A 72089-nucleotide genomic window follows, 5' to 3' on the forward strand; every position below is an offset into this window, starting at 1 on the left:
TTTTGCATGTCTCTTCCACTTGGAGGTCAGAGAAGAGTGGCAAAACAGAACCTAAACTAAGGTTAGGTTCAGTACACCTTCACCAAATCTCTCTCTCCTGCAGACCATCTCTGGCTCATAACACATTGCCTGCAGTTATATATGGCCTCAGACCCATGGGGTCACTACTTCTATTCCCTTTCAGCAAACCCTGAAGTCTGATTAGATACCTTGATGCTGACTGCCCTCATGCTCCTATACAAATAAGGCCTATATGGATCAAGTATACTTGTTTTATTTTGCTTTCTAAGTGCACATTAACCCATTATCACAATGACAACTGCTTACCATTGTAGTAGCTAATGTTTCCATAGATGAATACTGTTATTGCAAACTCAGTGAAGTCATGTAAAGTTAAGGGATAAATGCTGGAATCCTAGTCTGTGGTGCACAGCACAAATAACAGCAAATCCTGTTAAAAACTCTTTTTACTTGCTTGTTCAAATATTTGCACCTTTTTTAACCCCTAGAGATTCAGTTTCAACATTTTTTTAAATATGGTTATTTTTTTTTTAATTATTTTATTTTATTTTCTCCATAGGAAATCACAGTGATTCAGTAAAAGAAAGGCATTTTGGAAGAGGAAGTTGAAAGCTGAGGGGGACAAAAAGACTCAACCTGTAATAAAGGTAAAAGACATTTCAAAGTGCAGTGTGTTTGAAATGGGCCTATTTAGACTTGCAAAAGCATGTTCAAGTCCTCTCTATCTGTTTCATACAAGGTTGCTACCAAATAAAGTTTAAACCAGCGAATTAATCTAAATGACCAAACATCTAATTTTAAATTAAAAAAAAAAATCTATTTCCCACAGCCTAGTCGAGGTGGGTTCAGTTCACAAGTTTTGTTCAGAAGAACTTTAAAGTTGCATGAGCCAATATGTTTCCTTTTTTCTTCCACATTTGCTGCTTCACCTTTATATGGCAGTTTCTGGTCCCCAAGCTCCCGCTGCTGGGTTTGAGATTCTACTGTGATTGAGATTCTACTTGGATTGAGCATAATAGAATGCTGCTAGGGCCTGTGTGCTGGCCATTTGATTGGAATTGCAGTTGTGAATGTGTGAACAAGTCAGAAGACAAGAGTTTAGCGATAGCAGGTTTAGTATTAGAAGATTAAATACTTTTATCTCTCCAATGATTTTTTTTTTTGCTCTGTTTGGCATTTTCCCTTTAAATCAGATTTCTATGGAGCTTCTAGAAAACTATTGTGGGAATGTGTATGAGATTAAGCAGATGTTGCAGTTCATTATTATCTGAGACTTGAGATTCAATACCTGAGCCTATCTTCTTGTAAGTGTGAACAGAAAAAGTATTGTAGGAAAGTTTGAAACTCTTGAAGAAAAATGTCTGAATAGATTTGGTAGCAGTTTACAACTGAAGAAAATGCTACTGATTTTGTCATGGAAAAAAACATTGTTCACAACTGTTAAATTGATTGTATCTACACTGGTTTGCTGTTATAACACAGAAAATGGAAGTGGGCTTTTTTTTTTTTTTGCCTGGATATATAAATGGATTTTTCCTTACTGAATGTTTTGTTGTAACCCTTATCCCATGCATTCTCTGTAGAAAGTGCTGAGCTCAAAGACTGAGCATGTAATGGACTGAACAGTAGCACTGTTTGTTGTTTTCAACTTTTGCTAGCAAGATACAAAGTGAATTTTTCTACCAGAATGGAATTGTATCTCAGTCCTTGTTATGCATTTATCTTTCAGCCTGACGTTCCAGCTGTAAATGGCTTTGTCAGTAGATTCAGCTTTGTACCGCTGGCAGCGACTTGGAGCCAAAAGTGCCCCCCAGACTGTGTCAGAGTCAACACCTCTGCTGATTTCTGTCAGAGACAGGCAGAAACTCAACTTAAACAAGTGGAGGATAGTGTTTTCCAACAATGGGAGACAGCAGAGAAGCTGGGACCAAGCTTCTACATTTTATTCTGGAAATGGGATACAGACTACAAAATACACATGGCTTACTTTTCTGCCCAAAAATCTTTTTAAGCAGTTTCACAGGTAAAAATAAGAATCATTAAATGATGTATGAGATATCACTGCTTCAGAAAGAGTTCTTATATTTGGGAGTGATAGAGAACTACTTCTGTAGCTACTGTGTCTTCAAAATTTAAGTGAAGAGAAACTGTAAAAAAATGTCATCAAATTCATGCTGAAGTGGCTAACAAATGGGGAGTTTGTTTCAGTGCTAGAGCAGTTCTCCTTCTAAAAATTTCAAGTTGCATATCAAGATAAATGGTACTTCCATATCTAGATTTGAAAATTCTGTTCTTTATCATAGATTTATACCTTTCAAATTTAGTCTTCTATTTTCCACACATGAAATTTTTCATGGGTTCCTAAGTGAATCCTGCTGTGAGTTACAGATGTGTTTTCTCTACTCTACTCTTCTATACTTATTTTTTTGAGAGTTGTGTTTTGGTTTTTTTTGTTTGTTTTGGGTTTGATGTTTTGTTGTTTGGTGGGTTTAGGGGAGTGGGTAGTATTTTTTTATTTGTCTTTCGTTAGAATCTATAATTATTTTCCAGACTGAGTTTGTGTGGGAACATTAGAGAAGATTCTGCTCCTATATATATATATTTATTTTTTCTTTTATTTATATATATATTTGTAATATGTGGAAAATTAAGGTAGCTGTAATATGGAAATATATCTCATAAGCTTTTCTAAAGAAAAAAATAAACAACTCATTTAAGTAATTGATTACTCTGGGAAAGGATGAGGTTAGAGATGTAAAATGATTAATGCTCGTGACATGAGATGGGGGATTTTCATTAGGAAAATACACCTTATTTCTATCTGCTTATAAGTCCTTTTTGTATCTTTCTTTACAGACTAGCTAATCTTTATTTCCTCTTCCTGGTGGTTCTAAACTGGTTCCCACAAATGGAAGTCTTCCACAGGGAGATTACTATGATTCCTCTGATTGTGGTGCTGCTTGCCAGTATGATTAAAGATGCTATTGAAGACTATAAAAAATACCAATTCGATAAGATGATAAACTCCTCTAAAAGCAGGGTATATGAAGAGTAAGTAGACCAAACCAATTATTGTCCTTGTGTTTGACATGGTGGTAACCGCTTATTTTGATTGTGCAACAATTCCCTTCCTGACCTTTTGGAGTATAGGAAGTTTGGAAGGGCTGTTGTAGACTTCTGTTCTGCTTCAGAAAGTGCTTTATTTATCTCACTCAGGGTCAGAATTATCCTGAGAAGTTTTGTTTCATATCACAGATCTGTGTGCTGAATACACCAGTTTTCATTCCAAGTTTTCAAATCACATCATCTTTTTTCAGTAGCAGAAATTTCTGGAGGAAGTCTGGAAAGGATCATTCTACCTTTTAACACACTGGAACAGCGTCTCTCAGAAATTTCCTAATAAAACCATGAATACAAAAATTAATAGTCAACTGCATTCATGTGTTCAAGGTGAAGCATAACCAGGAACTGGACAAATTTTATAGCTTTTCCAGTTAGCACAGTGAACAAAACAATACGTTTTCACTCTGGAGATGGTACAACGCCCACTTGCAGTAAGCTGTGTTGTTTGCTCAGTACTGACTCAGAAGGAAGAAATATTTTCAAGTGCAGTTCTTATTGCAACATTTCGATTTCATCTGAGGTTTTTCTCCAAGTACTAATTTGGCTTGAGACTACCTTACATGTCTCTACATAACATAATACAAGCTTTGCTTTAAAAGAAGTTTAAATGCTTGTGCCTGTTCTGTTTTTTCTTATCTCCTTATGCCCAAGCTATAGAGGAAAAATTACTGTGGCTTGTAGCTCTCTTGGAATTCAACTCTCATCTGTGCTGATTACTTGTGTGATAAGGGCACAAGGTCCAATAACCAAAAGAAATGAGAGTCTGCAAGGAGAATAGGGAGAGAAAGGTCTGAGTGAGAAAAGGAAACAGGAGTCCAGAGGCAGGTCTATCAGAGGAGGAGCATCAGGCTGTGGGGCAAGCTGGGTAAGCTGCCCTTAAATTGCCTGTATACTATGTATATGTAGAGAGTGGGGAGAGCTTGCTTGTTTGTTGTAATAAATCAAGTTATGGGCTTGAAAGCAAATAGTAAATAGAGGAGGTGGAAGAGACGGATATTTTCTGTAGAGGCTCATAATAATCTGTTGACTTCTGTATGCAGAGCTCTGCCCTTTACCTTTGAACTTCCTGGCAGCTAACAGGCTTATAAAATGATTCAGAAACGCTTGGAGTGAATGTTGAAAACTGCGTTTATGTCCTTAGTTTCGTCTGGGCGGTGTTAAAATAGAGGTGCTTCATGTGAGCAGACCGATTCCAGGAAAATACTTTGAATGGGGCCTCCAGGCATACAGTAACAGGAATAACAAAACATTCAGGATGTTTTCGTCGTGTGTGACGTGCAGCCTTCCCAGCAAGCTTTAGGATCTGGAGCAGCTGGGTCAGGAAGATACCTGTTCCTGGGCAGGTGGATGAACGAGTCAGAGAGAAACAGCCCTGGGCTCCCGACAGCTTGAGTCTTCACTCTGCCACTTTGGAGTGTATCTGGGTTATTGGACTCTTCTTACTTCATTAGCCTATCATTTGAGGCTACTTTTAGAGAACAGCAAGATGTCAAGGACAAGTTTTCCAGGCTGCTTCTCCAAGATGGTATGGAAAAAACATTTTTTCAAGGAAACCTGCTGTCAATGTGTTGCTTCAGACACAGAAACCCAAAACAACGTGCTGGAGAAGAGAGGAAAATTAAAGAAAAGAAGGAAGAAAAATGAAAATAAACGAGTGATCATCTCCAATTTGTCTTTTGGGCATATGAAGTGGAAGGAAAATCCAAATAGATACTATGACTCCAATAAAATTAAGACTACGAAATACACCATCTTGACTTTCTTCCCTAAAAACATTTATGAGCAGCTTCACCGCTTTGCCAATATTTATTTTGTGGTCATTGCACTGCTGAATTTTGTGCCAGTGGTGAATGCTTTCCAACCAGAAGTTTCTTTGATCCCTATTTGTGTTATAATGGCCATGACGGCCATTAAAGATGCTTGGGAGGACTTTCGGCGGTATAAACTAGACAAAGAAATCAATCACATGGGTTGTTACATTTACAGCAGGTGAGTTTTTTTTTACAGCTTTTAGTTTGAAAAATATTGGCTTGATCTTTTATAAATTCTGAGGGTTTTTTGTTTAAAATATTAATTTCCGCTAAAAAAATCATGGTGATTAAGCAAAATGGGGTAAATTTGCAGTGACTAGATAATGCCTGTATCTATTCGGAAAGATATTCCTTTTTTGCTTAAACCTGGAGTGGCTATTGACCTCTTAGATATGGTGTGTTTAAATAGCTACTGAGCCCTGGAGTTCTAAGGAATTTTCAACATGGCTAAATTCTATCAATACAGTACAAAACAAGATTTGCACAATCAATATAGCACAGAACAAGATCCTGAGCAAATGAGTCTTTGTTTGCTTAGAGACCAAAAAACCTTCAAAAAAATGTAGCTAGCACTTTGAACTAATTACAATTTTATACTACAAATTGTAGGCTGACTTTCGGGGTTGTTTGGTTTGTTTGTTTTTTGTTTTTTGTTTTTTTACTAGATTGTATGTAAAACTAAACTGCATATATATGTATTTAAAAAATTAGAGATAGTAGTTCATACTTCTTGGACTTCTCTAAATGAATTATCTACAAATAACTATGACATCTTCAAAATGCTTCATGACATCTTAAGTTTAGGGCTTCTTGTTGTATCAAAACAACATAGAAAATGATTTCTGCCTGCTTAAATATCACACTGGGTGTCAGTAGAGCAAAATTTTTAACTTACCTGAACTTTTTTGTCTCTCAAATTAATCAGCAGTGCTTTATGTATGTTCTCAGAAGCAGGATTTTGTAGAACTCTAGCTTTTATCACAGAGTTCTGTCATTGCTGTTTGTTTCTCTTGCATGTATTTGTCAGATTTTTATTTTTATATCCTTCTGGTTAAACAGAACTACTGGATTTGCTTTGGATCTGCTTACTTATCCCCACATAAGATAATGACTTGTCAGAAATAAAATCTCTTTTTGTCAACATGTCTGGAAAAGTAGGCATTTTACAAGTTTCTAAATATTTCATATGTAAGATTTTATCTTCCACCACGAAGACTGTCAATAATCCTACTTAGAAGTAGGTACCCGAATTGCCCCTTTTGACTGTCAAGATTGACAGTGTTGCATTAATCCATGGGGCAATGGATTATTTATTGACAATTGTTAAGACCCATATGGCAGAAAATAGATGGTGATGCAGAAGGTACAGATGAATGGATCAGCATGGAAGTATTGCTTTCTCTTGGCATAAAGCAACCGTGTTAATTTATATGTAGAAAGACTTTTACCATGTGCAGATGAGAAGTGGGGAATACAATAGAAATTGTTTTCATACTGAAGAAAAATGTCCATAGCAGAATTAGAATGTACATACAGATCCAGGCTCAAGTTATAGCTATAGCTTTTCTTATGCAGAAAGATGAGACAGCTCATCTTAACATTGCTCATCCCATTCCATAGGAAGGTCTTTGATCTATGAATAAATCTTGTGTTTTACCAGATTCTTATGGCCCAAAACAGCAGTGTAAGGGAAAGAAAAATAAGGAAGTCTTCAGACTCTACCATTCATGGTATCTGGAAAAATTGAGGACAGTGTGACTGGCATCAGATCTGTAGTTAGAGCTTATTATATCATGAATAATTTTAATCAAGCTTCTATAACGCTTTGGGAAGCTGATATTTCTTGTTCTTCTTGCTAGCTGCAAAGTCATGGAAGAGTATGATGTCTTCTAATTTTCCTCCTTGTGAATCATCTGCCATAGGTAATTTTTAACACAAGTGAAAGTCTTTTCCAAGGGACTGTGAATCTTGTTAATCTTGCGACACCAAAGAATCCTCTGTAATAGAATAACTCATCTTTCATCGTAAGATGAAAATTTAATTATATTTAAAGTATTAATCTTGGAGAGTATATTGTCTTTATTTCAGATTTCAATAGCAACAACTCTAGTTCCTGTTCCCTAAAGCATACAAAGTGCACTCTCTTTTCTGAAAGCCAGATATTCTCCAAAACTTTTTAGAACACCAGAGGAAATGCTGTAACTTGTTTTCTTTCAGTATGGAGCAAGAGCAATTGAATTCAAGTAGACTGCCCTGAAAACACATTACTTCTAATTTTCTTTTTGTAGAGGTCAGCTGTATTGGGTAATTTAACCTGCTAGTCAAATGAAGGAAAAGATACTTCAAGTAGTGTACTTAAAGAATGCTTAATTGAAAAAGGGGAACAAATAATATTAAACTATCTTGGTGAGGTGCAATACCTTAGATCTGATGTTTGATTGTGGACATATTACAAAAACCTTTTAATCAGAAAGTAATCATAATTGTATACAGGCTGTTGTGCTGCCAGAATAAATCGCACTGTACCAAGATACGAGAACTGAAATATCCTTGCTTCTTTTCTCTTGGTATGCTTTAAATTTTACTTAGTCTGCTTATAAATATACCTGGTCCGCTTTTAAATTTTCGTAGAAATGAGGCTTCTACCACTACAGTATGTGATTATCAAAGCATTTTCTATGATATTCTACTTTATTATCCTTCTTTAATTGCATTAAAATTCCTCAAGTGACCTGGTTTCATGCAACCCTAATTATTCTTCATCATCAACATTTAATTATAGTCTTCATGCATGTGTAATTTCTATCATGTTCATTTTGCTACTCCCAGACAGCTTTTAGGCAAAATATGTATATAGAACACCCTTTTAATCTTTCTTGTCAGTCAGACCCTCCACTCCTATTTTGGTTACTTTTCTCTGAACTCTCTCCACTTTGTCACTAACTAACAGGGGCCAGCACTGAGTGCAGTATGCAGATCTGTAAGTGAATACCAAACTAACAGTTACTTAAAGCTATTATTTATTTCAGCATTCCATAACCATAATGTTCAGGAAACCACTTGATGTATGATTAACCTGTGAGCTGGGTCTGATACACCTCTGGGATTAAGCTGTAATGGTCTGCAAACACACTATAACATCCAGATAGGATTTTACTTAGACTTCACACTTCTGGAAAATTGAACCTATATTTTCCTGACTATGGTCAGATAGTCAGGTGTTAATACAAGGTCTGTGCACAGTTTAAGATGGCAGAGCTTACATGCTTGATTGAATGCACATTCATCAGGCAGCTACACCTGTAAAAACGTTCACATCATCTAGGCGATTAACACTGCTTAATTTTAAGCACCTACGCTCAGATACCTGAGACAGTGATTCAGAAAAGCCTAGTGAGTGTTGACTGAATTATGCAGCAGTGTTGTCAGATAACCAGGTAAGTAAGAATAATGATGAGAGAACCTGACTATATTCACTATAGAAAAGTTTTTCTGCTATGTTTACAGATCCTGAGGCTTTCAAGAATGTCCTATAAGGAACAATTTCTTCTTCCTATGCAGGTCCAGAGATTTTTGGGTCAGAGAAAAAATGTCAATCTGGCCTTTGTTGTGATTCTATATTTGCTTGGTGTAAAGTTTGAGAACATAAAGATTTCTGCATCAGTATTCACCATAAGGTAGTCCCATAGCAGTGCTGTGAAAATAAGAGACAAACAGATCTCATCATTGCATTGCACTGTCAGAGCTGCTGCCAGATAGAAAGCAATTTTTAAGGAGAATTAAAATACTACAGTTTATCTAAGATTTGTAATTCAGTGTGGTAATGATGCTATGGTGTGGAATATCAATAATATAACAAAAATCACAAAACCATAACAATGAGATAGATGTTGGAGCCATTGTACCAGAAATTTCTGGATAACGTGTCTGGGTGATAATGGAAGAAGGGAGGGAAAGTGCTTGCAAACAAGGGTAGATTTCCTGTCAAATCTCAGAGAGAAAAAAGGCAACTTTCCTCTGGGCCCAGGAAACATCATATGTAGTTCATTCAACCCAGGGTGAGCCTGAGAGTTTGTCAAGTAGAAAGCAGAGGAAAACCCCATCTCGCCAAGGGCACAGTAAGCAAGGTTTGTTGCCAATACTTTCATTTAAAGTCTTCTTCAGTGGCACTGTTTTTGCTTCTTTGAAGATCATTTTCTTTCTGCTTTATTATTTTTGTTTTCTAACAAAGCATAACTAAAAAGAATAGGGTTCTGCTGGAGGCATATTATTGGATTCATTTTATACACCAAGAAAAGGAGTCTCAAGCCTGTGGTCTGATACAAGTCCCACCATCTTCCCTCAGGCAAAAATGCATTTGATTTTCTTGGGCACAGCCACATCAAGGCTTCTATACCTCAGTGGTGCTTCCTCTGAATGGTGAATAAATATCAACAATGGGGGATCTTCTGGCTTCATACCCCAACTTTTGCATAGCTGAAGATGCTTTTGTAAGACAGCAACAAAGTATGAGCATTGATAATTTAAATATGATTTTTACTTATAAAATAGCAATACAAATATGTTACTGTAACTGCAGGGTAATTGTCTACTGTGATATTACTGCAACTCAGTATCTGTTAACAAAGATAAAATGACACTTGTTTGCTTAATATTGAAAGTGAGTATATTGGCCACCCTGCACGCACCAGAGGGTTGGAACTGCATGGTCTCCAAGATCCCTTCCAACCCAAGCCATTCTATGATACCTTTGTTTCCGTGGCCCTGTCACTGGCAGTGAGCATTCTCTGCTCTGCTGTCTGTACAGCTTTTGTATGTACTACAATCCCAGGTAGCATGGGATTTTTGTGTCTGTGTTAAATATGGATAGCAATCTTTAAGTCGCTGTCTTGGAATTACTCACTCCAGGTAGTGCTAGCAGAGTAATAGCATCTTTCTCTAGGAAATTTTCACAAAAAAATTAGATATTCATAATTGCATTAATTGATGAATTCACACACACACAAAAAAAAAGTGTAATAAGGTCTAAGTAAATGTGTGCTCAAATACTTCTGAACACTGCTTTATTTCTTCATCTGGCACAGATCATTATAAATCAAGATAGAGATGAAAGAAAAAGCAAGTTAAAAGAAATCCAAAACATTACATATGAACACAAAATATATTTCTACATTTCTGGTACTAAGCTTAAGTCCATATAAACTTGGAACAATTACAGAAGTTGAGTATAGACTTCTTTATTATCGAGATAGTAATATCCATAGTATGATGCTATAGACAGTTTTAACGCTTAAGAAGTTAGGATCTGCTTCAATTATAAAGTTTGAAATGACAAATCATGTCTTCTTTTTGACTTCAAAAAAAGAAAGAAAATTCCATCTGTAATTAAAAGATTTTCCTTGCTATCCTACTGTGTTACTGAGATGCTGAGGAAGTGTTTGCACAGCCATTGTGGGGAGGAATGGCTATGGGTGCTTGATAAGTCCTTTTAATGGACTGACTGTGGCAAGTGATGTGATGTTTTGTTGCTGATGTTGTTCCATGAGAGAAAAGCAGCCTCCCTAGCTACCTTAAATGACAATAACATGGTGTAAGCCAGGGATTAATTGGCGTGGAAATTTTGGCTCAGGTGATGCCTCTAGATCAGGAATACTGTGTCAAGTTGTGCTGTATTGTGAGCTATGGGCAAGTTTCAGGATCAGTTCCTTTCCAGTCTAGTGCCTTTGTTAAGTTCTTAATCTCTTTATTGTTGGTTGTCATTTTTTCAAGATTTTATGACAGCAGCTCCAAACCTTGCATCATAGTTTTAAAATGGTCTTTGAAAGTACATTGTGGAGTTTTCCATTTAAAAGCTGGTAAAATCTTTGATAATATGTGCTCAATTTCTATTTGCAGAAATAGACTGTAAAATTTAAATATCTGTGTAATTCCAGCTGTTCACTGAGTAGCACTGGGCATGTCAGAGCATTTTTGAAAGTGATTCTTGAGGTCGACCATTTTTAATATAACATTCTAATGAATGTTACAGTAAAACACAAACACTTGGATTTGCCTATATGTTATGCTGATTTTTTTTTTCATAAGCGTCTGATATTACAGTCTAGTGGCAATTTACAGGTGAAAGGCAGAGTAACATCTTTACTGCAACCTGCAAAGGAAGCTGACCTGAAGCTGTTAGTAATTCAGAGGAACCAGACCCACTGAGCTAATCGGTTGTTGTGACCATTGTAAATGACAAAGATTTCTGAAGATCTTTATGGCAACGTAGGACTAAGACAATCACAGCCATGCTGTGGCGTGCACGTGGAAAATAGTTTTATTTAACCTCCTCTGGGGAGCACACAGTATTTTCTTACTTCCTCCTGTTCACCATCCCTCCTGACCCAGTCTTTGTTTGAAGTTCATTTTTACTGAATCAAAGAATGTGAAATGACTTTGTGTCAGCAATAATTTATTCCTATTCTCCCACAATTTCCATCCACAGCAGGCTTTTTGGTATGATTCTTTTTCCCCAGAAAGACCTTCATAAAATCTATTCAGTTTGGTCCTTCTCATCAGATATGACGAGTCTAATATCAAATTCTGGCAGACTTTGCCGTGACTGTTTGAGGCTGTCTTTTTCTGTCTGCACTACCCCATGATGGGTGTTGTTGTGCTACATGTTATTCCAGGGCAGCGAGGGAACGCTTTTAAGTGTGGTGGTGATAAATTGACTGGTAAAGGAGAGAAGGTAATGGAGAGACTTTCATCCTAGAGCATAACTTTGATATGTCACAGCCCTGGTGCCTTCCACCATAAGAATCAGACTTTCAACTCTCCTCCTATTGAAAATTGCCACGTTATTTTACTGCATAAATGTGTGTGTCTTTTTTGTACGTCTCTCGACAAACCATCTTAGATTTACAATGCTCTTTTGTTTATTTAGCAACCAAAGCATGAGCTATGAACTTTAATCAATGAGCAGGAAAAGGGCAGTGCTCCCAGTTACAGGAATTACTACAAAGGAAACTGCTTCATTTGAAAAATCTTTTTGGGCAATTGGGCCAGTGTCATTGTTGTGTGCAAGAGGTTTCTTGTGAAGCACGTTTCTTCCTTTTATTCGTTAATAATTCTCAGCAAAAGTTTAGAAAACCCTCATGCTGTAGGAATCTTAATCTTATAGCTCCAGCTAAATCTTTCAGGAAATAGTGCTCTCTACAAAGAAAATGCGTTTCTTTAATGAATTTTTTGTTCATTGAGAGAGAGGGACACCCTTCACCTGAATGTGAGCCTGGAAGACTAGCAATTCCTGAACTCTAATCCCTATGCTAATGAAAACAACTTCTTTGATCTGAAAGTGCTTGTTTGGCTTTCCTGACTCACTGTCTCCTCTGTAATTAGTGAAGGAACTGAACCTTGAGCCACTCATTTAATACAAGTTTCCTAGGGTGTTCTTGAAAGAATGTTACAAATCTATGATTTCTGTGGTTTATTTTATTAACCCAGTTTCTTTAGGCTGAGGTGGAAAACAGCCAGCTGGCTAAGTCCTATCTGTAGCATTTCGTGAGCAGGAAATTCAAGAGTGCTCCATAAACATCAGAACTGTGCAAGAGCTGACGTAGAGAGAAGTAGGATTGCCCTGCAGATGTCCTGGCAAACAGCATATGCAAACTCTACGTGACATCCAGATGTCTGGGGTAGCAAGGCAACCCATCTGCTTGTACTCAACAGCTTCTGTAATCTCATTTTCATGCTTTAAACAAACGAGGAATTCTACCAGGAAAGCATTAGATATGGGAAGAATTCCTAGTTGCTTAGTGGCTTTACTGTATTAGCTTTAGCATTCACTTTGTTGAGCAATAAATACTTATCATGCACCTGCTTAAATATTTTTCAAGTAGAAGCTATTCTGGAATATTTTTTTCAAAGAGAAGTAACATCAGATTTACTTACAGTAAACATCTGTTTCTCAGTGTGATTTTTTTGTCTATTGTTGTGCAAATGAAACAAGGATATGCATATAAGTAGAGGAAGCAGAAAGAAGAATGAGCAACTCATGAATGAAAAAATAACGTAAGGAAAAATAACTGCTGCAATACTATTATTTAGCAATTTTTAATGACTCTCACATCTAGCACCAAATAGTTTCACATAGTTACAGGAGTTTTTTTGTGTTTTGTTGTTCTTATTTTGTTTTAATAAAAAGCAAATGCCACCAGGAAATGCAGAATATTTAACTGCATGTGTAACCTTTGCAGGAAGCAGTTATTTTATGTTGCTTTTAGATAAGGTCATGAGCAAACTGCCAGAGATTGTCTGACAGCATTAGGGCTGACTCCTCTTTCCCCAGGACCAGGAAAGCAGGTTAGTACGAAGTAACTTTGGCCTGACTCTGAAGCAACGCTTGGATGTGTGCCTTTGAATTTATTTCCTATATCACTGCTCCTCTTCTCATAATACAAACACTTCACTGAAAGACACTCTTCTTCAGGCACTAAATGAGGATGATTCAAGACTTAAGCAAAAATGATACTGAGTCATTACAAAAAGCCTTTTACTGTGAGTCTTGTAAAGTATTGTGAGCATTTTCCCTCTTGCAGAGCAAGATACAAGATGACAATTATTCATATAAAAAAAAATTATTTCCTCATAAAGAACTGGGTCATTGCTGCCTGTGCAGTTTTCCCTTTAACTAATCGTAAGGTGTATTGTACAGTCCTCAGTGTGATTAGACAATGAAGAAGAGCAGATTGAGAGAGCAGTTATTGAAAAGGTACTTTCAAAAAAGTACTGCTGTATCCTGAACCACTAAGCACCATTTTTTTTTTATGAAATGGTCATTTTTTTCCTCAATCTTTTCCTCAGTCTTCTCTTTTATTATTTATTTTATTTTATCATTATTTTTATTATTATTTATTTTATCATTATTTTTATAATTAATTATTCTTTTTATTAATATATATATATTTTTTTTTTATTTAGAATCCCTTTGTTCCTTACCTTAACTTTTTTCGTTCATCTTAGGTTCAGGCTGCCTTTTGTTTTGAGGTTGGTTTTTTTTGTTTGTTTTGTTTTCTTTCTTAATACTAAGGAGTCATTTGTCTGCTGTTCTACCTTTTTAAGTTGTATCTACAACCCAAGCTTAAGATCTGTATTCACCTTTTGAGAATTACAAATTGGAGAGACTTGGTGCAAGAATAGGTACAATAATGCTTAACTTCTTTCAGGGACTATATGTTGATATTTGAAAGTACCTGTGACATACACAAAAAACATATATATTTTTTTAATGTTTATATTTCTTGTGCAATGTACTTCTGTTAGTCTAAACAACTTTCTGAATTTTGCTGTGGAATATATACACCCCATGCTAGTGAATGAAAGAGAAATTTTGTTGCAGTTTCAATTTACTCCACGTAGATATTTTATTTTGCAGGTGAGATATAGTGAAGTGGTACTATGAAACTGTCTAGAGCACTAATTTCTAAGTGTTTTGCAGTGTCTTTTTAAAAAATACAGCAATGTGGCACCACTGGCCTATTTTCTTTTTTTGAAGCCCCACTTAGCAGGAAGCCTGCCTTCTTGATGTCAGTATTCACCCATGACGTATTTTTAATGCCACAGGAAAGACCGTGCCTATGTTGAGAAGTGCTGGAAAGATGTACGAGTGGGAGACTTTGTGCAGCTTCAGTGTAACGAAACCATCCCAGCTGATATCCTCTTGCTGTACTCCTCGGATCAAAATGGGATTTGCCACTTGGAAACAGCCAACCTTGATGGAGAGACCAACCTTAAGCAGCGACGTGTCGTCATGGGGTTCTCCAGCCAGGTATGTCTACTGAAACTATAGCCAAGGACTGCTCTGAGCAGCAGTCTGACTGCTCTTTAGCTCTAGCCATGAAGTGCAGTGAAGAAGTCTACTTTCAAATTAGAAAACACCTGGGTACTTCAGTGTTCGCGATTATTTTGTTTAGTCTTTGAGTTATTATGTAGTACACCTCATGCACAGGAGCCTTTATGTGTAGGAGGTCTTTTTACACAAGCAGAGCAGAATGCAGTTTGACCAGGATGACCCCAGAAAAGTCAGAGCTTAAATAATTATGTCTATTACCCTATTATTTAAAATTATTAGTATAAATAGCATATCAATTAAAAAAAAATGCACTTTGTATCATACAAACTGGTTTTAGTCTTCCTGCTGCAACTTGTTCGTTGTTCTTGTAGCTTTGATTAATCTTGTGATTTAAGTGCTCCATAAAACTTCTCAGATTTAACTGCAGCTATATAGCGTGACTCCTTAAGGAGGAAAGAATGAACTGAGGTTAGTTCTTTGGTTTAGGAAATGCTTAGGAATACTGAATTCCCCTACCTTGAGCAGACTGAGACAAACTTTTTCTCCTTGCAAGCCACTTTCTAACCTGAATATTCAACTGTAGAACTTTTGTCATTAAAATAGCTCTCTATCTATTTATTTATTTATTGAGAGAGAGGGGTCATCTTTCTCTACCCCTTTTCTAGCCAGAAATCTACTAGGTAGTAATGAGCCCTCCAAGCTCCTCTTGCATTTTGGTGTTCTCCTGTTGCACAAATACTTCTAGGGTAACCAAATATGTATGATTTTACTCTTGATTTTCATGAGATGAACAAGATTGCACAAAGTTTTTAAAAGAGCCTAAATATAGTCACTCATGTGGGACAAAAGTCATATAAAATGCTCTGATATTCATCAAGTTATTTTTCCACCAAAATCTATTTTTTAGGTCAGATTCTCAGCTTGCTTGTACTTAGACTTTATACATATATATACAAAATAGAATGTATATTTCATTGAGGAAAAAAAACCAGGAGAGAGGAAATTGAGACTTGGGCACTGTCACTGTGAGAAATTCCTTACAGTCTGGCAAAGCTTTTATGAATTCCAGTGGGGGATTCTCAAGATTTTCATTTTCTAAAGGAGTGTGACTTCTGGAAGTCTCTTTGCTTTAGAAGAAGGTATGGAAGCCCAGAAGCAGATCTGAATTCCAGCTCTGAATTTCATAATGAGAGGAGTCTGGATTCAAGTGGGTTGCAGTTCTTTTGGTTTTTATCTCAGAGCAGTAATTATTCTCTTTCATGTTTCTCACATCCCATTTTTATTACATATTCTTAATCTAAAATCAAAGTCTTCAGTATCTTTGCAGTTGAGGAAAAGAGGTTATGGCAAACACATACCTTTCATGCTGCTGGCTTTCCAGACTGCTTCAAAGAGCCCCAAAAGCAAGCCTTTTTCCTTGAACACAGGGAAAATAAAGCAAAAGTGTGCGCCTTGATTCAGTTCCCAGCTCTAATTCAAGAAATACTTAGCCTAGAGAGCTCTGTCTTGTTTTGTCTCTCCCAGCACTTTGGGTTCTTTTACTTCTCTTCCTTTTGAGGAGATCTTTTGTTTGTTTCCTTGTTTTACTCTTAGTCTTTATTTTACTCATATTTGAATGTACTCAAATTATTCAAAGGTATGGTCTCATTTTATTCTCATGTACCCCTGGCTGATAAAACAACTCTTCTAATATATTTAAAAATCCATATTAATATTGAAATTATTTTCAATTGATCTTGCTTTTGTCTGAAGAATGTTGTTATTTTACAAAGAATTATAAATATTTGTTACTTTTACCTTAAATGAAGGCAAGTGCTGCCACTAACTAGTATTTATTTTGCTTATAGTCAAATAGATATGTGTGCTATTTGAGAAATTAAAGATTAAAACTGTTGGAAGCTCCCAATCTTGGCTGTACCGTCTGTGTATGAAAATGCCTGATAGAGAAGGTAAAAAATTGCAAGCAAGCTGTGAACCTGATCTAAACATTTATTTTTTGCAAAACATTTGCTTTTTGGTGAGGTGGGTTTACCAAACCCATTAGTTTTTCCTCTGACACTGTGTTATGCTTCCACAAATAAAGCTTATCTGTTGATGCTGGCATGGCATGGGTATTTAGCTGCTCTTACTGTTTGGCATTTCAACTACTCCAGGTTTGATACTCATTCCCAATGTGTTTCTTCTTGCAGAATATTTCATTTGAACCAGAACTTTTCCAAAATACCATCATCTGTGAAATGCCTAATAATGATCTCAATAAATTCAGAGGGTACATGTAAGTATTTGTTATCCATAAATGTACTGACTGTCTCATCTTTAATGTTTCACTTGGAGAAGATACAGATGGAAGCAACACATTTTGCAGAAATTGGCGGGCATTACTATTCTTGGACTCAGTAGTCGATAGAATATGCAAGTGGAATTTGGATTTTAAGGCAAAGGAGGACCAAAGCTTTGACACTGAATTTGCAATTGTTTTATACAAATTGTTCTCACAAGGCCTCAGCTTTTATAGAATTCAGACATGAGCGCATTTGTGTTTGACCCAAGGGTTAGGCTAGGCTAGATTTTTTATGTAAATCCTTTCTAATGTTTAAAGATATACAGCTGCATTGTTCTGATTTCTAAATATTTATGGCTATGGGGAAAAGGTATCCAGGATCTGACATACAAACCCAATTTTTTTCTTACAGCTGAAAAACACAAGCACCAACACTCTCAATGAAACCAATGCATTGGGATAGTATTTACTAGCAGATAAATTAGTAGTTAATGTCTTTGCAATGATGCAGTGAGAATGCTGAGCCTGGAACTTGAATAAACCAGTGGATTCTTGTCTATTAGCCCTCATCATTCCTAATCTGGTTTTGAGAATTTATGCACTGTAGAATATCTCTAATAGCAATGCTATTTTCCTCCTTCTGTGATATCTTAACAAGTAAAAATTGGACAAGTCTGTATTGATTGCTGGCTTAGTGGACCACTAGGTATAATCTAAATCGAAGCAATCCTTCCTATTAACCTGCTGTAATACAGCACAAGAATACTGAGATTATGCAAATGTAAGAAATATGTCACAAGACAACACAAAAAAAACCACAAAAGCACATCCTTAGTGTCCAGGACAGGCTTCAACATCTTTAAATCTTTGTTGAAAATCTATAGCATAAATCTCTTTTGGAAACACCTATTATCTGATCTGCTTAGTGCAGTAGGGAATTAGATGTCTTTCTCTCCCTGCTTCGAGGGTAGATGAAAGAATTCTGTGGAAAATAATTTATTAACAGTTAGTGCAGTTTTCTTCTTTAGACTGCCTTTGTCTGAGGTGTTTTCTAAACCCAAATGATTTTGAGCAGTATTCAAACAAAAATTGGACTCTCAGCAAAGCAAGGTATGACTAGTTTACAATGCTGCTCCAAGAGGTAAGCACTCCTACAGTGTTGCCAGCTAACATTTTTCTCCAAAAACCCTTAATAAATTATTGAATGTCCATCTTCTTACTGTAAAATAGTAGCAGTGCAGAAGAGCTGTCTCTGCTAAAAATGATAAGCAAGAAGTTAGTGATATCTGTCTGGCGTGCCCTGGCCACAGCAAATACTGCTGAAAGGGGATGCAGGAAGGATTCTGCTAGGTGATTTCACCAAGGCTCCCCAGGAAAAGGGAGTTCTGGTGTTACTGTTTAAAATGTACTGACAAGGACATTTGAATGAAAAGTTATTAAGTAATGTTACTTCGAATATGAGATACTTAAATTTGACTGCACCAAAGCAAAGCCTGGGCTTCATATTCAGAAGGCACTCTGTGATAACTCCTATTACGTTCAAGTGCCAGTGAACACAACTGAAGATCTGTTATCTGAAGCTGCTTTGGAAATTACACACCTGCACTCCAACATATAACACTGACCTTCTCATGATTTAATCTTCCAGCCAGAGCTGTTTTATGGTCTCCTCTACAGAGTCTTTGATCAAAGCCATTATTCTACTATCTATAGCTACTTGGCATCTAAACCTTTTTATATATAGAATGCCTTTTATATATTTTTGAATATACATATTCTGGAAGCAGTCTTACCTTATGCCTATATTTATATAATAAAACCAGTTTCAGATGAAAAATCTCAGGTTTAGTATTAATTTCAGGAAAAGCCTACAAGAATTCATAACAGAAAACTATGCAAAAGTAGTTTTCGTTTTCAGAGGCAAATAATAAATTGCCTGCCTGATGGAGTATTGGCATTACAAAATTTTAAGTAAGTTTTCACCTGTCTATTTTACTAATAGAATGAGCAGATGTGTGATGGGACATCCTTAGCCTGAGTGAAAAATCTTCCATCCAGTGTGGGTGAGGAAGAAAGCCTCAGCCCATTCTTCAAGGAAGCTGGGCTCACAAAGATGAGAAGCCCTCTGGTGGCTATTAGAATTTTCTGTGACTTCTTACTGTAGTCTTTACTGAAACTAAGTGAAGCACAAGTGAGGTAACGTCTTCACAGTTCTTTGGTTTCATCTTGAAATGGACATGAAAAAAAAAATTGTTTGAAGTCATATCAGAAAAGAAAAAGGAATTTTTTTCTTCTTTTTATTTTCCCAGGGAACAGCCAAATCATGAACGGATTGGTTTTAACATTGAAAGCCTTTTGCTTCGTGGATGTACAATCAGAAACACTGAAGTTGCAATAGGAATTGTTATATATGCAGGTAAGAAGTACATTCTATCTCACGAAACACAGAATTTCCCTGTAAATATCCCTAAGTAAACATGAGTAACCTAACCTTGCACCATAATTTGACATTTAGTTTTAAGAACTGGTAGTTCAGAGGGAAGAGTGCATAACGTTTTGAATTGAGGGTGTTATCACACATCTCTAAAGCTAATGAGTCCTACACTGGTTCTCTGACAAGTGACAGTATACCTGTGTGCGTCAAATATCTTGCTACATTTATGCAAAGATATCCAGACCAGTCAAATTTGATAAGGTTAGCTTGACTCTCAGCTCTGCAGCTCTAATTATAACGCTAATTTCATTGGTCATAAAATCTACGCTGCCGCCCTAAGAAGAATCTCAGTGGCTCCTCAGGGCAGAAACCACTGCAGCTAAAGATGCATTATGCGCTGCCATAGACACAGCGTGTCTCTGCGATTGTGCATTTCATGCAGTAGATACATGAACCACACCAGACAGTGTCAGTGTCCAGATCAAATGCAGCAGTCCAGGTTCAACAGTGGGTCAGCTCATCTATTTCTCAGTTTCTTTTACTGTCACAGTGTTACCACTGCTTTTATTCACCGAGAGGGATTTATCACTGATTTTGACATCTGTGCCCCCTTCCCCTTCATAAAACAGTCTATCAGCTTCCCTCTTCATGGCCTCTTTATTTGCCAATAAAGAGAAGACAGTTTAAATACAACACTTAATCCCATTATTGCTTGTTTTGTTGTTGTTTTTTTTTCTTTCTGTGTCATGTCACTTGGTGTATGTCTAACCAGCATCAGAGGGGTTCAAGGTTGAGCCACCTAAGAGAAAATAAAAATCACCATTTTTGCAAGAGTCAGTTATCCTAGATTCCCTTCCACAATCCAGAATATTTTATCTGATAGCAGGCCATTTTATTTCACTGCTGTGGAAGAGGATTCTAAATGGCTACAACTCCCACTTATTTCCACAGCCTTCGCTCTGTTAGTCTTTCAACACCTGTCTTTGTAAAAACAACAGCAGGAGGAATGATGCCTAACAGACCAAGGGAGGAGAGCCAGGCATAGGAGAATAACAAAACTAACACCTGTTTTTTGGAACAACTATATGTAAATTTCTACAAGAAGCGTTTCCTATGGAATTGGAGTAGTTTCACAGAATCGTAGAATAGTCAGATTTAGAATGGACCTTTAAGGATCATATGCTCTGACCCTCCCTGCCCCATAGTTAGGCAAATCTTTCACTAGATCAGGATGTTCCATCTAGCCTGGCCATAAACACTGCCAGGGATGAAGTATTCACAGCTTTTCTGGGAACTTTGTTCCACCCTGCACTAAAAATAAAATAAAATAAAATAAAATCATCTTTCTTATATTCAATTTAAATCCACCCCCTTTTTCTGTGAGGGAAATTCTTTTTCTGTCTGTTACTAAAACCCCTTTATACATTAGAAGTAAGCTATAACATCTCCCTTGAGCCTTTTCCAGGCTTAACAATGCCAACTCTGTCAGTTCCTCTTCACAGGAGAGGTGTTTGCTTCCTCTGTTTATTTTCATGGCTGTCATGGACCTGCTCTAAGAGGTCCATGTCTTACCTTCACCTGTTAAGATTCCCATTTTCATTCTCTAGCCATTTCCTAGTATGCTTCTTTCACCAACAGCTAAGATCATAATGTGGGCCTGTGTTAATCTTGCTTAAGATGCCAGCTGCAAAGGTTGGAGATTTAATGATTCCCAAGATGTGTCATTGGTCTGAATGAGGCTTCAATTCAATTTCCTGCTGACATCTTTTTGTTCATGTCAGTATAAAGGCTTATTCTTTCTCTTCTAAAATTAGACTCACTTGAGCCAGTAACCAGCTTCATTTCTAGGTTTCTTTGACATTGATTATATTCTGGCTTTTAATCATGGTCTGTGACCTTTTCTGAACATCCAAAATCAGTCACATTGTAACATGGCACATTCTCCATTTTTATAACCCTATTACTGCTCAATCTTACTTTCTAATGGATGCTTTGTGAAGCGCAGAGCCATCACTTAAAGTGATTGTTTAGCCTGTGCAGTTCTCATCTGACCCAAGTAGAGTTTCACCTTTCGTGGCTACCCAAATGTCCTACATAAAGCAATAGCACTAATGCACCAAAACCACGTAACAGAGTGATGGCCAATATGGTTTTCCTATTGTGCTAGAGACAGCATCAAGAATTAAAAATGTTTTTCCAGTAATAATGTACCAGAATGGAAACGAGTTTTAAATGAAGCCATTAGCATCCAGAAACTGAGAATGTACTGGAGTGTGATAGGTGAGGAGCTGGGTTATACAGCATATAAATCTGTGAGGATTCTAGGGGGGGGGGAATCCACCATATATAAATATAGATATATATATATATATACAGTTTATTTCTCTTATTTCAGATATTCCATATCTTGCAGAGTTATATCCTTATTAGAGGTGTTGAGAAAATTCCTTTTCTTGTTGGGAAGCTGAAGTGGAGGGAAATGAGAGAGATGAAATTTGGAATTAAAGCTCCTCCAATTTCACTGCATAAATCCATTGACATTTCCCTGAGGGATCTTTGAGGGGGACTAAAGGGCTTTGTCCTGAGGTGTTTGTTGTTGGGTTTATTTGTTAGTTTTTTAAAATGCAAAATATTCCATTAAGCATGACATAAAAAGAGAAGTGAGAAACAAGATTTACACAGCTGCTGGAGGAACAGAACTGCAGGCTGTAATGCTCTCATTTTCTGTATAACTCAGTGATAAAAGCATTTGTTCACAGAAAGAAAGGCTGTATGCAGGAGTGAGCCCACACCTTCTGCTTCACAAGCAGTGCTCTGACCTACCTGACTTTGTGCAATAAGTGGATATGTACATATACATGAGCTGAAAAGGAAGGAGCATTGGTGGTGTGCGTCGTTCCTACCGACACAGCTCTGGCTTGTGTAGAAATTACATATTCATTGGAATGGGAAGCCAAGAGTCCCTGCTCTTAGTGAATGTCCTGAACATAAGGCTGGAGAGTAATTTTCTCTCTTGCTCTCTACCTCAGTTAATAATCTTTGATGTAAAGCTGGAGTGAATCCAATAGCAGTGATTAAATCAATCCTTACTTCCAGCTTTTGGTTCGAATCACTTCTCTAGAAAAAGCCAAAAGATAGATGGTGAAACAGCACCTCTCATACATCAACACACACATAAACAACAACAACGCAAATACAAGTCTGCATGGCCTTTGTTTTCTATTATGGAAATAAGTATAAAGTATACAATTTAATATATCAACAGATGGAATCCAGATATCCCATTTGTGGAACCACAGTTCAGATAATATTAATAAAATAGAAAAAGCAAATTCTTCCTGTTGGCTTCTTACAAGAACTCTTTTTTCACTACAAATATTCCAGCTCAATTTTAATCCAGTATGTTCTTAGGATTTAGTGGGCTTTTTTTTCATTTCTTGCCCTGCTGTTTTGTTAGCACTTTACATTCACGTGATGAAGTAAATAACATTAGTGTCTTTCACTGCTGGACCTGATGTGTTGGATTGTATTTAAGTTAATATATGAAAAGTGTCTAGTGGTTTTCAAATAGCTAATGAATAATATTTTCAATATTTTTCAAGTGTGGTTTCCAGGAACCAGTATAGCACCAAATCAAGTCGATTATAAAATTCCAAAAGACAATATTATTGCTCATTTTCCTTCCATTCTCCAGGAGATTTAGCTGTTACATGGAAGCGTATATGTGCTTCTGAGTCTCAAGAGTTTGAATATTGGTGCAATCCCTGTGTTCCTATTGAACCTGCCGCCTTTGAGGAAGTAAAATGTATGTGTCAGCTTAAAGCTGAAATGTAATCGAGCTCTTCCGTAAACTCCTACCTAGATTTAGTGTCTGATATATTCTGACATTCAATCAAATGAGAAAGTTCCTCAGTGAAGCTGACAATAAATTAATATTAGTCATGAGCATTCCATTCTCACTTTGTGAAATGCTTTTTTTTTTTTTTTTTTTTTAACAAAAAGCAAAATGTTTTGTAAACACAATGATATCCATTTGTGTTTTTAAGGTCATGAAACCAAGGCCATGCTGAATAACAATGGTCCTCGTTACAAGCGCAGCAAGATAGAGCGACAAATGAATGTGGATATTTTCCTCTGTGTGGGACTCCTGTTCACAATGTGTCTTGTAGGATCTATAGGTACGAAGCACTGAAAAAATCTTTTGTTTGATTTCTATTTTCTACATTGTGATTAGGACTGATTTTACTGAGACAGGTAAGATCAGATCTAGAACTAAAGGCCTCAGGCTTTTGGACTTCTGTACAGATTAAAATGGCAAATCTGAGCAATTCAGGTGGAAGGAAACTTAGCCATGGCTAAAAATATTTCAGATAAGATCCATCTCTCCTATAATAAAATATGTGTAAAGCAAGCAAGTAAAAGCTGTTGAGTTAATGCCTAAGAATCAGGAGTGCTGCTCTGAAAGTAACACTTCCTATTTTATTATGTTGGTCCATGATGTCAGAGACAGATGTTGATGGAATGGCAGCAGAGGTTGAACCTTCCCACCAAATATGCTGTTACATTTTGCCACCCTGTGATAGGTGACAGCAGTGGGGCACTCTGACACAATGGCATCTGACATGGGAGTGTGTAAGAAGCAAAACTGTGTCATTGAATTTCTCCACACAGTAAAAAAAAATGACACCCATTAGCATTCGCTGATGCTTGTTCCATATATGACAACAAAAGCATAACAATGCAGCTTTACCTTCATTTCTATAGCATTTTCCTTTAATACTTTCATGGTGACTTCAGCAGCCCATGAGCAGCACATGGGTAATTCATTTGGTTTGCAATCTTGACAGCTTCCTTCTTCTCAAAGGCCTTTTTTGGCAGAGGCTGAGATGGATCAATTGCTTAGGTAGGAACACTGCATTTTTCTGGGGTCCTTGCAGTGCCTCACTCCTTGAATGAAGCAACTGGGTGGGGCTGGGGTTATCCAGCTCTAGTTTACTTGACTGATGATCTCAAAGGCCTCACTTTCATTGCACGGAAGCACTCACTTGCTCTGATTGCAGTCTGTCCCCGGCAGGTCAGTATTAATGAATCTGCTAACCCTGAAGAAAAGGGTCTGATTTTAAGCCCACAAAGCTTTGAATGGGTCACTGCTTTAATGAGATAACAGAGGTTCCCACGAGAATTTTGTGTTCAAAGTCCCTTTTCTTTTTAATCAATTTCATCTCAGCGATAACTTGCTTAGTGCTACTGCTTTAATTTAGTTTTGTAGAGACAAAGTCAAATCATGTGGCCCTGTCAAGCTTTCCTGATCCTTCCCTAGAGCCCTAAGATGTGACCCTCCAGTCAGTCATCACTGTAACACTGTTAGAAGAAAAGGCCATCCAAAAAGATGAACAATAGAACTGACTTAATCACTTTTTTAATTTTGCTGCTTCATGTTGCAGTGGGCTCTCTTGGCACAGAAATGGGATTTCAGTTTGACAACTGAGCTCTATGCAAGGGAGAGAGAGAGACTTCATTCTCATTGTTCCCTGGCTGCTGTCATGTTGATTTAGAGACTTGTCTTTGTCTGGTGTGTAGGAGCCCTTGAGTAATAAAGTCCTTTAACTTAAGGTTTGAAGTGGTCTCAGATGAAAAAAAATCAACGTTTGAAAAAACAATTTATATGCTCAGGTCAAAAAAAAAAAGAAGAAGAGAATGATTTTAAATATTCGTAGTTTAAGTGGAACATGTAAAGCAGAAACAAGTATATCAACTTTCATCTGTTCAAAAGATCCCATTGCTCTACCATGAGTTCTTCTTTGCAACCTTGTCTGAATGTAGAGCTCTAGGAAGAAACAGTACTGGTGAATCCACCAGTATTTTCTTTGCACAAAGTGGAAAAAAAGGGGGGGGGAAAGTGGCTTGTACGCCATAGCTGTGCTTCCACAGTTGTGATCAAAGTTTCTAGCAGCCAGAAACTATTGCCGAAATAATTTTAATTCCTTTGGCAGGATTTTAGTAGGCAGATGCTCCAAAATGGCCACTTGCTTAATTGGTGCTAATAGAAGTTTTATCAGAACTGGATGCACAAAGTGGACTAATAGGGGATTTTGGCAGGAGAAGGGCATCTGGAGGAATGACAATGTGTGGAAACTAAGTCATTTGTGCTGGCTACATGTCAAGTTTCTGACTCTGTCAAATTAGTAACATCCTTGCATAAAGTTTATGTCACTAATGACAGTATGAAAGGTGGTAAAGAAATTGTGATGGAATGTTTTAAGTCCTGAACCAGAGACTTTGCTGCAGTCTTGCAGTTTGGGACTATGAGTTAACCAATGGAAAATTGAGAAAATGTAAAAAAAAATAGCTGAATTAATTTTTAATTTAATGTCGGCATGTAATTATGAAGATTTCAGATTGTCTTTACAGAGGCAGAGATGCATCTTTCTGTTAGAAAGAGGAATAGGACCCTTCAGCACTGGGGATTTTTAAAGCTAGGTGGCAGAGATGGAATCCTCTTATGACAAAACATGGAGTGAGAAGAGATCTACACAGACATAATGGCCATGGGAGAAACCTGCTGAAGGACAGGTGGACAAAAAATAGCCATGCCCAGCATGTCTGTTATGTGCATGTGCTACAAAGTTCTGCATATGTTTTGCATTCTTCAGCATATTTGCAGGACTGCTTGGGTACTTGATTTGGAAATGTTCTTCTTAATTAGCACTGCAGTCCATATCAGAAGCTTTATCGGTCACCATCCTGCTCAGTGTGTTTCAATATCATCTCATTCCTACAGGACATGGCATTTGGTTTGGAAGCTTCCCAGAACATCCACCTTATGATGTCCCAGATGAGAATGGCAATTTTCTGTCTCCTGTTCTTGCCGGCTTCTACATGTTCTTGACTATGATAATCTTGTTGCAGGTAAAAGACAAAGCTTCTCTGTTACCTTCAAGGAAGAATGTATTAAAAACTGACTGCAGTCAGTATTATATATATGTATATATATATATATATATTTATGTATCTACCAATAGTTTGTGAAGTACTTTCTTAATCCTATGTGGAAATGTTGCAAAGAGTATTTCAAATCATCAAAGTGGGGAATGTACTATCTTTTTTTTCTTTTGAAACACATTTTTTTCTTTGTTGCTTTTTAAACTTTACAGGGATGTATGTGGTAAGGACAGGTATTACATCTCTGTTGCTCCAGAGTCTATAGAATATGCATTACAGAGGATGCTTACATCCAAATATCAGTTGTTTGGTGTTTCTTCTTTTTTCTTTTGTTTATGTCCATCATTTCTAAATTGAAATGACACTTGATATCTCAAGGAAACTGAAACAGTTTGTAGTTTTTGCCAGTGGGGAATAATAACTAGGTAACATTCTGTTTCAGGAAAGAAGCTAAATTAAAAGATGCTCATCTACCTGAGTCTGATTAAGCCTAATTGAGAAAGAACAATTTACTGGATGGGGGAAAATCACATTTACTTTTCAGATTTCTTGATTTATCTGCTGAGATTTGACTGGACAGTATTTTTTTTGATATGTATGAAATACAAAGAGAACTTTTTGAGCTTAGATTCCTTAAGGGCTTATTCTTCATTCCTGAAACAGAATATTGATGCATCTTACAAATTCAGGTTTATTTCATGGTGGGGAAGCTTTTGGATGGGAAATGTACATGTAGAGGAGCTGCTTGTTAAACAGTTTCCACTAAGTGTCTGTGCTAATATATCATTTCCAAGTTTCAGAAGGGTAAGAGCCACAGGTACCTTGGTCCAGAAAATGCATTTTTGAAAGAGCATCCTCTGGAAGACTCACCTTTTGGTTTGGTTGTCACTGAGATTTTCATCTCTTTCAGATTTTGATCCCCATTTCTCTTTATGTGTCCATTGAGTTAGTCAAGTTGGGCCAAGTCTTCTTAATTCACAATGACATTGAACTGTATGATGAAGAAGCAGATTTCCCCATACAGTGCCGAGCCCTAAATATTACTGAAGATCTTGGGCAAATCCAGTACATTTTCTCAGACAAAACTGGGACACTAACAGAAAACAAAATGGTATTTCGACGCTGCACTGTTGATGGACATGAGTTTTCACATCAGGAAAACGGTGAGATTTTTCTACACTTGCTTTTTATCCTGAGCTACTAAATCTTAATAATTTAAATATTAATATTTCGGCCTACTGAGCCTTCTCATGAGGTTTGTGGTTTCATATCCTTTTTGTGAAAGACTCCTGTTACAGAGACTCCTGAAAATTTTAAATGATTTGGAAGTTAGATTGGGTTGGGTTTGTTTATTTATTTTTGTTGTAATTGTTGTTGTTTCCTGCATTGTACTTGAGAGTGTAAAGAGAACATTTACTTCTTCATTTCTTAATAAGTGCCAGCCAATCTTTCATAGTCTTACAAATTGAGACTAGTTGTAATCAAGCTCAGTGGATCCAGAAGTAATTACCATAGTGTGTTATGAACTAAGGTTCATCTATGCCTGGAGTCAACTCTAGCTGCAGGCTGTGTCTGAAGCCTCTTGGCATTCAGCACTGAATCTGAACTTTTGACTCAGAACCCATCTTGGTTGCTTCTTTTTCTCTCTACATAGTGCAAAGGATTTTATTTAGCTGGCAAGCAGCTGCCAGAAAGATGTTTGTGCTCCGTGACTTAGAGCATTAGCAAGTTTGTGAATTACTGTATTTCATTAACCAGTTCCAGCCAACTGCAAAGAACAGCTAAATAGACCCTGCATTAGGCAACATCCTTAAAAATGACTGATAGCTTTGAAGTGCGTTTTTGTTTTCTTGCAATATTAAACATTGCAGAGAGGGAGTTGCCAGATGCTGAAGTGGATGATGAAGTTTATCCAGTTAGGACTTTGGAGTTGTTTTAGCTTTGGATGGATTTAATTCATAGGTTTTTTAACTAAGCAAGGAGTTCCTTCTGAGCCATGCCAAAAGACAATATAAGAGTTAAGGTTTCATTTTCTGCTTACAGCCAAGCGCCTGGAAACACACAAGGAGTTGGACATAGAGGATGAGGACTTTGCAAAACTTCAGCATTTCATACTTCCTCCAATGAATATTGAAAGACCAGCCAATTATCAGAGAACCATGAGACCTTTAAGGAGGTCCCAGAGTGCTAGGGCTCATTTTCAGGGGCATACAAGAAGCAGGTCACTTGGTCGTCGTGATAGCAACCAATCTCAAGTGGCATTCAGCAGCACAATCGTGAGTACAAGCAGATTGATTTGGCATGTCTTTAAGAATTTCTCTTTCCTATTGCATTTTCTGATGGGGAGCTGACAAGGGGACAGGAGAAATCCTAGCCCTGGTAGTGCTAAAGGATGGGAGACGCAAAGCTTTGGGTCCTCACGGAGAGGATGCAGGAAGACAGGAGCTAGATGAGGATATCAAAGGTTACAGCATAAGCATAGGGGCAGAGAGGTGAGGTTTTATGGTGACTGTTTGATAGGATGAGGGCGCAGGAATTTGAGATCCAAGGTGACTTTTAAAGATCCCTTCCAACTCTAAAGATACGTGATTCTACAATTCTATGATTCTATTGAAGCTGAGGTTCAACACAGGAACACAGAGGGGAGCGCTTGGTTCAACTGAGGTTCAACACTTGGCACAGAGGGGAACAATCATTTTTTATTGTTTTGGCAAGAAAATGAGATTAACTGCAGCTAGAGTTCTGGGCTGGGGCTGAATAAGAGGAGTTAGGGGTAGGAGCAGGGATGAGAGCCTGGAGCCTGACAGTGCAGAAATGGGAGGTACAGGTCATCCTGGGAGATAATGGTGGTAAAAAGGTTATGAGATTGAGCTTGAAATTGAACAAATCTCAAAAAGCCACAAACTTCTGCTATCAGCAGTACAGCATATTGTCTCCAGTAAACCATGTTTAAAAAATCACTGAGCGACCCATGTTAAAAGCAGAACCTGTGCTCTCCAAAGCAGTTCTGGGAGTTTGAGAGTGTGTCAAAAGATAAAGGTCGCGTTTCTTCAAGACAACAGGAAAACCTTAGACTCCTCTAAATTTTAGATCTGAAACTTCTCCAAGTCTAACACAACTTAATTATGGTCTGTCTTCTCTTCTTGAAAGTTTCAAGTTTTTTAAGAAGCATTTCAGACAAAGCTTTTATAGACTCCAGGAGAAGGTCAAACACTTTCAAAATTAGAATTCCAATTAAGACTAAACGCCTGGAGAACCTTTCAAAAATCTTGATTTTCAGAAACTCCAATAAATATAGAATTCTCAGAACTTCATTTTCTGCCACTGTTCTTGGCAACATTTTTGACTTGTTGAATTTCTGGGGGGTTGATGTAAGTTTAAATTCATTTTAAGATCCCACTTGTCTCATTCAATTCCTCTGTCATGTCGAAGTAGATATTAGTCAGTATTCCTCCTGTTCTTGGAATATGGTGGGTCTGTCAGTTTTTGTCCTCATATTGTCCAACCCAGTACTCCAGGAATATTGAGAACCTCTCTGTTATCTATTTCCTTCGTATGTCAGGGTGATAAAGGAGTTCCTCACCGGCTATATTTCTTCCAAGAGAATGTCTTCTGCCAGGCCACTTCAGTTTCTTCCAGATATAAACTGCCATGGTTGGTTGATGAGTTTGGTTGATTGTGTGTTTGCTTACTTGTTTTGTTTTTCTTTGTGGCTGTGGGGTTTTTTGGTCTCTTTGTTGCCGTTTGGGGGTTGGTTTTGTTGTTGGTGATGGGTTGTTTTTTTTGTGTTTTGGTGTTTTTTTTTGTTTTGTTTTTTTGGTTGGTTTGTTTGTTTTTTTCCCATTGTAAAAGCAGTATCTAAGGAACTAGTATCAAATATCTGCCTTAAAGAGAGAGGTTAAACTACTGTCCTGGGAATAACTGGCCTTTGCTGCTGTCAGTCTATCTGGAGACATCAGTTAACCTTTGTGACAGATATGAAGATGCAGTAAAAATGAAGACACTTAGGTATTGCCCAGAGACTGTGCCATATGTTGATATCCTTCAGACAATGCACAGTAATATCTTTTTTTACAAAGCCAATTCTCTCATAGTAAAATGGGGATCATAACATATTCTATGTCTCTATTTCCTGTCCTCCGATGCATCTGCATGTTGCTAAGAACAGCTGGAGTATCTTGGATACTCTGGTTTTACAGATAATACTGTGGGTTTTAATGCATCTCAATCAAAATTTCTCACTAAAAATCCATCAATCCATCTTTGATTGTGTGAGTGAAATGTTGCTATTTAACTCATTGAATTTAAAGCTTGTGGAGTCTTCATAGATAAATGTTTCAGTTTAAATACAAGCAGTGAATAATTCAGTGGTAGTCAACAATTGTAAAATGACATTCTCACTGTGAAATTTGAGGCTCAGCTTCTTCAGATCAACAAATGCTAGTAAAAGCAAAACTTTGCTCTTTATAATGAGCAATGCAAAGTCCAAAGGCCAGTATCTGGGATTGTACAATTCATTTTGTTGGCTTTTTTCTTAACAAATGCCAAATTTCCTGGGGTTGACGTGCCAATCATATGAAGGGTACTCATGGAAATTGGTAGCCTCAGGTAACAGGAAAATTGAAGAACTTTGCACTGCTGAGAGGACGCAGTGGTTTTTGGGTAAGGGTTTAGCACAGCATTTGCTGTGAGCACCTGCATATCAGAACTGTTGCCAAGAAAAACATTTTCAAAAAAAGATGACTGTTAATGTAATAACATCCTGCAAAATGAAAAGAGTTTAATTGGAAAATAGCTATGGCAGTCAAAGAATGATCATGTACTAATGTTAAAAATTTATATGCAAACAACTTTTAAGGAAGATCATCTATGCAGTCACCAAATTTGCTTATTGTTAATCAGCCTTATGTGAATCCGTGATAACCAGGTTGCACATAGTATTTTAAGTGTATTTGTACAGTGGCAGTTGATTGTGCATGCACATCAGCATGTCTGAGACTCTGTCTCGGTATTCTGAGCAGCTCTGCAATTAGGAAACTCTACAGCTACACAATGTATTTCAGCCTGCCTGTTTTTGTGAGAGTGTTCTCTGCTTGACAAGTTTTGAAGTTTTGCTGAAATCTGAGAATCTCTTATCAATTAACTTGTTCATCTCAGTGCATCTCTGAGCTCAAGATGAGGATGATGGGTATTTCATGGCATTTGATAAAGTTAATTAAACTGGAGACTGCAGATCCTGGAAGAATAACTAAACAGCATTGCTTGTCTTTCCTGGAGTAAATATAACAGTTAGTATTTGGAATCTAAATCCTATGGCTTACCTTCTTCTTTCCCTTTCCATTATTTCTGCTTCTAGTGCTTGTAATCCATGACAGTTTATGAAGCCTCACTGTGTATTGTTTATGAAGTTCATAATATAAGATGAATCCCATGTCCAGATACCACCCCATAAAGTTCAGTGGAAAAGTCTTTTCAGTGGGAAGGTCTTGGACAATGGAAAAGCAAATTCCTAACTTGTTAGCAGTCGCTAACAAGTTTGCTATCTCTAGAAGCAAATAAATAAAAAACATGGAGGTCAACCTTTTAGCTGGACAGATCTGTTTGTATCCAAATTCAAGCTATTCCAAAAATCTCTGGTTGAGAATTGTTGTCGTGTCTGTAGCATTATACTGTACCATAAAAAATGTGTAATGTCATGAGTTTTATGTGGTATGGAAAGAAGAATGGTGTAGACTTCAGACATCTCTGAAGGAGAGAAACAAATGCAGTGACTGATTTATTCATTTCATAAACATTTATGGGAACTCTGGAGGGAGAAGAGCAAGTCAACATATAAACTGTCTAATGCAGCTGGGAAAAGAACACTCACCTGTTCTTTCATACCTCTTGTGAAAATGGAAACTGGTATTTATCCTGCCTGTCAGGCCCTCTAAAGAGAGAGCCTTCAGCCAAAGCAGAGGACACCTCTTCACTTTAGAGGTTTGAAGATGTCATCAGCCCCATTACTTGCTTCTCAAAAAAAAAAAAAAAAAAAGAAAGAAACAGTGCTGGTTTACTTTATTAATGTGATTTGTTGTGGCTGCTGCAACTTCTCAGAGGGAAAAAATAGTGTACTATAAACCACAGAGCTATGGTTGACAGAAAGACTTCAGGTAACATTAAAAGAATAAGAAAAATACAAAATTATAATAAAATTAGAAACAGAATGGAACATTAGCATTTTCTCTGTCTACCTTTAGATGTTCTTATGAATTATGATCTTGACAGCGTATTTCTTTCTAGATTTAATGATTCCAATAAAGATTGCCCTGCTATTAGAATAATTTCTTGGAGAATTCGATTGTCCTATTGCCATCTGGTTCTACTGCCATCAAATAGAAGAAATGATATCAAACTAATGGGGAAATCTTAACAATTGAATGGCACTAGCCATTTTAAACTTCAGCACATTACTAACATGATTACTATCATGGAAAGTGTGACAAATTTAATTGATCAGCATCTTTGATGCTGCTGTTTCATTTTCTGTTTTGTTCATTTGGTTTTACATTTGTTCAGGATAACTGATGAACAAATTTGTTTGTCTTCATTGTTTTATCTGAATAAAAGAATCCATAAGGCTGAAGCTAGGGAAACAGGGTAATTCAAGTCAGTCTTGCTTTCACTGAATATATATATATATATATATTTTTTTTTTTTAAAGAGGTTTTCTGGTACAGATTGGGTTCTGTATTATTTTGTTTTTTTTAAATCTGTTTCTAAGGTCACAACTAGCTTCACAATTTTTCATTTTTTCCAGCAAAAAATTTTGTGAATGTTTCAGTTGAAATAGAATATATACTTCCACACTGTCATTTTTGGCATGAGTTAGTGGCAGATGTTGAAGATATAGATGCAAAAAAAAAAAAAAATTGGATGGGATTAGGAGGCTGAGATCCACATGTAAGGATTTGTGGTTTGTGAGGTTTGTTCTAACTGTGCCAGTGCATGTGCAAATTATAAGAATAGCTGGGCAGACAGTATTTCTAATCATCAATATTTATAATTTAATGTAATCCCCAAAGTAACTGTTTTGAGAGTTGTAGCTGCACATACATGTTCTTCGTGGGAATTATCCACTTAGGCCACGTGGGTCTGCTGTAGATAGCAAGCACACTGTGGGCAGCAGACAAATACCTGTTGTCTGCTGTAGTATGATACTGTTAAAGGATTTCTAAAGAATGATCATTTTAACTTTGCAGCTTCTGATACCTTCTAAGAGACCTGAGCAGAAACCGAGAAGCAAACTCTTCCCCAATACATATCAATTTTCTAGAGGGACTGTATCTGTACTTAAGCATTTCCCCAAATACAAAAGAAAAAGCATGAAAGCACTGAACCAGAATTTCCTGTAGCGAAGAAAGTGCATTATCTTGCTCTGTATTTGGATTTCAGCTATGTTCTGTGCTTCAACAAAATGAGCAATAGATTTTTTTTCAATTATTAGGACAATTTAAGCACCAGTATTCATGTTTGCAAGCGGGAGTTAACAATGTACCATTCAGCTCAGCACTACACGGCCATAAAGGTGGTTGACTGATTGCTGCCGCATACTTAGGGAACTCAAGAAAACTGTGCCAGATTGAAGAAGGAGATGGTAATAGCTGAGATGAACTGGAAAGCAGCTAAATCACTTTGTCAGTTCCTTAAAGAATGCATCCAAAAGCGTTGGCTCACAGGAAGATGTAGAGACAACTTGGGAAGCTCCAGTTAAATATGGCCCTGAAATAAATCCAAACCTCACTCTGGTAACATGAAATTTCCATTAAAAGTAATATTCCTACAGCCCAACATCAGATTAAATTGTAGATAAGTGACATTGTTAAGTAGTTTGGCTTGTGAAATTAGTTTTGAATACTGACAGTGTGGTGGTAAAATTACACTGCCATTTCAGGAACAAATGAAACATGCGTGCATTCATTTATTTGTTGTAAAACTTAGGAAGAAGAATTTGAGACAACATGTCTTTTGGGTACAAAGCAAAACGATTCAAGAAACAAAGCTGTGTTGTAAGCAAGCCATAAGCAGGCCATACTCTCTGTTGAAATAAAATTCCCACTCTCCCACTGAGATAGGAGATCCCAAATGCATTTCCAATTAGGGTTGCCCTTTAATTCATTAGTCAGCAGTTTCAAAATTGGGGGTCATATTATAGACAATTCTAGACATAGATCTTAGAAGAAATAAAATTATAAAACTCTTCTGCTTTAAGGAATATTTCCTTCTAGTAATTTAATTAGTTATGGAGCCTTTAGAAAGCCATCCTGTTTTCTTATATGTTAAGTAAGAAGGCATTTACCTTACATAATTCTAGGTGTGAACTCAGTAAGAGACAGCAAAAAACTACCGAGTTGAGAACTCTTCCTTAGTGACAGCTGTAAATGCAATCAATTATCCTTAAGTAATTTCTCTTCCAGGAGAAGGATGTGACTCCAGATAGCAGGCTGCTGAGGAGAGTGAGAGAAGCTGCACTGCAGACTGAAAACCTCTCTCCTTTTATACATATGAAGACTGCCACCTCTCTCACTGACTTTTTTCTTGCCCTTGCAATCTGCAACACAGTTGTGGTCTCCACAACTACCGAGCCAAGACAAAGGGTAAGCTTTGATTAAGTATTCAAGGGAAATTGATTATGCTTGCATTTAACAACATAGAGCAGTGTTCAGTGAAAACTGAGCAATTGTTTTTTGGGTGCACTTCTCTAGTTCTTTTACCTTTTGTGTAGTGTGTACTGTCTCACTTCCTATATACACCCCTACCCAACAAGGCTCTTTACGTTTGATGGATAGATACGACTACCATACTATCTGTGCTTTCCCTCTTAGATTTAATATTACATTTACGGTAATAAATTTGCTGAATGTACTGGGTTTTCTCTTATCTCTGAGGCCATTAACAGAATTACAAGAGCCTTGATTCCATCTCTACTTCAGAAGAAGAGACACAAATCACCACCAAATTTGGATGTCACTTCCCAAATGACTCCTCTACTGAATTCCCCTAATGCAGTTAAACAGAAAAAAAAAAAAGAACACCAACATTGTAGCTCTTTTTCATTATTGTCATTTAGACGCAAAGAAATATGTTGAGGTTTTGGAAATTATCTTATAGATCGTATTTGTTTATTTTTATCCATGGTATACCCAAGGTTTTCTCCTATTTCTAGGTTACAGTCCCACCACCAGTAAAATCTTCAGGAATCACCCTGGAGAAGATTCATCAGATATTTCAGCGGCTGAAACTAGTAAGCCTTAGCCAATCTTTTTCATCTTCTCAGTCTAGTTCAGACCTAGGAGCTAGCTTCAGTGCAAAGAACACCGTGGAGCATCTTGCAACACTGAATTGCTGTGACAACGACGATGGCTGCTGTGACAGCAGTAGGGGTGCTGGGCTCCAGGACAAGGGCAACACAGATATTGGCAGTGCTTCCTTGGATGAGGTTTTTCAGACTGTTACTCATGGTACCTTGCCAACAGACTTTTGCTATGAGGCTGAGAGCCCAGATGAGGCAGCACTTGTCTATGCTGCCCAAGCATACAGTTTTACTTTAGTGTCCCGGACGCCTGAACAGGTGACGGTACGGTTGCCACAGGGCACACTCCTGACCTTTGATATTCTCTACACTTTGGGATTTGACTCAGTAAGGAAAAGGATGTCCGTAGTGGTGAGACACCCTGTGACCAAGGAGATCATCGTTTACACTAAAGGAGCTGACTCTGTTATAATGGACTTGTTGGAAGACCCTGGCAAAGGTAATTAGCCAAAGAGCTATTTCTGTTGCCTCTCCTACACAGAGGCATAAGAAGTCTGCAGTACCCTCTTTTGCATGAAATATTATATCTAGGCATTAGGAGTATAAAAAAAGAACAAGCTCTCCATAGTGTTACCCTTGCAGATCAGAACTGAGGTACTTATTTAACCTGAGGAGTGCTGAGAATATGGAATGGGCTAATTAAAATTCACTGACAATGCTAACCTATGTGGATTGTGTACTCTGCAATAATGCTGTCATAAGGAGCTGACCATGGCATTTTAGCTTGTCAGCAGGAGTGCTATAACATTAAAAAACAAACAAACAAAAAGCAAGTAATGTAATCTTAAAGGAAACAAGGAACCTTACTGAGCTTTTGGTTTATGCAACCCACAACCTCTTTGACGTGAACTGCTGTTACAATGAAATCCAGTTTTCACTAACATCCACCCGTAGGTCATTAGGTCTAAAATGATCTGTGCTTAACGTATGGAATTTTTTCCTTGTATTTCACAGCTGACACTAATGCAGAGAGGAGAATGAAAAGAATAAAAGACAGAACACAGAAACATCTGGACTACTATGCCCGTGATGGCCTACGAACTCTGTGCATAGCTAAGAAGGTAGGAAGGCATTCTCTAATGTTGTTAACAGTTTTGATCTGTTCATATCAATAGTTTTATTACAAAAATGCAGTAGTTTTAATGTTCTGTGGTCTGAAAAACAAGACAGATACAGGCCATTTTCTTTCCTTCTCTTTGATTGCTCTGTAGTATTTTTCTACTCTTTTTCTCCAGTGTTTGGCCAGTTTAGGCAGACAGTAGATTCTTTATCAGCCTCAAAGCATCCATTTCTGTTTATCCTGAAGTAATTCTAGGTGACCTTCTTTATAATAGAGATTCCAGGAAAGAAACAGAAAGTCCATAAGAGAGCCAGCCTTCTGTTTTCTTTGGCATTCAGCTTTCCAAAATCTTGTTCTCAGCCTGGGTCAGTGCATTTTAGCCTGATACAGAAGGTGTCTGTGCAATAAATGGGTCATATCCAAACACTTGAGAAATGTAGAGCAATCTTCAGAAACCGTGTTCCAGATCAGTCTCCCAGCTAAGGGCTGTGGAAATAAGAGTTTCTATAGGCCATGTTTTTAAATCTTAGCTCCCACAAACAGGAAGGCAAGTCTATTTTATTCATTGCTAACCGTTCCTGCAATCTTCTGTTGGAAAAGTTTGTGTTTTTTTGAAGGCAACAGAGTACTTATCAATCCAGATAGGAGTTAAGTCTTGCAATCCAGAATGTTGGCATCCTTTTCTTATTTAAATTTAAAATGAGTTCTGCTTAAATTGTGTTATGCAGGTCTTGAGTGAGGATGACTTTCAAAAATGGGCTAATTTTCGTCAAGAGGCAGAAGCTGCAATTGACAACAGAGATGAGCTGTTAATGGAGACAGCACAGCATCTGGAGACCAAACTCACCTTGCTGGGTAGCTAAAAATATGAATTGTCATTGCATCATGTATCTCTTGCTCTCCTGTGATATTCTTGGCAATCAGACAGACAACAGCTTATACTAGTTTATATCAAAAAGGCTTCCTGTGAGGTTTGAAAATCTCAGGGCAAGAGTACACAACCCAGTGATGGTGTTTGAACAAGTTCTTATGCATTCTGAGTAGCAGTAACTTTGAAAAGGTGTACTGAAATTTTCATGTGCCGTGAGCAAAGAACATGTTCATTGGCTGTAACTGCAGCTCTGCTGACATGTTAGATAATGAACTTCCCATTATTTCATACTATTTTTGTCCCCAGATAAACCTATAAAACATTATATATTAAGTTCATCTTTTTATTTTTGAGCATGAATTCCAAGGGAATTTTGTTATAGAACTGTGTTACAAAAAATGGTAACTGCACAAAGGCATTTTTGCTAGCAAATTCCTGCCATCACTGCACTGTCATGTTTGCTTTCTGTATTTTGTAAAATAGTGATATTTCATGCTAAAAGTTATCTTTCTGGTACTTGTGCATCATCCATCACCATAGTATCTCATGCCACTATTCAGTTAAATTGCAGAGCATTTCAGTACTTTCTTTTTTCTTTTTTTTTCTTTTTTCTTTTTTCCTAAATATTTTAGTTCTTAAGACTTTGGTTTTTAGATTCACCCCATTCTTACTTTTCTGTGATTACGGTCTTTTCCCATAATTTGTTATACTGAATTTCTGTCACTGAGAGCTATAGTGGCATTATGGCTTTTCATAATCACTGCAGTGGTTTAAAAAAAATTAGAGTAATAACACTAAATGCCATAAGCAGAATGACATAAGAGGTAATATAGGTCTTGTCAAAATCTGTTACCTTTGCCTACTCTGAAGGCTCTGTGTGCATTCATACTTCATTTCACACGAACTGTTATTTTAGCTTGAATCAATATCTATAAAGCACCATATTTATAGCATCTTCAAACTGACCTCTAGTGGAATTGATAAGAAGTAGAGTATTTTAACATTCAGGTGGTGATTTAGGTCCTGGATGAGTGTGACATCTGTTTCTAAGTTTGCACATTTTAAAAAAGAAAACATCCTGTACCTTTGCTTTTCCCTTTGATGAGTGGAACCTCTAACTTGGCAACAGGATAGCATTCATTTAAATAGCCAAAGTTCATCTTTTCTGGTTGCTTTTATGGGGTTTGATGCAGTACTTTAAAAATGCATATGGTGTAATTCCTCTGCCAGTGCACTGTCATTTTGGATTATTTAGAAGAAATGAAATGCATTGTTCTAGCATCAAGTAAAATGAAGAGCCAGAATCTGATTGATGACAGATTTAGGTCTTAATCCAAATGAAGATTTTGTGTCTGTGTGTTTATTTGCTGGACAATACATTGATTCAACTCTTTATAAGCTCAGGATAATGACTGGATAATTTTTGTTAAAAAAAAAAAAAGAAGAAGAAGAAGAAAAAGAAGAAGAAAGAAAGAAAGATGCTTTCCAAATGAAAGAAAATTAGTTCACATCTTCTTCTTCTGTTTACCCAGGAGCAACAGGGATTGAAGATCGGCTGCAAGATGGAGTACCAGACACTATTGCAGCACTTCGAGAAGCTGGGATACAGATCTGGGTGCTGACAGGAGATAAACAGGAAACAGCGGTTAACATTGCATATTCCTGTAAGCTCCTGGACCAAAGGGACACTGTCTTCACCATTAACACGGAAAATAAGGTGAGTACAGAGAGACAGAGAGTAGTGGCTCTCCATTTCTTCACAGCTTGCAGCTTGACACTGTTTTGCTTCAGGCTGCAATCACCACAAGAAAGCACAGCTAAGTCCATGAAACTGCATTAGGCCACATACTCTTTAGACCACATGTAATAGGATGAACTGAAACACAAGACCGTTATGTATAATTTAATTCACTTGAAATGAGTTTCCCAAATAAAACTATATTTTCTAAAAATGACCTCTCTAGTGAGCTTTATAATGAGTGTAATATGCAGTTGTGATTCCTTGTATATTCAATCCTAACAAACGCAGTGCCTGACCCATTAATAACATTGATATTTGCCTTTTCACCTTGCAATGGAAATTTCAGCTAAAATGGTATTATAAATCCAGGTGATTTTTGTAGGAATTTGGACATTTGGAAATTACTTGCACGAGTCAGTCTGGAAAAAATATATGCAATTGTAGATTTAATGAAATTCAGAACTTTCCAGTTGCATGTTCCTGAATAGGATTAGGCTGAATCACAAATGTATTGGTGAACAAAAGTATCTTTTTGAGTAAGCAACATTTCACCTTCTCACATACCTAAATATAGTTCTTGTGGAGTGATTAAAGTTGCAGTGACTTTATTGGCACTCCATCATGGCACACTTAATTGTAGATGCGCGCAGATATTCCCTGAATTTCCATGGGCAACAAGAAGGTCAGGTGGTGGGAAAAACAAATATGCTCCAAAATGAAAATTATCACTTGAAGGACATTACTGACAGCTCCTGTGAATTATGAAAATAGAGCAATCAGTAGTGCAATCTATGGCTATTCCTAAAACCACCTGGACAGAGAATAGAGAAACTTTCAACAAAGGCAAATGCCGTTATGGACAGTGAAAATTAGAAGCTTTAGAAAAGCAACCCTTGATTTTGCAGATTTTGAGGCAACATGAATACTGAACCAGGGAAACCACTGCTTTCAGCAAGTGGAATGTCCACCATGGTGCACAGCTTCACGTCTCATTGCTCCAGGCATCCTGACAAGGCAGATGGCTTTGAGAGACAGACTTAGGGATGAGCAACTTCAGGCTTGTGGCTCAGCCAGAACCATTTGCTAAGGGGAAGCCAGTCTTTACCATTTCTGATGTCCAAAAGGCCATCTGTGCTGTCCTCGTCCTTATTTTGTTGTTAATGCTCTCTTTCCATACAGCCCCACATGCTGTGTGGTGTACCATGGTGCTGCTCCGTTCAGTTTGTGCAGCATACACTTGTAAGCCACACTCAGCAGCAATGGGAGTTGTCATGAGAAAAGCCTTTCTGTAGGTAGAAGGAGGTCAAAGGGGGAAGGCAGGACATCTTTCTGTGCTACGCAAATCAATTATTTTGCTTTCCTCCATTTTTCTCCCCACAGGAGGTGGGTTCCTAATCCAAGCTGGATTTTCTCCATAAAGCTATTGTGAGGGTAATTAAATAATGCTGAAATACTGACTGTTTTTCTTGTGATAGGCAATTGTACAGAGCAGTTAGATGGCCTACTTTTTAGCTTCTTTTGTCTACAGCTTGCAGTTTTCCAAACAGGAATAAAATACTATGCAAATATCTCTCTCTTTTCATGTCACGGATATAGGGAAACACACAAAGATGATGCGGAATTTGGCACGGAATGCATTCCTTGCTTCAATGTGTAATTTCATTTGATACGCATATCTGCTTTAACGGAAGGCAGAATGATTATATTTAGGATGGAAATTAGAAGATGGCTTCTGTCAGAGGAGGGATGCTGTGAGCAGTACCATCCCAGCTCCAGGAAACAGTTATGTGTGCTCACCTACAGCACCTGGTGGGACCAACAGGCTGGGTGCAGGTACACGCTCAGTGCACATATGTGCTTGTATGCATTTATGTGGTTCAAAATGAAGACAGGAGCACAAGTTCTGAGTAGTTTCTTGACAGCTGCAATGGGGGAAAACAAAAAATACGTACAAAGGCTTTCTTCTTTCACAAAAGCCCATTAGTTTTGATAAAGTTAACCCTTAAATTCAATACCCATTGAAGGATAGAAATTTGATGGGGGGTTAATAGAAGATTATAGCTGAAGTGGTTTCAGGTGAAAAATAACACAGCACTTCTTCATACCTGTGGTTAATTTTCTACCAGAAGTTCATCTTTCTTCATGCCTAACTACTGAGCATTTGGCAGTTTCTTCCCCTGCAGGATTCTGAATTCAAGAGGTTGAAATATTTTTAGCATCTTTGCCTATTCCTCATTTTGCTGTGTGAATGAATTTTGATCACTGCATGGAGAAATACCATTCTTTTCTTCTATGCCAGATAATTTTACCCAACCTCTTCTAGTGCTGAGGAAGATGTGAGGCAATTCTAAGGGCACCAGTTAAGGAACCACACTGACAGTGGGAAAGGACTGTCTTTCCAACCCTAAGCCCAGCAGCTTATTGAAATGCTGGAAATTAGCCATCTTCCAGTAAGACATAACACAACACAAGCAGGCAGTTTGGAGGGATTCATTTAAAAACGAAAACCACAGCAGCCCTGGAATTTCCCATACAATTTTTGGTTCACTCACAGAAAGATGATGTCACTTCAATATTTTTTGGAGATTTTCAGCATGCAGGCTAGATGCAGCTCTTTATTAGGTGTCAGAGGAACATTTGATTCCAGAACCTCCCACTGAAGTGTAATTTAAATCTTGCAAACATCCTACACATCTACCTTATGCAACATAAAGTGAAAATAACGTTTCAGAACTGAATCATCACTCAATAAAGCTGACAAAAAGGTAGCAAAAGAGTGATTAGCTCCTCAGGTATTCAATACTGTGCCAGATAAGGAGGACTTAAAGCACTAACAGGCAACAAAATAACTTTTTGATCATTGTGATCTCTTTGATAGTGGTGTGCCAAACTGGGAGATCCATGTAGGAGCGGTGAAAGTACCCCCATTAATCGGCATGGGATGCTACATCCACTCAGGCTGTGTGCATGTGAAAAGAGGCTCTGGTCCAAAATGAGGCAAATTTACTAATAGGGAAAGGCTTAGCTTGTGTTTGAGGCACAGAGCTGGGTAATACAAAGCTTTAGTTCTGTCCCTTTGACTCAGACCTGATTTGTGACCTAGAAAAGGCCAAACTGTCAAAGTTACTGAGTAATTTTGAACAGCTGAACCTCTTGTTTCTCTGCCATCATTTATTTCTGAGGGAAGCAAGAGCTGAACTATCTCAAATCAGTCACATCAGAGCTTGTTTTAAGAAAATCTCCTTTAACAAAAAAAGGATTTTTTTTCTTTCTGAATTCTCAGCATTGCAAATACATCCCCCTGAAAGGAGCTTATTTTCCGTTTTGAAATAATTTATTCTTGCAGTTAACTACCTGATAAGATGTGTGGTGTTTTCACTGAAGGATTTGATGTCGTCACTGGAATAATCTCCAATCTGATGAATTAGTGCTTTTCTCAGTCGGTTTTCCCCAGTGTTCATCTGATAGGCTCCAACCCACTGGCACGATTATACAGACATACACTTTGTAAGGTGCTGTGCTGTGAAGGGAGAAGGAGATAACTATTTCTAGCAACACTTCTGTTTTCTCACAGGAAACTTGTGAATCACTCTTGAATTTAACCTTGGAAGAAGTGAGGAAAAATTATGAGGTTGAAAAACCACGGAGGAAACTTTTTGACTTTATCTCAACATCTTTACCAGCTTCTGAGGCACCTGGCCCTGAGTTTGGGCTGGTGATTGATGGAAGAACGCTGGACATCATCCTGCAGGGGGGTCTGGAGGAGCGGTTCCTGGAGCTGGCTCGGCTCTGCCGCTCAGTGCTGTGCTGCCGTTCCACTCCGCTGCAGAAGAGCATGGTGGTCAAGCTGGTGCGAAGGCAACTCAAAGTGTTGACCCTGTCCATAGGTACTGCTCTTTGGAATCTTACAGCAGAAAGAGGGAAGCGGGTTCTTTCCCTGTGAGTTATGAAAACGTATGGAATGTGTACGTTGTGTAAGCTACTTCTAACTCCCCTTGGGCAGACACAGTGGAATACAAGCACTGAATAGTCTTTCCTGACCAATAATCACATGGAAGTCCTCCTTTAGCTTTCCGTGAGCAAATATGACCCCCATTTGAGCAAGAAGAAGGCATTCCACATTCCATAACTCCCAGTAGACCCTTTCAAGCACAGCAGTGCAAACATATGTACACATTCCCTGTGGAATCTGCTCACCTAGGGAAGCAAAGCAGTCAGTAACAGTTACTGTTTTGTGTTTTCACAAAGACCTTTTCCTGTCAGATTTTCCCAGCTGGTGAAAATAGCATTATTCCCAGAGCAGCATTAAACACTGACTCCTTTGCTTTTTACCTCCAAATAATATGAAATGCGTTGAGTTTCCTGCTCACTGTTGGTAAGAGATCCCGCTAAAATCCTTGCAGAATTGATTTTTATGACTTAAAACTAAAAAGTACTTCTATGTGAACCAAACAAGGCATATCAAAAAAGGAAGAGCCTGGTATATTAGATTTCTTGCTTTGCTTCAAATTTCAAAATGCAAAGTTTCAGCCCTCCACTCCATTTCATTTGCTTTACCAGGTAACCTAATTCACAGTCTCCATATTGCAGGCAATCATTGCCGTTTCTTTCCATGGAAATTTGGTTTTGTATTCAACATACTGCTGCTGAAAGTTGAAAGGAGCAGAATAACTCCCGAAATTGACTTGTAACATTGTCAATTGCAATAAAATTTGTCATATAATTCAGAGTTCTGTGAAATAGGGTGCTACAAAGCATGCTGCTGAGCATATGGAGTTCACCAAGCAGAAACATACAAATCAATGTAGATGTAGATGGTGTCAGGGTGTCCATGCCACCAGCCAGCTGGTCCCAGCACCAGGCTGAGGAGGATATTCCAACCAGGATCAGAACCTAGAGGTTGTGATTGCTTGATGCCATCAGTTACCCTTATGAAGATGCACGGTACAACAGAATAGCCTACATTTAACAGCACAGCTGTGAGTGTTTTGTTTTGTTTTATTAGCTCTAGCACAGACGTGTTAAGCACCCTTTCTTGTGCATTTGTTGTTCACTTCTGTCTTCCCTTTCTAGGTGATGGTGCAAATGATGTAAGTATGATTCAAGCAGCTGATGTTGGAATAGGAATATCTGGCCAAGAAGGCATGCAGGTATCCCTTCAATTTACTTTCTCATCTATTTTGTCAAATAGGCTCTTGCTCATTAATAAGTTTCATAGCAGACCTGTAGTCTGAGTGCCACATTAAAGAAGCAGGTCAGGATCATAACCGGCATTAAAAATAATATGTAGTCCATAATAGCAAGTCCAGAGAAAAAAAGAGTTTGAGCCAACTATTAGCATGCATGGAGAAATAAGTATTTGCTCATAAGCCTGGAAAATTAACAGATGCTTGTCCACTTTTAGGTTAGCATCTGGTCTCTGAACAACCTCTGTTATAACATTTTCAGATTTTGCTGGTTTTCAGTGTTTTCTGCCTCAGATTCTTTGCCACATATCCCCCTTTCTCATGCTCATCAGAAGGAGAGTTCTGCAGATAAAGAAATTTCTCAATTATTTTTATTACAGTGTGCAATAGTAGAAAATTATTTTAAAGGCCATGTTCAGATTCCATCCCACTGAGTGGGAGAAAAAGATTGTAAAGTAACTTCTGTTCTTTTTAATGAAGGCTGTGATGGCGAGTGACTTTGCAATATCCCGATTTAAGCATCTCAAAAAACTCCTACTCGTCCATGGACACTGGTGTTATGCTCGCATGGCAAAGATGGTGATTTACTTTTTCTACAAAAATGTGGTAAGATGATTAAAATTCTGGAAACTTTCATCCTAGCAAGCACTAAGAAAAGGAATGTTTTATATTTGTTTTTGAAGACGCTGCTCTCTCATTTTTTATGAAACTGAAATTCGTGCTTTCTGCACTTTGCAAAAGTTTAGGCTTTGCTATTTCCATCATAGTAATGTGCTGCACAAAGAATTGAGAAAAATATGGAGTCTAAATATCTTTTGAAATAACATTATTCCACAGGGGAAAAGGAACTCAAGGTTTCGTAATTCTATATAGCAGTTCAAGAAACTTTATTAATAATACCCATGAGTCTCAAAACAAAATTTGCATATGGAGCAGCAGATTATTAGTGCTGGAATACAGAAGATGACTCTGCACTAAGAAACGATTGCCTGCGAAACCTGATTTTTTTGCATTTAATTTGATAGGAACCACTTGCAAGCAATGATGCAGTCGTATCTGGCATTTTTATTAAAAATTTAATGTATATGCAAATTAATGGCGCATTGAAGAAAAATGTAAAGTGGGTAAAACTGACAGGAGTACAGTTTCTGCAAGACTGTGCAAACAAGTCCATTTGACATGAAGTCTCTGAGCATGAAAGACTATTTACTAAGAATTCAAAGCATTAGTATATTTATATGTATATTATATATATACATATAATTTTTTTAATAAGGATTATGTCTTGTCCTTGTTCACATTTGTAATGCAAATGGAAAATTTCTGATTTCCTAACTGGGCACCTTTTTGCAGTTCAAAGAAAATTGCAGTGTGAAATAGCTCTCCAGACCAGGATGCTGCTGTTCTATTATCTCCTTGGTACCATTAGGGAGCAGGAGGCCTTTGATTCCACACTGACAGCAAGCCTGTAAAAAGATTTTAAAGTCTGGCACTCAGAGCTGTGAACAATTTGTTTAATTATTCTCTGGTGTTTTCTTAAAGAAACCTAACAGCTTTTATAAAGCTGTATCACAGTGGGTCAGTGTGAAACAGTCCCTTAAGATATACTGCTTTATAGAACAACATGCAGAGATGTCTACTGAAAGCACCTTTAACTAAAATAATGTATTCTTTGGAAACTGTGTTAACAACCAATGTACTGCATAAGCTTCTTAGATGGGACCGTGGGATGTGTAAAGTACCTGTGCATTGCAAACTAAAGGGTCCACACGAGATTTCAGAGAAGGGAATAACATGGAGGACAGCATAAAGGAGAAGCCACAGGAAATGCGTAGCTCCACAGCCTTCACAACCCAAAGAGAAACCATAACAGAGCGAAGGGATGTGCTTTTGCATATATGAGGAACAACAGTTCAGCTTGTAACTGTACACTGTGTTTGTACTTTCTTGTTCCACAGAGCTATGTCAACCTGCTCTTCTGGTATCAGTTCTTCTGCGGGTTCTCAGGCAACACAATGATCGATTATTGGCAGATGATTTTTTTCAATCTTTTCTTCACCTCGTTACCCCCTCTGGTCTTTGGTGTTCTGGATAGAGATGTTTCTGCAGAAACACTCCTGAGCTTGCCTGAGTTATACAAGAATGGGCAGAATTCAGAGGTATGTCTTAATTCCTGAAGTAACTGCTTGGTCAGCCAAAAGACTACAGCATTTTTTATTTCGAGAAAAACAGGGGAGAGTTTCAGACTCACCTGGAAATGAATGATCTTTTTACATGTTCTGTTTCAATTATATCCACAAATAGAAGGATTAATTGTAGCTATCAGAAATGCTTCTAAGGACTATACAACTGAATTTTCATTCTGGGAGTAAGTCTGGGTGCTTGTTCATGGTTGGAAGATGTAAATGAAAAGGTTTATTCTGCCATTAAATATATGAAGCAATCTGGTTTGGTAACAGTGTTCTGCAGTGTAAAAAGTGATGTACTAGTGATTCAAATCTGTTTGTTGATTCTGATGTAAAGAAAAGATGTTGGGGCAAATGTGTGTGTGTATATATATATATAAACACACAGTATATAGAAAAAATATATGAATGAAAGCATCCAAATGCTGAAAAAAGAATGAGCGATTAAAAAGAGAAATATAATAAATGGAGGCTGAAATAGTGTAGCTGGTTCCTGATTAAACTCTGCTGAGATTTGGTGTTTCAAACAGGCTCAACATATGGAAAAAAATCTTTAAAAGCCTGCAGCACACACTGAAAGAAAATGTAAACCCCTAAATCGATGAACAACTAGAGTTTTGTTTTCTCCTCTTGCGTTCAGAAAAAGACCTGTTAAATATATAAAGGTTTATGTCAGAGTTTGGTGTTCAGTTCAGGTTGTTCCAAGCCAAAGCTATTTCATTTATTTACTTCTTTTACTTCAAACTGTCAGAAATGGGAACACTCAGGAAATATACATGTAAGATTATATTAAGTTTTTTCCTCACATTGTCTTTCAGGTTAAGAAAACTGGTCTAATCTCTGTATGTTTGTGACAAATGCATATATTTATATATGTGCATAACTGTGTGTGTGTGTTTGTGTATACCATAACACATATTCCAAAATGATCTTAACATTTTCGATTGAAAATTATGAAAATGATAAAGCAAAATTTGATGCACTCTTTGTTTTAGATCACAAAATTACAGAGTAGTTAGGAACTGTTCCTATCTCTCCTTCTCATAACAGTTACTTCCCTTATCGTGGATTGTGGTTTTTTTTTTTATCACTGACACAAATACTCTGGGGTTCACATCATGTTTACTAATGTTTTGAAAAATCTAGTCAACAGAGGGCAGAATTTGAGAATTTTTGTTAGAGTTCCTATCCCTTCTCTTAAGAGCTCTTGAACCTCACATAAATCATTGTGAAGAGGCCATTGTTTCTGCTTTGACATTATGTCCGCCTTGAAACAGAAGGACCCTTCCTTCTGTCACTCAAAATGTTTCTTCTATACAAGAGCTGTGGCATTGCAGGTCTCTAGATAAGTTTAAATACGACTTGCTGTCAAATTATAATGGTGCAAAATAGATGCTTCAAGGGAAGGATCCTTAAAAGAAATGAATTTTATCCTATTCTAATGGAAGAGATGTTTTTGGAAAAGAATTTGAGGAATGGGATCCTTTGGGGAAATATGGAAGCAGTGATTACATTCCACTTTACTACCTCTAGCTGACTGGCTAATCTTCCCAGTAATCTTAATGTCTAGTTAACACAGAGAAAATGTCTGCTCAGGGATAAGTCTTTGCTCTAAATCACCTGTTCAACAGGCATTTGCTCATGAAGAGAGACCAGTTAGCTATAATGAGTAGAAGAAAAACAAACAAATATGTCTGCAGGATAGATCAGAAATGTGTGTGCCATCATAATGACTGTTATCTGTAAACTCCTACAGATATACAAGCTGTCGACTTTTATCATTACAATGTTGGATGCCTTCTATCAAAGCCTCATTTGCTTCTTTGTCCCCTATTTGGTAAGTACAGGGGTCATTCATTTCAGTGAAAATTAGGTGAAAAAAAGAAAAATTATCTACTAAAAAGTTAAGGTTCATCACAGTCTACCTGCCTATTTTCTAGGCATACAAGGATTCTGACATCGATGTGTTTTCCTTTGGAAACCCCATCAATACTATTTCCCTCCTGACTATCCTTTTGCACCAGGCTCTAGAAATGAAAACATGGGTATGTATTTGGCCTGTCCTATCCACATGATTTTATTTTCTAAACATAACATATTGTATAGACAGAAAGTTTTCTTTTAGAGTCGTTTACATTAATTCTGCGTCACAAAAAGTAAATAACATATGCAGTGAGACTTCACAGTATGTCAGAATATATTGTATATTGTTAGCCTCGGGGTTATAGCTTCGTGAATGTAGAAACAAAATGTACTTCTACTTTGCATTTGGACTGGTCAGTACACTACTTTTGCAATAATTCAGTAACATGAGCAGAACAAGTTACTCAAAACTGGAACAATTGTCACTGTCATCTCACAAATTAATTTGCAGGTATTCGTCGTTCACTCTTCAAGAGTGCAAGATCTATTGGGTACCTGCTTTCTAATCTTTTTTTGTATATACTGTCTTGCACCAGAGTCAGTGTCTCAAATGTATTATGGTTATTTTATGGTCATTTTGTTCTTACAGACACTGTTCCACTGGATCACGCTAATTGGGAGCTTGGTAATTTACCTTGCCTTCTCTCTGATCTACAACGCTGTCTGCGTGGCCTGCAACCCTCCCACTAACCCCTACTGGATTATGGAGAAACAACTTTCAGAGCCCATCTTCTATTTACTGTGTGTTATCACCCCAGCCATTGCACTTCTGCCAAGGTTTGAGCAAAGCACTCTTTTCCTCTCAGTTTTCATTTTGTGAATATGTAGACTAATAGCAATAAGAATGCCTACAGATAGGAGATATGTCAGGCACACATGATGCGCAGAGATACGTTACTGGTCTGGAAAACAGAAACTTGGGTTCAACTTTCTGGTTCATGAACCGTTATTTTATTTGGTCATATGACCCTACATAAGCCATTTACTGCCTTAATTTTCCCACAACAAAAAAACTTTCTTTCTGGGGTGCTTCCAAGTTTACCGGTACAAATCCTGTACATAATTGTTCATTATGACAAACACAATGTGGTAGAGCAGATGAAGGCTAGAAAACAAGTCTTTGAAATATTCCTATATCTTTGAAAGCTACAAAACATATTCTGTTGCTTCAGTACATTACAGTGCATCAGTAAGCCCAATTTAAGAATGTTTCTATATCAAATACTTTTCAATATCCAACCCAGAGTCTTATTTTTATTCTGTGTGACTAGTCAGGTATGGTAGTGATAGCTTTAACTGAAGTTAAGTGATATTTGGGGGAGGGATAATTGTTTTGATAGTTTCCCGGGAAAGGCTGGCTTGAAAACTGTGAGTCTGCTCCCACGTATGTATATGGTAACCTTATTACTTCCATTGATTAATACCTTTATCATTCTTTAAGAAGATTTGTTTTGCCTGAGTTGCACCACTTTCACATCTAAAATTTAAATTTAAAACTTAAAAGTTTTACTTCTGCTTAGACAATTAAATAAATGGATCTGTTTGATTGACCTGCTAGTATTATTCTCATACTAATTGTCATGAAGTAGCACAGCATGCTGGAATTGGAAGAATCAAGAAAACATTTTTAGCAATTGTTGTTTTTAATGCTTTCAAGAATTAAATTTTGAGCATTAACTTTGTCTTAAAGACGCTCTCCAAGGAAAAATAATATTTCTCTTCAAATTACTTTAATTTCCCTAGCTGAGTGGAGATGCATCTGTGATTTCATGTTATGTTACATAACTTCAGGTCAGGATAAACAACACACAGTTCAGTGAGGTGTCATGTCTTCTAGGCGAAGCATCATTTTCCAGACTTTCTTTTCCTGCATAATTTTTGTCCTCCTATCAGGCCACATTCACAGTGTCATTTTTGACCCTGAGCTTTCTACTCAGGTCTGCATCAAATACATTGTTAAGAATTTGTACTTCCATATCAAGAATTCAGGAAGGTTAGGAGCGTTGGTGCCTCAGCAGAGTACTGACCCGAAAGATTTGTTGTTACCTTCAGAGTTGGAAAACTGCTGTTCCATCATATAGGTACCTAAAATTATTTTCTGCAGGGTCCTCAGTTCACAGAATATCCAGGCCCCAGGTTCTGCTATGACTTAGCTGTGCTAGCATATCGCAGCATATCTCACATTGCAGGGCTGTGGGAAAGGCAGCAGCAAGCAAAGCCTGTTGGTGGGATGCCCATCCATCCAGTCTGCCAGCTACTTGCACTGAAGCCACAGAGAACAACTTAAGAGTAAGGAAAAAGCAAAATGTGATCCACACCTCATGGGCTTGGCTTCTCTGTAGTTGCTCTTTTCGCTTCCCAGCTGTAACTAGCAACTGCACAGCTCTCAGATCTGAGATGGTATGAGCCTGACCATGAGCTAATATAGACTGGATATAAGGAAAAATTTCTTTCTTTACAATAAGGGCAGTGAGGCACTAGCACAGGTTGCCCAGAGAGCTGGTGGTCTATAGACCCTGCAGACCCCCAGGGTGAGGCTGGAGGGGCTCTTAGCACTTAACTGAGCCATAGGTGTCCCTGTTCATTGCAGGGGAGTTGGACTAGATGGCTTTTAAAAATCCCTTCCAACTCTATTCAAATTCTATCCAAATCAATTCTATGATTCTATGTATTTTTGTATTCCTATTTAGGCAGAGAGGAATGAGAAGTCCATCACATTAAAAGCCCTTTATGTACTTAGTCTGACTTGGCATTTTTAACATTGTTATGCTTATTTATGTATATATTTGGCAGCCAGATGCAAGAATGACACATTCATTAATGCAATTTCAAGGAACCCTGATGTTTGCTGTAAAATCAGTATGAAGGTCACGTACGTAAAGGTCAAACTCTATTAGAAATATTGCTTTGAAAGAGGCTTTTCTTTCCAGACAAGATAGACATGATGTGGAGAGGTATGTGTACTCTCACTGCACGCATATACAGTTATATAAATTCTCTGTCCTGCATTGGCAAGTAGAACACGGTATTTTTACTGCTTCCTGAGCAAATGCACAAGCTGATTTTAAATTTCCATTGTTATGTTTTCTATCAATCTGAGGTTCTTTCTTTAGCCCGTTTTAGTGATATAATCTTGTGCTCCGGAAACGCTGAATCTCTTAGTGACCTTCTGTGTATCTTTCTTGCACTATTCAGTGACCAAGTGCTTCTACTATCATTTATTTAGTATTCATATACTTGTAGTTGAATCCGTACAGGTGAAGGTAAGAGTACAGTTGCACTAACATCCAGAAGCCCACTTTCACCTACCAGGTATAAGGTGTCTATCAGAGGGCTGCAGAGCACTGGAAAGTTAGCAACAGTATTTGTGTTATACAGTGCAAACTATGGGAGGAACCCACTGCTAAGACAATTATTTCTCTTCCTCTTCCATTAGGTACTTTATTTTTGCTCTTCGAGGAACCTTTGGAGCATCCCTGATTCTGAAAGCTCAACAGTTAGATAAACTTCCTAAAGGGCAACGAGATTGTGAGATCCAGAAACTGAGATCAAGAAAACTAACGACTTCTGATGCACCTGTAGCATCACCAGCATCTAATGAGGACCTTGACCAAAACATCAGCCAGTTATGTTTTTCACCATTTTTACATCCAGCAGCAGCATCTGTACCTCAAACAGATGCAGGAAGTCAGGGACTTTTGACCTCTGAGGTGAACCCTCTCAGGAAATGGGCACATGAGGAAGGATACTATTTCTTTAACAGGTGGGCAGAGGAAGAATCTACTGCTACAGACTCTTCTACAAGACCTCTCTCTGGCCGTTACCCCCCAGTACCCAGTAGGATAACCTCTCCTGGACAGGATGGTGGCAAACTAACAGAAGATAAAGCTAAGAATTTTAATTCTGGAAGCCATCGACGATCTGTGAGTGCAGTGACACTCTGAAGAAGCATTCAGAAATTAGATTCCTTTTCTGGACATGGTATCTCTGCCGTGCAGCCCATGTAGAGAAAGCTAGCATAGGGAAAATAAAAACTTATGTTATACTTTATCATAATGTTCACTACAAAAGGAGAAGATTTACAAACTTGCTGGAGTAGTGCAATTGGATTTCTAATATGCAGCTTCTCGTAAGTGCATATACCATTGAGGATTGCCCTTAGGTGACTTGTTGATCTTCCTGTTTTTGTGTCATTAGAGAAAAACCAAATAATCATTAAGCAATTGCTGAGAAAGCTACAATTACCTTCTTTCATCCAGGAATATTTTTTCTTTCATAGCACTTGCGAATAATGCACTGTGATGTTTCTATGTTGAAGTAATGGAAAGATAATCCATTCAACATTTAAGACAAGTCTTAAAGTAGTGCACACCACACAAAATTTTACTAGAAAAGTCTTAGAAAGACATTAGTAGCTAAAAAAATTATAGTTCTAACAGGAATAAATAAATAAATAAATAAATAGACCTGGTGCTGCAGAATCACAGCTTCTGAAAGAGACTAGAGAATGTTCAATTTTTTTAATATGTAGACTTTATACACCTTAAATTATCAGATCTACAGTGCCTCCCCTGCACAGTAAGCTCTATGTTTTATGTAGGCACACGTTTCACCTGATACTTTTAAGAAAAGGAAAAAGCAGTTTATGAAATAGAAGAATGCAAATACAGAACTGCAAGTACTGACAGGATAACTCAACAATAAATGAAGTCTACTTCTTCATACCCACAGAAGCAGACGGACATAACAAGGGTGATTCAAAGATTTTATGTTCCAGAATGGTAAAATTTTCCCTGTTCTTTCACCTGGAAATCATTTTCTTCCTTTAATTCCCTGTGTTACCTAATACCACTGCTGCATTCAATCAGGTATAAATTATGTTTTTCCCCTCAATTACTTACATTCCATAATTGATGGAGATATTAATGACAAAGATTTTGACAAGTAATATATGAAGGTTCACTAACCACACTGCAACACATGGTGCAAAACGACCCAAATATGCATAATATGCGCATCCCTTTGGTAATCTCTGGGCAACAAGATGCAAGGAATTAAAAAACATAAAATGTCACCTTCATCACTACCTATTGCAATGCAATTAAGGGTGACTTAGGTATTTCTTATAGAAATGTTGACTAGTAGGATCATTTCCCAATTTTTCTTCACAATGTGGGGTGAAATCTTAATCATTTTAAACTCAAGCCATCCATTCTTCTGTGAGTCTATCACTGTTTCTGATTTAAGTATGTTTTTAGCTTCTTTAATGTATGTTATTTTAGCTATTTGCCACTTATCATAATGTGTGAAGTCTGTTTAATATCCTCTATAACAAAGTGCAATTCATCTCCTGTGTGTTACAGTACTGTAACTAGAGTCCTCAAGACATCACTTTAAAGCAACTCAGGCAAGACTGAGTAGCATATCTGCCACTGGGATTTCTGGTAGCCAGAGCACGACGATGGATAGAACTGTAATTGATAAAGTATTAATTGTCAGTTGTAAAGCAATTTAGAAAGAGTTTTTTGCATGATGTACAAATGAAGGGAATTAGGCATAGCTGAGATTATTGTTAATGGGGTGTGAGATTGCTCAGATGTTTGCTCACAAGCTGGTAATGAACCTTGGGTGACAAGACTTAAGATCAAGTCTGCAGTTCACAGCTGTGTTTTTACATGAAATGGTCCGTTTACTTAAAGATGCCAATTTCTTATTACGTATTTTATTACAAAATGTGAAGTTTGTTTATAGTAATAAAATGTAATGTGGTCATGACTTGGTGTATTGTTGGGAGTGTGACTAGCACAAAACCAGAGGTGGAAGAGTAGTTTTGTCGTGCCCAGGAGTGGCAACCCATATTTTTGGAGACAGCTCCTCTATCCACTAGGCCTTGCAGTAGATGTGCTTGCCATAAAGCAAGGGGACTGAACACATGAAATAATCCACGGACAGGCAGCATATATTTATCCAAATCTGAAAGACCTGTAGAGATTCCAGAAGTCAAAGCTGAGTTCATTTTTTCTTGACAATGCTTCTGCAAAACAATTCTGCCATGCATTTTTCCTGAACAACTGGGCTTACATTCAGAAACAGCATATAGTTGAGTGGGCTTCCTCTAGAAAGAATGGGAAGGAAGAACTGATTATGATCTCCATCAAAATAGTCCCTGAAAGCTCTAGAGTGATGAAGTCCATGCTACGTCAAGTGATGAACAAAGTGGAAGACAGACCCTCTAACTAGCATCCAGGCTATAGCCAAGAATAGTTACTTCAGTCATAAGACAGAAAGGGGCAAAATTTGCATGGATGCTATAAGTAATTCTACAGATGGACCTACAGTGTTAATTCCACTGTGTGGTAGATGATAACAGACTGAATAGGTTAATTCACTCAAAGATTCTGCAACATAGAGGAAAAGTAATGCTGGTTCCCAAGGAGGGAGAAAGGTGTATCCTCTGTATCCTGACTGGCTCCATGGCTGTAGAAATCTCTCACCAAATGCATCTCCTGCTGGGTAACAATGCTACCAGTCCTCTGAAGCAGGTACTGCCCATAGTTCAGGATGTGTTCATTGCTAACCAGCTGCTCTCTCCTATGTTCTGGGTAAACAGTGATCATGAACTATCTCTCATTAGAAAGGCAGTGGACAGGAGATAAATCAATCCATTTAGAGAGAAGGTTCTGCATATAAAACACTTTTTCTTTTGTTTCAATTAACGCAAGCCTACAGTGAAAAAACAAAGCCCTCCAATATGTTGTTTGCAGAAGGGACATATGTTTACTAAATATGTTCTTCAGGCCTAGCTGGACTTTCAAGATAGCTTTTTATTTCAAGATGTATTTAGTAATACTGTCAAAATTTAAGTTCCATTAGTTTCATGTGAACTCTTTCCAACACAACAGGTGTCTCATGTTTCAATATATGTTCTTTTGATAGTCAGTATTGCATGTACTTGACTATAAAATACTCAAATCATTGGTTTTTGTGAAGTCACTGCATATTTTTTTCTTATGGTCTATCATATCATCATAACGATGATCCTGCATAAGCAACAGTGCTTTGAACTATTCAGAGCTATACCTACATAGCAAACAGAAGGTGACATCTCATACACAGCTGGATAGGAACTGATATACCAAGTCAATTGGTTGAAAAACAGATGTAATCCCATGCTGCTTGCAATGGTCAGTGAAGAGCCATCCATCGTGTTCCCACAGAGGTGAGTTGTTTGCTTGCTTTAATGTAAGGAGCAGGAAATTACATATGCATACATATTTGTTCATGCCTGCCTTAGCATCTCAAGCTGAATATATGCCCCTTGACAGCTCAAATCTGTTTGGTATCAACAGTAACTCTCTCAGTCTAAAATCCAGAATTAGTTAGGTGAAATAGGAGGAAGAATCCAGTTTGTTCACTTTTATTTCTCAGAAAAATAAAAAGAAAAAAGAAAATGGGCTTTTAGATTACATAGAAAGAGGTGTGTATAATGCTGCAGAACAAAGAAAAAAAAAAAAGCATTTTTCCCAAGGACAAATTGCATATATTTTGCCACTTTGTTGGCTGATGTTGTACTATTTAATTTATTTGTGTGATTGCAGTTCAAGGTGGTGTGCTGAACTATTTGCATCAGGGTAAGGTGACTGCAGGCAGGATGTGGTATGATTAGGTACTTGTGAATTTCACTGATGAGTAAAAACATAAACGCAGAAACAAGAGATGCTTGAAGTTAATGATCTCAGAGGGTGGGACTTGGAGAACTGACCAAATAGCACCGAAGATCTGTGAAGTACTTTTGACATTGGCAGTGATTGGAACGTGCTGCAATTATCAGGACATGTGACCACCATGAACAGAACTGCCCAGCTCTTAGAATTTAACATCTGATAATTCATTGCTACTTAAAGAAGAATAAGACTGAATACAGAGCCTGAAGAGCCATTTTTCCCAGAGTAGCAGGGACGTAACTGTCTGTTGTCTGAGTGCTCTGAAGGCAGTGGTTATTCACCTTTGCCTGTGCAGCTACTGAAGTATTCTCCCACCTCCACAGTCTCAGAGTGGCATTTATGACAGCCACATTGCAGTTCACGGCATAATCATGAATTCTACCCTTTGTGAGCAACCCACACGTGGCTCCTGTGCCACCCCGAGTCCTGCCATTGCCTGTGCAGCACCTGTCAACATCCTAAGCAACTCAAATGGAAATGAGGCATTATTCCAGAACACTGGGAAAAAAATATTGAAATAAGTAGACAACATGTTGGAAGGTGAATACAAACACAGCTGGTGCCTTTCTTTTGTGAACGGCATTTCTTTTTTTTTGTACTGTCATTTTGTTTAACCTCAAGCAGACTAGCAAGGCTAGCAGACTCCTCCAGCTTTATTGGTTTTATTTAAAAAGCATTAATGCAGATCATCAGGCTGCAGACAGGTCAGCAGAGCTCAGAATCATCCAGATCCTACTGCAATTTTATTAGAGCCTGTCTTTTTTTGTTGTTGATGTTGTTGATGTTTACTACTACTTTTGCCATAAAGAATAAACATCTATTTGTGCTTGATGTGAGTGGTTCCTAATTCACAATGTTTAGGCAGCTTATGGCCAGTAATTTCACGTTCTAAGTCAACATGTGAAGAGAAAAGCAGATTCTTCATTTTCTTACTGTGCACGTTGGGCAGAGCAGGAGATGGGCTCATAAGTACCAAGATTAAGAGAGTGCCTTAATGACAAACAAGGAACATGAACTTGTCTAGGACCTTCTGCAGATTCGCAAAGTCCATAAACCATTTTCAGGCATCTTTCAGTGGTTTCTCATGTCTTGAAATGTCTGTCTAGAGTGTTTCATGAGAAAAATGAATAAAGTATTCATCCACATATGCTTTATTAAGTACAGAGAACTGTGAAGAATGACCCCAAAACTTGTAACAGGCTAAAACATTTCTGCTTTTAATCTTGTTTTGAAAGGAGGTAAAGCTTCAAATGTGACCTCCCAGACATTTTGAACATATATATAATATATATATATATTAAGGAAATTTGCTCTTAAAAATTTTTGCTCTTTTTCATAACGATGAGTCTTACAATAAGCAAGGACATACAGCCCAGAGATATCACAGAGCCAGAATTGTGCTTGCCGCTGATTACTCTTAGATAAAAAATAAAAGAGCAGCTGTGGTACTGAGGGACATGGTTAGTGGGCATGGTGGGGATGGGCTGAAGACTGGACTAGATGATCTTAGAGGTCTTTTCCAACCTTAATGATTCTATGATACCATGATTCAAGCATATGCCAAAAAAAGTTTAAAATCCTAATACTGACTTGGAAAGTCACATTTAAAAAGAGTAGTCTGGCACCATACATTCATTTGATTTGCATTCATTTGAAAATTAGACTGATCCGCAGTTCCGTGAGACTACTCCACTTAACTGGTTAGTTGAGATCTGTCATAATCCCACAGAAACGTAGGAAAGGAGAGCACCTCAGGAGAGAATCTAATCTCTTCTCACTAAAGAGGTACAATCTACATCAGTTATTTGTCTATCTAAGTCTTCATTTAAAAATAAATAAATTAAAAGACTGGGAGAAATGAGATTAAACCTAAAGTGGGGCTTTCTTGAAGAGATCAAAATAAAGCTTTTCTATATTTCCACTGTATGGAAATTTATCACAGAATAACGGTAGGGATCCAGAGCAACTTCACATGCTATGATAAATGAGAAGACTTCTGTGGTGTTCAAAGCATTATCACAATCCATTTCATACCTCATCTGTTATTATAAGCATAAAATGTGCAAATGTTCTCCACTGCTGTAAATGTCAGCATGCTAGGGGCAAATGCTTTGATTTTCTATCAGCAAATAATGTTAAATTATATAGTATTTAATCATGCTTAGTGAGAGTGATGAACTTTAAAGAATGAATTTCTTTCAAATCACCCCATCTTCAGTTCTCCTGGAAATGGATATCATCATTTATAAAACACTGAAGTTAACTTCCCAGCCTGAAGGTTTTGGGATGGCTTAAGGCTGATGGCAGTACACTAAAACACAAAACCATTTAGATATCAAAATTGTTTTGACTGAGGCAATCAGGTATTTGAGTAGAGAATTTTAAAGTTAGCTTTGAAAATCAGAACTCTAATATAAAATACAAAATAATTCTGTCTTCTTTAAGGACAGTGAAGTTAATTGCATTTAAAGAAGAATTTTCTTCTAGTATGACACAACCTCAAAACTGTAATTGCTAAAAAAAGCTGTAACATTTACAAGGCCAGATTGTAAGTGGTTGTAAGGTAGGAGTGTTCCACTGGAGTAACTGGATGGCTGTGGCTTTCTGTCACCTACACTCTCCACCTGTCCTTTCTGTAAGGAAAAGTGCCAGTAAAGGTATGGATGCAGTACATGGAGGAGACTTTTACTGGGAGTAAAGCAATATAAATCTTCAAACTCCAAAGCCACAGTGAAAGGCATTGCTGCTAGTATCTTAGCAACAGGAGGAACTAGAAGATGAACCATACATGGAAATCAGTTACAGACCATCTTTAAGAGCTGTCTCTGGTTTTTAATTTATAATTTTTTAATTTATAATTTTCTGAAACCAGATCTTTAACCACAGCATCTGAAAATACAGGATTTTTTATTGGTGTGGCACATTGTTTATGGTTTCCGCTGATGGGAGCTATGTTTTTATATTTAGATCAGTAATCATGTATCTATTAGAGAAATCTTATCAGCAACCAAAAAGAAGCATCTCATAGAGGTCATTTTGGTAATCGTTACAACTTCTATTTAGAGCGGAATTAACTGGAGATCAGTTTTCCATACAATATTTTTGGCATAAAAAAACCACAAAACTTTTGAAGTGAAATGGGATTTAGAGAGTTTAGTCAAACTACAATAATGGGTTCACATAAATGTTGATGCACTAAAGATTCAAAATTAATTCGTTGCTCTTTTATTGTAAAAATTTCAATACCTGCTGCTTGCTACCATGCCTACCATAATAAAAATTCATGACAATGACCACAAACATCAAAAGTTTGACATCCATTTTGTTAGTAACGTGTCCTTAGATTTGCCTGCTTGTTACATAGAACAATATTTTATTCTTCTGGAAATGCAGAGCCGCCAGAGGAAAATCAGGAAAAGCTCAAGTTAGTTGTGTTTGATAAAAACCAGATAGGCAAAGTCAAAGGTCTAACAGCAAACCACTATTTTGCCATTTATTTTTTCAATCTATGCTGTTCGGAGGATAATGAAAATCCTTTTAAATGGTGATAAGGGATAGGAAATTATTCCGAATCCCCCTAAATGCTAAGGTTTAAGAAATATTTTGTCTGCTTAATACTATTTACCCAGCTCTAATCAATTGCCTGTCAGCATCAAAAAGATTCTTTCAGCTCACAAAAGGCAAAACATAGAATTTATTACAAAAGTACTGCTATTATTGCACATGGTTCTTTGTTAAGCCAGTAATAATTCAACTCTGCTAAATAATCAGATATTCAGGAAGAGGAAAGTGAATAATTCCCCTGTATTTCTGTAAAAAGAAACTGTACATAAGTGGTTTTAAGGAAGCTTCAGCAAGACTTAAGTTTCATGTGTGAAACTGCCTGCCTGACAGCACATCCCTCCCCAGACCTTTCGAGGCCTTTTGTTTTGCTACCAAACTCAGAGCAGACTCAAGGGCATGTTTTAATCACTATCCCGAGGTTAAGGAGGTACTGCCTGGCTGCCCAGGCTTCCCTGAGCCAGTCCCTCGTGATGCTCTTCCTCCAGAGCAGAGTTCCTCGGGTCAGAATGCTGCAGGAGCCAGCAGCACAGTGGATAACGTGCTGCTAAAACAGAAGACAACAAGTTATGGAACAATATATATTTTTCCAGACCTAACTGTGAAACAGATGGCATAACAGACTCTGCCCTCTGCTTCAGGGCATAAGAGGGGTCAAACAGCCTTTCCCTCATGACTGTGAGACTGCATGGAGCACGAGGAGGGGCCCAGTAACCTCTCTGTGCGGTTCATGTTAAACAGCATTCTTAAACAAAACCGAGACACACAGATAAACAACCATGGGGAGACTGTCCCACTATCCCCAGGTGGGTCTGCCCTTGGGAAACAATTGTTTCAGAAAACAAATGTGTTGCTTTGAAGCTCATTGGCTGCCAGTGCTGCTCAGGATGGTGGCAGCAGAACACCTTGCATAACGCAGCTCCCAGCATTGTGCTCCCAGTCTGTGAGAGGAATAATCCTCCTCAGCATTACCCAGCACGAGCTGACTTTATATCACGATGCTGGCTAAAGTAGAAGAGTCAGGAGGGGGTAGGACATGTTGGTGCTAAAAGTAGGGAGGACCCAGGTGAGTTTTTTCAGTAGAAATCCCTACCATGGTATGAAAGGGAAAGCTGAACAGATTCAGTGTAAGTTTTAAACACTTTTAATTTCAGTTGTTAACATCTCAAATACTAAACTGGAATTAACTTCTTGTAGAAGTACTAATATTTATCATCAGTGTTCTATGTCCTGCCAGTCTAGCAGCTGAACTCAGATTTTTAAGTATCACCAGTCAGTATAATGAGACACTACATACTCACACTGCACCTGTCCATTACAGCAAATTAACTAGTTTATTGTCTTAACAGTTGCTTGGTAAGCATAGCTTTGAACGACTTCTCCAAGAAGATTTCTTGATTATAGCCTTTGAGTACGTTCTGGGGAGACAAGTGACAGCTGTCCTTTCTGGTTTGGAAACAATCACATTAGGCTGACTGCAACTGGGTGAAGCTGCTCAGAGGAGAAGCCTATGATATGTGATAGCAGATGATGCCTCGAACCCTTTTTTTTTTTTTAACTGTGAGGCAAAGACTGACAGAAGAAATTAATAGGAGGGAGAAGTGCTGTGCTAATACCTGGAGACCCATTAATAGCAGAGAGTGAGCTGCTCAGTATTACCTGAGATGTGCTTAATATAGAAAGCAGTCTTCATTTTAAATAATTCTCCTTGAGCTTCTGCTCAAGGCAGCAGGCAGGCAGACAGGGTGCAATTCAAATTCATGTGCTGATATGGCATGGCTGGAGATGTCCCTCTCTCCCCCAGGGAGACCCAAAGAGCTCTTTGTCAGGAGGGAGCAGGTGCTTGGGGTGAGAATCCCACCCCTTCTGGGTCTCGTTATGTAAGGTTATGCCATTAATTGAGGTTTTGCATTGTAAAATAATGAGACATACATATTACTCATTCTTTTTAGCTCTATCTACATGCCATTAATTTGCTTTTTTTTTTTCAGTCGGATGACTTCCTGCAGACTTCTGCTGCTCTGACACATCACAAACAGATTTTAGCTGCTCGCTTGGGAACAACCGCAGACTCTCCTGTAAGGGAATTCTCTTCAGGCAGCAGGATGGGGAACAGCAGTGCTTCACCTCATGCAGAAGCTAACAACAAACAAAAGTGCATACTGAGCAGACAAGGAAAAGTAAATAGGTTACATAGGGAGATTTTATATCCTCTGATAAATGTGAGACAATCCATCCTGAGCTCACAGCACAGCTTTCCAGACTCACCGCCATGAGCACTGTGCCCTGCTGCTTCAGACAGGGCCTGCTGCGGGGAGGGGGGACATCACGAGGTGCTTACAGTGGCCTGGAGCAAAGGATCCTTGTGTGTGAGTGTAGGTGTGTCTCAGAGGGAAGGAGGGTACCAAGTTTTGCACCTTGCCCTGAGTTTTTACAGATTTCTCTTTCTGGGTCACTGTTCCTTGCACAGATCCATTCCAACTTTATATAAGCTTTGTGAAATGAGGTCTCTCCTCATTAATTTTTCAGTTGCAATCCCCATCCATTCCCTTTTCTTTGCCTTCTGATTCTTCTGCTTGGATGTTTTCCTTCTGCTCCTTATTTCTGAAGGAGGTACCTAGACATGAAAAGCGAGAACAGAGCAGAGCTGGGCTAATTAGCAGCTGCTGTAAGCTATTGCTTACCCTGCACAGGAACACATCTCGAATCGATGCCAATTTGGATCACAAAGATGTTGCTAGAGAGAGCCAGGCCAAAGCCTTGAAAGCCCATCGACAGTCCCTTTTCAAACTCACGATTTCAGTGCAGAAAAGCCCCACTGAGAGACATTTCCCAGCTCGGTAGGCTTCAATCTGCAGGAAAATTGTCAGAAACACATTTCTCACCAATCCTGTGTAAATGGAAACACCTTGTTTGTGAGCGCTCCGAGTCAGTGCAGCAGCGTTACTATTCCAAAGCAGGAAGGAAAGATAACAGGAATCGTTTTTATTTTTGTTTGCTTGTTTTGAGAAAAAAAAAAAAAAAGAAAAGAAACAGAAGAGAAGGAAAACTATGCAAAGAAATAAGAGGCTGTTGGCTCTTTTCATCCTTTTCCCTGCCATAATGCTGTAATATTAGCAATATGGTTCCAGCTGCTGGCACAGAGCTGGGAGAAAGCCGTGCTCCTACTGATTGACCATACAGTCAGAGCTGACTCCCAAGCCTGATGTTCACAAGCACATACACACACATCTGTGTGCCTCTGCTCTGTGTGCCCTACCATTGTTTTAACTTGTCTTCCTCAACGTGAAAGAGCATCACAAAGAGGATTCTGATAATTGCACTCCATTTCCAGTGCAGGTAGGAAAGGAAGGATTTAGAACACTGTCAATGAATGCTATTCAGGTTAGACATTGTGCAAATGTGGTGGGTTTGTTCTTTTTCTGGAACAGGCTATGAATATTGGTGCTTATGTAAATATTTGAATTTGCTCTGATTTCCATAAAAACAACATTGAAAGATTTGCGTTGATTTTATGAACCAGTTTAGTTAAGAGCCAAGCCATAACTGGAGAAAAGGATAATTTGAGCTTGTTTGCAGTTCACAACAAATGATTTGCAATAAAAAAATCTATCAAAATGAAAGCAGAATGCTTGGTTAAAGTCACTGCATCAACATTACGAGCTCTCATTTGTTCATCAGACTGAGGTATGACAGTGTCACCTAGCAACTTTTCAAGGGCATTCAGACTCGATGGTGCTGAACTCCACAGAGAAGACTATAAATAAATTAATTTACAAATTAGTACTTTTATGAGCGTCAAAAGCATCACATTTGACATTAAGAAATTAACACTGTATAGAAGGAAAGAAACTAAAGAATAATTCTTGTGCTGGCAGCTATATGCTGGGAGGATTTAAACTGCATAATCATGAAATAGAGCTAACCCTTGGAAATAAAGGTGTGTATTTCCAATATTTTTGCTTTGAAATATGTGCATGCATACATATTTCAAGTTTATGTTATATTTTTTTGTATTTATATTTCAGAACTATATACTTACACATGTATTAATGCATATTACTTCCAGATAATTCCCATGTTTTTCCAGGTACTTATGTTAACAGAGAAGAAAGATTCCTGTGTCACATTTTTCCTGTTAACACTTCCTAGCAATGTACAGCTGCTTATCCTTCAGTACATGCTTCAGCTCTGACAAGCTCTGCCAGCCCACCTGTACCTGAACATGGGGCCTTGCAGCCACTATCTGCCTGTGCTGTCTGCACCCGAGAGCAGCACAATGCTGAAAGTTAAGGTAGTTACAAAACCATTAAAACTTATCCCTCTAATTGAGCTGCTTTACAGTGAAGTTTCTATCCAGCTAGAGAAGATGGATTCTACTTTTCATTCTTTTTCTGACAACTTTCAAGACTGAAATTCTGTTAATTCTGCAAATGCTAAGTACAGTCAGTCAGCAGTGCACATCTTCCTGCAAACCTGGTTCTCCAGTATTGTAATCTTCATATTGTAAACCATGTATCAAAACAGTGAAGCAGATAATTTTCTGTATATGGAAGAGCTTGACCAGAATTAACAGGCAGGATAGTCAGCAAAACCAGGACAGATAAATGGGCTGTAGTCAGCATGACGTCAGACACAGAATCATAGAATGACTTTGGTTGAAAGGGACCCCAGGGATCACCAAGTTGCAACAACCCTGCCACAGGCAGAGCTACCAACCTTCAGATCTGGTGCTAGGCCAGGTTACCCAGGGCCCCATCCAAGTTGGTCTTGAACACTGCCATGGATAGAGCATCTACAACCTCTCTGGGCAGCCTGTTCCAGCACTTTCCCACTCTCTCAAAGAAAGACTTCCCCATGACATCTAAAACTCTCCTGCTGGCCAGCCAACCAGGTGGTCTCATAAGAGATGGCATAATAAGTGCATTCATTAAGATTGGGAAGAAGCAAAATTAATAGAAGCTTACTGAGACCTAACAGTTTATAAGGGAGAACCTTGAGCAATCTGACAAGCTGGGTACAGACCCTCCACTGCACAGCTGAAAAAAATAATAACCCTTACAGTGTTTTTCCAGGCTGGATGTGAATTATTAAAAGCTTTCATGGAAAGAAAATTTTTACTAACAAGATAAGGATCTCCCTGAAAAATTATCAAGCAGATAACACATCCGTGCATTTCCTAAAAGGAAGGGAAAAAGAAGTTGCAAATATCCTAGAAAAAGAGATGAATGGACACCCATACCACTGCACTGCCTGATTGTTCACACTCTGTGGTCTTTACATCTGTGGGAGTGTGGATCATGCCTGGCGTGGGCGCTGGCACTGCCAGCTCTGCTTCCATTCCAGATGCAGCCCTGCAGGTCCCAGCAAGGCTTCACAAAGGTGGGGGAAGTGTTATTGCTAATGGGATCCGCCTGCAGGCTTGTCTGAACCAGCTAATCCACAACTGAGCCAACAGCACTTTAAATCAAATCTAAGCCTGCAAAAGCAGAATTGGTTTGAGTGTTAAAGAAAAAAAGATGACTTTAATAGCAGAAAGAGTGGAAAAAACATTTTACAGAGATTCAGTAATGGCTCTGCCCCCAAACCATTCCTTTCTCCTTTTCTCATTTCTTGTGATCTTTGGGCTTCACCTGCTTTGTAACAGAGTGTCCTGGGCTGGATGCTGGTTGCTGAGAGCAGCACAGCCCCATCAGATAGCAGCATGGCCCCATGAGACAACAGCACCCTTCGTTTGCACCCAGTGGGGCACAGGCAATGCCTTGCTGCCTTCTTCGCAGTATCTCTGCTTCCATGGGCCCCGGTCCCACTGGGGATGCTGCTGTGGAGATGGAGAGGGCAGGCACGTCAGTACGTACAACCCCAAACAAGCAAGGGCCAGAGCTTTATGTCTCTTAGATTTAGTCTCCTGATCTCCATGGATACTTCCTTTGTGTAGCAGTGGCCAGGGTAGGTGTCTGCTGACTGGTTCAACCCCAACAAACTCATTTTCTATACACTAATAAAACACAGGTCCCAGTTATACTTTTTGAGCAAGAACTAAAGGCTCCCCATTTACTGGGCAGGGCTGCCAGCAGGGACAGCCAGGAGGCCTGACTGTGACGCAGGAAAAACCATAGGAAAATAATGAGGTGAGACTTTCTTCTGCTTAGGGCAGGTTCTCCAGGCTCCAAGAACACCAGCAGTTCTGGGGGACCTAAGGCTGGAGTCTGGGTCGGGTGCTCAGTGCAGCAGACTGGTGGCAGCCACTGTTCCCTCTGGTGCACAGAGGACAGACAGACATTGTGAAACATCCAGCACAGCCAGTCCTCCCTCAGCATCCTGACACACAGTTCAGACATTGTGGCTTCTCCTCTAATGCTCACATGTTCATGGTGCTGGGCTCATTCTGCTCTGAGACCAAAGGAAGAGTAGAAAGGACAGCCAGAGGAGCTGTTTGTTCTCAGTGGGAGCTTTGCACACCCCTCATACACGCAGTGGGCCTTGCCATCCTTGGCCAACAGGATCACACTTGTAGCAGATTTTACTCCCAGATTCACTCAAACAAACAGAGAGCATTATTTACTCTCTGTTACATGAGTGCTGCTGCCTTGGTTGCTCCTTCTCAGCACAGTGGGCAGAGGTGAGGCCCCATAGCCAGCAGGCTGACAGCACCCAGCAGTGTCAGCTCCACAGCTGCTGCGGCGGGGATGGTACTGCTACAGCCATCAAGGAGGAATTGTTTCCCTCTTAAGAACATATGCCACGTGCCATGATTTCTGAAACCAAAGTATACATATTTATTTATGCTCCACGGCACCAATAGCTTCTTGGAAAAAAAAAAAAAAAGCAAAAACCAAAAACCAATGTGACTAAATTTTTCTTGTGCTGGCTCTGTAACAAGCATATACAATGGCTGACGGTAATTAAAAACTTTCAAATTCTGGCTTTGCCAAAGCCAGACAAAACACTTTCAACTCCACAGGCTAAGATGAAACCAAACCAGATCAGAGAGCAATTCATGCTCATAACGATGCTTTCTCTCTCCCCCTTCTGTCCTCAGCTCCCTTTCAGACACAAGATATTTTTAATGAGCGAGAAGGAGTAACTCAATTTGTCCTAACATCACCAAGCAATGCAGATTGCAGTGCAAAGAACTGAACAAAAAAAAGATGTACTGCCTGAAAACAGATTGTAATAAAAGGTAAAGTGATCATTCCCTATAGACGGTGGAGCTTTTGTTATCATCTCCTCATGCTCATGGCAGGTGGAAGCATCCTGAGACTGAACAAAGGGCAAGAGAATAAAGTGGATTGCAACAGTCAGCAGCAGAGGGCTCCCCTTGGGATTGTCATGAGCATAACATGGGATCCAGCAAGAGAAACAGAGAAAAACACAAGTTTATTTGATTTGTTTTCTGATTAATTAATCACTGAGGGAATCTAACTACATGAAGTTTGATGTGGCTTTCCAGAGTTTTCAGTTCCACCTTCCATCTGTAATAAAAACTACACATATATATATATATATATATATATATATATTATTTTTTTTTTTCTTACTCCAACCCTTGTTCACTGTCACAATGGAATATGATTTTCAACTTGATGCTAAAGAAAAGCTGTAACCCAAATGGAACTTTGGGTTTCTTCATCACAGTGGAGGTTTCACATTCTTACTTTTGAGGAAGAGAGTTTGATTTGTTGTATTAATTACCTTGCAGCCCAGATGTTGATGAGGTGATGAGTCTCAGTTTAATAGTTCTCCAGTGATCATGGTTGTCTGTGGGTAGGAAACACAAAGAATGTGTGGAGGTGTCCCATACCTTCCTGTGATCTGACATGTTTCGCTGAGACCCAGCTTTGCAGTGGGAACAGAGGTACCTGGGATGCAGAAGAACACCTGACATTACTTTGTCTCCAATGGTTGTGGGAACAACAGCAAAAGAAAATCAGTTCCCATTCTAAATGGATAAAAACTCTTTGTATTAACCAAATCGGTGCAAGTTATGTAATTTAGATGACTGGTGGCTGCAATGGGCTGCACAAAGATATTCCAGCAGCTTAAGTAGAATTGGGAATGCAATCAACTCTCAAAGCTAAAGAAACAGCTCACAGCTAAGGTTAAAAGCAGAGAGAAAAAGAGACAAATCCTTGCTGAATATCTCCGGGATAACGGTGGGGGGGTTAATGGCTCTTTCCAAAAGGGACCTGCTATTGATGTATCTCCACTTCTGCTCACAAGCAGCAGGGCCTTACTTGTAGCATTTAGTAGCTCAGATCAATTCACAGTCCCCAATAAACTTGGCTGCAGTGGTAGAAAAGGCTTCTCCCTTGTACACAGGCTAAATCAATCACCTCAAGATTAAACACACATGATCTGAGGGCTCTTGCCCACAAGCTCATTTGCAGTACATCTGCTAACATGCTGACATTGTGTTATCGATGCTGGGCCAGAGCTGCAGTCGGGTAAGATAGTGGAAAAGGAAAGCCACCAGGAAGTGCTCAGGAGAAGGAACAGCAATTCCCACACTCCTGTTCGATTCATCCCTGTGCAAAGTCACACTGGCTGATTTAAGCTGCCAATGACAATGATCAAGGTCTTCCTTTGATTTGCCCTATGTACTCCCTCAGGCTATTTATAATCCATACAGAGATATTCCTCTGCTTAATTAGTCTCCTAACAGTGTGAGTCATAGGGGGAATGGGTTGAGCTCATATCATACACCAGGGGACAAGCAGCTTCTCCAGCTCCCATGTCTCTTTACCTTCCTGCCCACGAACACTGAGGCACAGGACTGTGTGTCTCCTGGAAGTACTGCACCTCTCAGGAGGGCGCAGCCTCCCTTGGGAGAGAATAGATGGACATGGAGGGGTCTATTTAAGGGGACACTAAGGAGAAAAAGGGTGAATGGAAAGCCAGTGCAGAAGTAAAATGAGTAAAGTCGTGTGCTTGCGTAGCACTGAGCACTCCTTTTAATCCTTGCAAAGAGGACTCCCACTGTGTTCTGCATTAGGTGGCTGCTGGATGAAAAGCTGTGATAAAGTATTGTATTGTTATACCAGAGGTATTACTTTCTGAGTCGCTGTCCCTGCTATGTACTGCAAGGTGCAGCACCTGTGCGACTCAGAGCAGTGACTGCAAGACTCTGCAGTCTCGTTTGGCTCAAATCATGTTGATTCAAGGAACACCTGCAGGGCATTTTTCCAGTTCTAATGTCCCAGTATTGAGTTCAGCTGAAGTTGCGTCCTGTATTTAACAGACCATCATATGTAGTGAGAGGACTCCCCAAACTCACTCTAGAACATAGTTTCCCTGGAGTACTGGAATGGGATGAGAAAGTTTGAAGACAAGAAATGATATTGAGTTCCTTCACTCCAAATTAAATTGGTTTTTTAATGTAAATTAGTATATCAGCTTATGATGTTGGGAAAGAATATTTTATAACATTGCACACACAAATAATAAATTGTGCAGCACAGATGTTACCACTTATTGTAATTTTCCAAGTGAAGAAGAAAACACTGCCTAGCTTTTAATTAGTTTTACTCCTTGCAGAGGCCGAAATAAAAATGTACTTGTCTTTTTAGTAAATACCATCTGCAATATATTTCGATTCTACAATCTAGTGCAAAGCAAATCTGCAGCCTGCTATGCTACAGCGTGATTTTATTTATGGTAGAAAGGTGGTCATAGAATCATAGAATCATAGAATGGCTTGGGTTGGAAGGGACCCCAAGAAAGGTAAATGGACTGCAATGGTTTTCATGCAGCATAGCTCTGACATAAGGAGCACCTGTTTCACTCAACATCTCAGACATTTGGGACATAAATGCCTTTGGCCTGATATATAATACAAGCATAGGGCCTGCCTGTAACCCCATGTCTGTATGTCGATAGGTGCCTTGAGACAAACAGTCAGAGTGGTACACAGATGTCCATAGATGGAACTACACAGTGACTTCATGAACCATGCACTCTTGTGTTTTATCCTTGTTTGAATGATGTTATAGCTGTAAAGACTGCAGGAAGCAAGCAAAAAACATCCAATGCCTTTCTGAGGCTAGCATCTCTCAACTTGCAGCACAACTGAGAGTTTCTTCCTTTAAAAAAAAAGGGTAAATAGCTTTGGTGACAAAACTCCTAACACTCTCTAATTTATTTTCCCATTCCCATTTTGTATCTCCAAAGCACAAAAAGATACCAATATAAATGCCTAATGCCAGAGGAATCAGGTCACATTCATCACTATTTACTGATGTACAATTTGCATATACATTTGCTTACAGCTGCATGGGTACAACACATAAGATAAGAGGCTCAGCTTCATGTTAGACCATTGCAAGAGCTATTTGAGCCCAAGAACTAGGGGCTGGCAGATGGGTGTATCCTCTGGAGGCATGGAGCCAGCTCCCAAGCCTTCACAGCATCAGGGTTTCTCCCTACCAGGAGCCTTTAAAATCTGCCCAAGCAGAAGGGTAGAAAAGCATAACACAAGCTCCTGGGACCTTCTACCTTTCACTGTGACAATTTAAGCCTCTCCAAAAATTCCAGTGCAAAAGAAGTTACTGTACTACACAGCAGCTTTACAGGCTGTATCTGCATGAGTGCATCCCTCTTTGCACTCCCCCTCCAGTTTATCAGAAGACACAGATGCCCTCCTGCTTGTGTTAGTCATAACTCACCAAAAGGAAAACTATTGTATCTACATGCATATCCTCCTCTGCAGAAACAAAATATTTACCTACTACTGTTTTTTAAGGGGAATTCTACATCTAACTTTCACTGGCCCTCCCAGACTGGTACTAAAACACATCCAGAGCCAAAATGGTAAAACCAGACCTGAAGCAACATCAACTGATGATGGACTCTCTGAAGGTCTGACACTGTGGGGAAGGGATGCATGCGGGGTCTCCTTTCATTGCAGTTGTTGTAGTATTGATCAATTTCTACATCAAATGGCATAAAAATCTGGAAATGAAAAATAAAATAAAATAAAATAAAATAAAATAAAATAAAATAAAATAAAATAAAATAAAATAAAATAAAATAAAATAAAATAAAATAAAATAAAACAGCTTATTTCATATTTTGCTTTCTTTTCTTTGGGAAACCATGAGAGGAAATAACTAACTGAAGGGCTTTTTGTGCTCTCACAGGGAGTAAATAAATTTAGTCTGTTTTTATCAACTGCTTTTGAAATCTTGGGTGCTTACTATGGCTTTTCGTGTGTCTCCTGTGAGTGGAACAACACAAACCTACATCAGAGCTCTTCTGCCCTCCACACGCAAGGTGCAAGCATCTAGTGCAGCCCCAGAGCAAGGCTTTGTGCCAGCCCCACCACCAGACCTCAGTGCCCCCCACCTGACATCCACCTCTCCTGCAGATGAGCCCTCCTGATGTGCCAGGAAGCAACATGCACATGAAATAATTAGCTTAAAGATTCTTCCCTTGTCATTGTAAGAAGTCTCATAGTATTCCAGGTAGCCCTACTTTTCTCATCTTATTAATTTTGCTCAGGTTAAACGAAAGCTGATAAAATAGAAACTGCTGTAAGACCCAGGGAAAATTAGGTTATGTAACCTCTTTTTTATTTATTTAGCATGATATCAAAGTTGTTTCTTATCATTCTTCAGGTACATTGTGCTCAGGAATAAATTAAACTGTCTATTCAACAAAGAGGAGCTGCTTTTTCTCTTGCTAATTTTCTCTCTCTTTCTCGATTCTCACTCTATTATTAAAGGGGAAAAAAATAAAAAAAAACAAGCTTAGCTGGAGCCAGAGGAGCCCTTCCAGCTTTGCGCATTCCCCACCGTGCAGTTACCTCACACAGACCAAGTGGTCCATCTATCGGTCTCCGAGCGATACGACAAGCAACAAAGTCAAAAGTACAATGATGTATGCTTTACATAATGACTTGCTGATGCTGACAAATGGAGTGATAGCTGTACCCTTTTCAGGGCAAGAAGTGTGCACAGAGATCAGAGTCATGCAGATCACCCCCTGTGTTTTCATCCCACTGCTATTCTTCCCCACCCTGGGCCCAGCACTAGAGCTGAGCT

General features: G+C 38.4%; 1 protein-coding gene across 1 annotated transcript; it reads left to right on the forward strand.

Annotated features, from left to right (window-relative positions):
- Positions 1–1769: 1769 nt before the first annotated feature.
- Positions 1770–54527, forward strand: ATP10B (ATPase phospholipid transporting 10B (putative)). Its single transcript, XM_065734505.1, has 22 exons — positions 1770–2044; positions 2878–3072; positions 14559–14763; positions 16977–17062; positions 19378–19484; positions 23549–23680; positions 26284–26411; positions 27355–27607; positions 28488–28720; positions 34901–35080; positions 35650–36235; positions 36751–36857; positions 37585–37711; positions 39260–39444; positions 43043–43355; positions 44542–44618; positions 45135–45260; positions 46613–46813; positions 48597–48677; positions 48781–48885; positions 49353–49540; positions 52200–54527. The coding sequence occupies exons 1-22, from the start codon at positions 1770–1772 to the stop codon at positions 52705–52707; spliced, it is 4398 nt and encodes a 1465-aa protein (XP_065590577.1). The 3' UTR covers positions 52708–54527.
- Positions 54528–72089: the final 17562 nt, after the last annotated feature.

The sequence above is a fragment of the Cyrtonyx montezumae genome, unplaced genomic scaffold (genome assembly GCF_038088225.1).
Source record: "Cyrtonyx montezumae isolate F1298 unplaced genomic scaffold, pur_monq_1.0 scaffold_18, whole genome shotgun sequence".
Classification (NCBI taxonomy): Eukaryota; Metazoa; Chordata; class Aves; order Galliformes; family Odontophoridae; genus Cyrtonyx; species Cyrtonyx montezumae.

Excerpts from the sequence above, each read along its gene's own strand:
- ATP10B (XM_065734505.1), top strand. The coding sequence starts at position 1,770 with ATGGCTTTGTCAGTAGATTCAGCTTTGTACCGCTGGCAGCGACTTGGA. Across the intron at positions 14,764-16,976 it reads TCATGGGGTTCTCCAGCCAG|AATATTTCATTTGAACCAGA; the intron begins GTATGTCTACTG and ends TTCTTCTTGCAG. Across the intron at positions 26,412-27,354 it reads CTATGATAATCTTGTTGCAG|ATTTTGATCCCCATTTCTCT; the intron begins GTAAAAGACAAA and ends CATCTCTTTCAG.